This window comes from Hyaena hyaena, unplaced genomic scaffold (genome assembly GCF_003009895.1).
Source record: "Hyaena hyaena isolate Hyena2069 unplaced genomic scaffold, ASM300989v1 scaffold_354, whole genome shotgun sequence".
Classification (NCBI taxonomy): domain Eukaryota; kingdom Metazoa; phylum Chordata; class Mammalia; order Carnivora; family Hyaenidae; genus Hyaena; species Hyaena hyaena.
This window is the reverse complement of record NW_024080988.1, coordinates 1,430,933-1,503,021: the sequence shown is the minus strand read 5'-3', so window position 1 is coordinate 1,503,021 and position 72,089 is coordinate 1,430,933.

The following is a 72,089-nucleotide window of genomic DNA, read 5'->3' as shown; positions in this document are numbered from 1 at the left end:
AAATGTTTATTTGAGAGAGAGAGAGAGAGAGAGAAGAGAGAAGAGATTGGGAGAGAGGAAGAGAGAGAGAAAGAGCATGTGCACACACAGTTGGGGTGGAGCAGAGAGAAGGAGACAGGATCCAAAGTGGGCTTTTCACTGAGAGCTGAGAGCCCCACGAGGCACTTGAATTCATGAACTATGAGATCGTGACCTGAACCAAAGTTGGACAATTAATCAACTGAGCTACCCAGGTGCCCCATGCCTCCCTTTTACTACGGATAGATAAATAAGGGGAAAAAATGGCCAGTTTCTGCACCTCATTTTCTTAGAGAAGATTCTAGCTTATCTTTAACACAAACTCTTTTACTTACTAACTTGAATAGTCTAACATCAAGTTTCATTTGTTTGGGGGAGTATTTTTTTAAATAAAATAACATCTTCAGTATTTCAAGTAAGTATATTAACTATGAAGTATTTATATTTCACATGAAGAGCCACTGATACCTAATTTCAGATCTTTGATAATTTAGTCTTTCAGAAGGATTAAGTTGACTTCTGCAGACTGACTTTCAGTAAGAAGTAGTAGTCCTGTCTTTGGGAGCACTATCACCTTACTATGTCCTTAAATCACTAAATCTAACAGATAGGTGGAAACTTCATTAATTTTCACTATGGGGTATTATACTTTTGAGCTCTAAACAGATGTGAATACGTGGGACCTATCAGCTCCTACTGAATTACCTATTTCTTCCTGGATGTTTTAAATTTTTCTTATTAGTGGATAGCACATTTCTCAACATTATTCCCTATAGTATCAAGTAATGAGAAATTATTTGTTGATTAACTAAAGCAACAGATATCATGTGATTTATAGGGTAGTTAAAAATCACATTATCTTAAAAAATGGATATATCAAATTAGATTAAATCTAAGGTACTTAGATTCTATGATACAAACAATTGTGTCACTTATTCTTCAGGCTTAACTAATATATGTATTAATGCAATGAGTACTTGTTAAAGGCTCAATATATACAGAATAATATAGAGTATATGTAGCTGATACTGTCAGGGATCTCGTGAAATCCTCTCATTTTCATCATTTCACTGCACCTGTGCCAGCTAGGTGTCACCAGTACTTGCATTCTTTGTGTGAGGGCTTTCTTTGAACACTTAGCTACTTTATTATTCATGCGTCAGGCTGGATCACCATCTTCCAAAAAGCAGCTTTAACCACAGACCAATGGAAGTTGATGTATAAGTATCCATCTTCTTGCCCCTCAAGTGGGATAACTCTGAGCACTTGTTTTATACTGAGTCCCAGATTTCTCTAAAAGGATTCCATTTCATTTAACCACAACAGTAACTTACTTAAAAAATAAAACTGGGCTGGCAGTCTTCCCTAGTTTTTTTCCTATTCCCCTAATGTTATGGTTGACAATGACATTCCAAACTAACTACTTGCCCTAGAATCCTTGTCTTAGAGTTTGTTTCTCAGGAAACCAAACTAACACAGATAGATACAGATGATATACATGTAAATATTGATTTAGATAAGAATATAGATTTACATAATTTGCCATCATCATCAGAACGAGTCATCAATTGGATTGTATTTGAAAAATAATTTATTGTATACAACAGTGTCTCTTCCTGTTTAAAGTCCCCTAGTAAGTTTCAACACATAGAATGATGTAATTCAGGGAAAACTTCATTATATCTAGGAACTAAAACAGGAACATAAAGCAATGAATTTTGCATTGATAAATCATTTATTGGTAGTTTCTTGTATTTTTTAGACTGCAGAATATGAGTAATAAATAATTTATCTCATTTTTTTCTGGTAGCTCAGTTAAGTGTTCGACTCTGGATATCAGCTCAGGTCATGATCTCATGGTTCACAAGACTGAGGCTTGCATCAGGGATTCTCTCTGTCCCTCCTCCACTCACACTCTTACTCTCTCTCAAATAAATAAACATTTACAAATAAAAATAAATTTTATTTTAATTGCTTCTAAATTACTCTAATTCAATTTGAACTCTTAAGTATTCTTAAAAATTGAAATTAATGTTTATAGCATATATATACATATATCAGATTGTTTCCCAAGGCTACAAAGGATGTCACTGAAGCAAATGAAACTAAAATGCCAGATGCTGTGTTTACATAGTTAAATACTTTAGATTCAGGGGCCCCTGGGTGGCTCAGTCGGTAAGCATCTGACTTCAGCTCAGGTCATCATCTCACGGTTCGTGGGTTCGAGCCCCGCATCGGGCTTTGTGCTGACAGCTAGCTCAGAGCCTGGAGCCTGCTTCGGATTCTGTGTCTCCCTCTCTCTCTGACCCTCCCCTGCTCACACTGTCTCTCTTTCTCTCTCAGAAATAAATAAAACATTAAAAAAAAAAGTAGTTTAAGATTCAAAAACTCTTGCCAAAACAGTGCAGGGAGTCCCTGAGTATACTCATGTGTACTTCATGCAGCTGCCATTAACAACGGCCTCCTATATATCTGTAGTACATTGTCAGAACCAGGGAATTACCAATGGCATGATGCTGTTGAAAATACTGTTCTTATGTAGATTTCATCAGTTTTTACATGCACTCTTTGTGTGTGTTTCTGTGTGTCTATGTATGTTTCTAGAAAATTTTATCATGGGAGTAGCTTTGAGTCACCATCTCTTTGCAGTCTAGAAACAGAACTGTTTCCCCACCACTTAAACACTACCTAATGTTACCCCTTAATAATTACACACTGTCTCAAGCCTAACTCGGGGCAATTGTTGACCTATTCTCTATCACTGTAACATTGTCACTTTGAGAACACTGTGTAAATGGGCTAATACAATATGTAAACTCTTTGAGACAGTTTTTTTTCTTTCCATTCAGCATTATATCCTTGAGAGGGGTCCACAGTCCTTGCAAGTATCAATAATCTGCTGCCGTTTATTGCTAAGTAGGATCTCATTATATGTATGTACTATCTATTTACATGTTGAAAGACATTTAGTATGAACATTTATGTACAGACTTATTTGTGAACGTAAGTTTTCATTTCTGTAGAGCAATAGTTAAGAGTGTATTTGTAGGGTGCATGTAGGCATATGTTAGTTTTTAAAGAAATGCTAAACTGTTTTCCAGAGTTTCTGTACCATTTGCATTCTTACCAACCATGCATGTAAGATAAAGTTTATTTTCATTCTCTACATCAGTTATATGCTTTTCTGACTATCATGTAAATAACATGATGACTAAACCAGCGATTTTTCAAACAACTTAGTTGTTTGTACATAAAGGCACTTAGGGGAGTAAAGATGCAGATGTCTCATTATCATTAATGAGAATAGCCCTAGCCACAGTGGGCCACATTGGCCCTAGGCTAGTTTGTTTCCATAATAACTCTTTCAAGTACATTATTATTATCATCTTAACAATAAAAAAATTAAGACTCAAAGTGATTTAATAACTTATTGACGATCACACATATAGTTTAAGAGAGGGTCAGGGTTCTAATTTCAGTTTGAATTCCAAGCTGAATCTTTCATTAATAACATGAGTTCATGAATAGAGATTGGGCCTGAAAAAATGACAGTAGTTAATTTGTTGGGATAAATTTTTCTCAGCTAACATTAGTTTTTAAAATGCTGAGGTTGAATTTGCAAGGTGACAAAAGTCTCACTCCTTGAAAACATCTTTGAAATATACAGACCAAGGCCCATAGTTATAAAGACTTAATGTCATTTTGTAGAGATGAATGACCATTTTAATTAAAATATATGTCTCAAATATATGTAAGCTATGTTATTTCTGATATCATACATTTACTGAAATAATACCAATAAAATGATACTTGTAAATGTAACCAACACCTGACTTTATGTACATTAAATCTGGAAAATTATGTCTTGCAGCAAACTTGTATCTTATAGAAACTAAATTTTCTGGATAAGTGCTCTTATGAGTACTGGTTAACCAAATGACTATAATCTCATTCAAAATAAAACATTTTTAACAGAAAATAATTGAGTTTTCTATTACATGTCATATACTTAGAAATGATATTATATATTCATTTAATATAATGAGAATCTCGTTTAAATGACATCTATGTAAACATTTGATGTACAGAATGATGTTGGATTTGTACTCAGCTTTGGCTGACATGTTAGCATCTGTCTTCAATCTGTTTAGAAAAATGAGCTCCCAGGTTGTTGTTTATTTCTTTTTTCCATGGCAACAGAAGACTTTGGAAAAATGCTTTCCTCTAACCTTATACAATGCCAGTTACAAACACCAGTTTGTAGGCTTAATTTTTAAATGAAATGCATATGTAAGTTACCTAGTCTGGAGCAGTAAGGTAAAGTGTTACCACACAACAACAGTAATTCTGTGGGAAAGTAATATTACTTAGAAACAACATCTCAGAGGCAAAATCTCTGCCAACCTCCTCATCCCTAGGATTGAAAATGATTATTCACCAACCCTATTCTAACTACTAATAACCCAAAGAATACTTAAAAATTGAATTTCCTTTCCTTTTACACATATATCTTAGATTTGCCCTTTATCGGACCTAGAAAAAAAGAATGGTGAAACTTGCTACAGCTTATTTAATTGGATAAGGCAGAAGTGTAACATATGAATCCAGCCACACTGAGTCTTTACTCCTAGTCCTCCGATAGCCTCCACTACACTTGTGAAGTCAGCTTTGTCATAGTCAAAGACCTGGCATGTCCTGACTTCTGCGTAGCTCTGGCCTTGTTCCTTTTGTGAGGGATCCTGCTCCATTGATTCATTCTGCTCTTGGGCTTCCAAGTGGGCATCACTATTTCCTGCCTCAGGAAACCCACAAAGTCATCCCCTGTGCTTGAAATTCCCTTGTTCAAACTTCAGCTGGTCATATCAATGCATTCCTCATCTTTACTTCCTCAGACTTCCAAACCGACATCAATGTTTCTGTTATACTCTCTCATATATTCTCCAGTTTTAGTTTATATATATAACTACAAAATATGACACATATTATTTGAATGACTATTTGTTTCAAGGCAGACTTCTACACTAAAGTGGAAACTCTACCAGGAAAGGCCACACCTTTCTTCTTCAAAACATACTTATTGTGTGAATCATCTACCAATAAATACCTGCTCTAAGCTATAGTAAATTTTTAAAGAGCTTGCTGTTAAGGAAGCCTTTTGGTTTAACATGGAATCCAAGGTCAGAGCAAGTCAAGGATCAAGTTCCCAAATGAGATACTTGTTAACTTTGAACAAAATTATATGGATAGCTCTTTATAGTATAAAAATACATGTTTCTTAATCTAATTCATGGACAGTGTTATAATTAGAAGTATAATTATATGATTTGGCTAAGGTTTTATGTAAAATTCTCAACAGAGAGATTCCCTCTGACCAAGTAAATTTGTTGACCAGTCAAGCTTTATTACAATTCATTCTGCAAAAATGATGTAAACCCAACTGGCATTAAAAAAAATTATTACGCTTTTATATTACATAGAATATTTCACTTCTACCTTCGCATATCTGGGGCATTATAGTTGTGAGTGAGACATTGGAAAAGTAATGTTTTTGCATTCTATAAACAATGAAGTTTTTTTCTTAGCAGAAATATTAAAATTGGATTAGATTTGATAATGTATTGCTATGGAAAAATTATGTCCAGGGTTGCCTGAGTGGCTTAGTCAGTTGAGTATCTGACTCCTGGCTTTGACTCATGTCATTATCCCAGGGTTGTGGGATTGAACCCTGCTTTGGGCTCTATACTGAGAGTGGAGCCTGCTTATGATTCTCTCTCTGCCTCTCCCCTCTCCCCGACATGTGTGCACTCTCTCTAAAAATAAAAAAAGAAGAAAGAGGGGAAAAACAGATTGTCCAAATCTTACCTGACTAGTATATTAAGGGCAAGAAAGGCATTTATCATTTTATTCAAGTGACAAAACATTTAATTATCTACAAATTTTTAAGGCTCAATATGATTTAGTCCAAGTGACACTTGGCTAATTTTCTTAAATGTGTAATATTAATATTGCTTTTGTTTGGTATTATTCATATTTTTCCTGAATTACAGGATCAATATGGATGTTAAAATTTTATTTAGTATCTTAAACCTAAAAAATATGTGGTCTTTTTAAACATAATTTTAAAACATTGCTTTCTCTTGGACCACTATCAGAAAACTCAGCCACCTGGATAAATACTAAGTTTTCACTGACACAGTTAGAAATTCTAGATTTCACAATCTTATAATTTAAGAGCATATTTAAAATGTAGTTATAATTATTTAATACAATAAACATAAACAGGATTCTAAATGACCCCAATATATAAATTATATATATTCTGTAAATTCTGATTACAAACATGTCATACTTTTTATATTTCATTAGCCTCTAAGAACATACTAGAATATGATCTTATGCCTCAACTTTATTATGAAATGAATCTGTGGTGACTTACAATAATATGAAGATAATGCAAATATTTATTTAGATTAATGTTCATAAAATATTCTTCCCAATGTGAGAATGATGACTACTTATCACATTAAAGAACATCCCGATTAGTCACATTTCAGTTTCCTAAAAGAAGTAAATAAAATTAACTACATCCTTGTATTTAGTTTCCTTAAGGTACAAAGTTATATATTTTTTTTCAAGAAGAGAGACTACTGGATCAAAAAATTTACGGATATTTGGTTTTCCTACATAATGTCTATTCTGAAGGATACAGATCTATATCTGTATAGAATAAAATCACTTTTCCTATCTATAACACGTAAAAGTAACATTAAATCAGAAGGATTTAAGGATGCTTGGAATTAGATTATGGTCAATGTGGTACATATGAAAATCACTTTGTAGGAGTGCAATGGAGAGCATCAAAAAGGGATCCACTTTCTAGAAATGCCATGTGTTAATTAGAAACCTAGATGCCTCTCAAGTGGGAAATTCCACAGAGTATTCACCAGGGTCAGGACTAGCAGAAACTGTTATTTTAGCATTGATTAATGATTTTGTCAAACAAAGTCAACCCTTGAAGGATACTATCCCAGGGCAGCTGCAATAGTGAGAAGACTCTACTATTATGAACATTTTAATGATGTTCAGAAAAAAGAGGTCAACATTTTACCCAACCTTTACTCAAAAGAAGGGCTCCTACTGCCGCCCCGGCTTCTACCCCAGCAATAAGCCTCCCATGAATTGCTGGAAAAGCCAGATAATAGATAAATGATCAATATTCTTCTCATGTTTCATATAGCCTTCAACTCAGCATGCTTCTATCATTCAGAGTTTATTGAAAGTTAGCTGAAAATTACCACATGTTTTTCTACCATTTCAAACCATTGAACTTGGAGAGCACAAGCTTTTAAGTTAAATTCAAGGGAGACTAGTTTTTGCATAAAAGAAAAAAAATCCTAACAGGTGTACGAAAATAGGATTTATACTAGGATGACAAATGGATGTTTTATAAAATTTGAACTGACTCACAACAACCAGGAGTAGCTTAGGGATTAGTCTTTAAAGATGACAATGACTGTGTCATGCTGATACATGCAAGCATCTCCCAAGAATTGACTGGCATGTGTTTGTTTAGTAAAGATTTCCTACAGGTTATCCCAGTTAAGTTTGATAGCTTGTTAACAAAGAGCTCCTGCCCAAGGGCACCTTATAGACATTTCACACTATACTAAATACCAACATAAAATTTATGTTTAGACAGAAAACAGTCTGTTTATCAAACCTTGCTGAGTTTTCCACCTTAGGTTGCATATTTGCAAACCAAATTTACAACACATCATGTGTTGCTTCATGTCTCAGATACCAAGACAATGCAGCAGGTGAAAATCAGTCATTAATGAAAAGGATAAGTTTACCTGTAGGTATAATTTGGCCGTAATTAGTATGAACTCAGAACACTTTTGTCACTTTTTGATAGACTGAGAATTCTCAATTAGCATACAACATAAAATATGCTTTGTACTGGAGGCTTGTTGGCAATGATTTTGTGAAAGAGAACATATTATACTGTCACCCCACTTTTTAAAAAAAATGTTATTTCCAAATATACATTTGTTTTACATTTTTAAACATGTTAAACCAAACATGTCTAGCTTGTCCAGAATTATAATTTTGATAGTTTCTTTTTCTAAGAGAAGTTGGCCCCTTCAGCAGAGATTGGCATGCATGTTAATAGACAGTTTCATGAGAATTCATTACACACACACACACACACACACACTCTCTCTCTCTCTCTCTCTCTCTCTCTAAATGCATGGGTTAAATGACCTTTTGCATGCTTAACATTTTAATTCCTAAAAATTGTTAATATATTAAGGAGACCTCAGCATAGCATTATGGTATTTTAAAGAGAGTTGGGAAAAAAGAAAATAGCAAAGATACCACTAAGACTGAAGCTGAGTTAATAGCAGAAGTGAGATTAGTATATTTAAGGTACTTTAAGAATAAAACAAAAACCAAGGGACATTTGTGTGGTTGGTTGAGAACCCAATTTTGAATTTCTGCTCAAATGATGATCTCAGGTTCATGGGATTGAGCCCTATGTTGGGCTCTGCACTGAATGTGGAGCCTGCTTGAGATTCTCTCTCTCTCTCTCTCTCTCCCCCCCACCCTCTTCCCCCACTCACTCTCTCTAAAATATAAAATTAAGTTACATTAAAAAGGGGGGAAAACTATAAAAAAAGATAACAATGATCACAAAACCCTTCTAATTTAAGGAAAGATCATGAGGTGTATTTCCATTATTTTTAAAATTTTATTTATTTTTGAGAGGGAGAGAGAAAGTGAGAGAGAGAGAGAGAGAGAGAGAGACCATATGAGCAGGGGAGAGGCAGAGAGAGAGAGGAAGACACAGAATCTGAAGCAGGCTGCAGGCTCTGAGCTATCAGCAAAGAGCCCAACATGGGGCTTGAACTCAAGAACTCTGAGGTCATGATCTGAGCCAAAGTCGGAAGGTTAACCAACTGAGCCACCCAGGTGCACCCCATCAAAGTGAAGAATACTTGTAAGTAAAATAATAATAAGAACGCAATTAGACATAATCTTAATTCTAGACTCTAGTCATTTCACTGCCACACACAAAAATCATTTTGCAAAATAAAACCTACATCTTTATCCCAAAATTTAGTCCATGGTCATTGCCACCACCACGACCACCATTATCACTGCCAGCACTGCTATTTCCTTCTCATTCTCAATCTCCTAAAATATTTGAAAATCTGTTATATGCCATGCAGTTACCTAGGACATAAAACTAATAAAAAGTGAATTTTGGCACAATTTCAAGTCTATTTCTCCTGAGCTCTAAACTACTTAATTTATTAAAAATTATTCCTCTAGGAACCTGGGTGGCTCATTCAGTTAAGCTTCTGACTCTTGATTTTGACTCAGGTCATGATTTCACGGTTTTGTGAGTTTGAGCCTCACGTCAGGCTCTGCACTGTCAGCATGGAGCCTGCTTGGTATTCTCTTTCTCCCTTTCTCTCTGTACTTCCCACCTGTGCTGTCTTTGTCTCTCTCAAAATAAATAAACTTAAGAAATATAAAAATAAAAAAATATGCCTCTACAATTCCAAACACACTAAACATGATTTAAATACATGGTTTTAAGACATATATAGATAAAAAGATATTTCAGTTCTTAATTACACTGTTTAGATTTCTATTTTTAATCAGATATAGCATTTAATAGACTTACTTTTTTTTTTCTTAGTTTATTGTCAAGTTGGTTTTCATATAACACCCAGCGCTCATTCCAACAAGTGCCCTCCTCCATGGCTATCACCCCCCTTCCCCTCTCCCTCAGCCCCATCAGCCTTCAGTTTGTTCTCAGCATTCAAGAGAATAGACTTACTTTTGAGCATAAAAGTAATTTTTTAAGTGACACTTGTTATTTTGAGATATTTGTAGATGAATCTCCATGTGGAAATGAAGTTGTAAGAAATAATACAGAAATATTCCCTTATACTCTTTACCCAGTTTCCCCCACTAGGTCTAAACTAATAGTACCATGTCACAACTAGAATATTGGCATTGATAAAGTCAAGATAAAATTTCATCACCACAATCCCTTCTGGTGCCTTTGGGTAGCCACACCTACTACTCTCCTCATCCTTCTTCACCTCATTCCTAATCCCTGACAGCCAAAAATCTGTTTTCCATTTCTATAATTTTGTCATTTCAATAATGTTACCTGAATGGAATCATACAGCATGTGATCTTTGGATTGGCCTTTTTTTCCCCCCACTCAGTGTAATTCCTTGGAAAATCCAAGTTCTTCTGTGTATTGATAGCTTATTCTCTTTCATTGCTGAGTAGAATCCATTTTCTGGTTGTATGACAGTTTGTTTAACCATTTACCATTTGGAGAAAGTCTGGGTTGTTTCTAGTTTGGGGGTATTATGAATAAATCTGATGGAAGATTCATGTACAGGTTTTAACATCAAAACAACTTTCATATTTCTGGTATAAATCCTCAAGTGTGCAAATGCTTGATCATATGGCAGTTACATGTTAATTTATAAGAACTGCTAATTATATTTCAAATACTTTTAAATTATTTGCCAAAATGGCTGTGCCATTTTATATCCTCATCAGCAATATATGAGTGATTCAGTTTCTCTTCTTGTCACCACCATTTGATGTCATTATTCTTTATTTTAGGTATTCTGATATGTAATATCTCACTGTAGTTTTAATTTGTTTCCTTTATGCAAACAAAATTGAATATCTTTTCTGTTTGGTGTCCTCTTTGTTGAAGTATATCTTCATTGTTCATGTGCTCATTTTATTTCTTTTTTTTATTACAGAGTTTTGAGAAATCTTTATATACTGTAAACAGTAGTTATTTGTTGGGTAAATGATTTGCAAATATTTTCTCCCATTCTGTTTCTTGTCTTTCTGTATGAGAGAGAGAGAGAGAGAGAGAGAGAGAGAGAGAGAGAGAGAGAGTGTCGCACACATGCACAGGCGCGCATGTAGGAGAAAGAGAGAGGGAGAGAGACTTGGTTTTGTCATCCTTTTAATAGGGTCTGTTGCAGAGCAAAGGCATTTAATTTTGAAGAGGTCCAATTTATTTATTTTTCCTTTTTTGAACCATCTTTTTGGTTTCAAATCTAAGAACTCTCTCCCTGCTCCTAGATCCTAAAGATTTTCTCCTATTTTTTCTAAAAATTTTATAATCTTCTGTTTTTACATTTTAAGTCCATGATCCATTTGAGTTAATTTTTGTATAAGGTGTGAAACTTAGATTGAGATTGGTTGGTAGACTGATTGTTTGAGTTAACTATAGATGTCTAATTTTTTCAGCACTATTTATCAAAAAGACAAATTGAATTGCTTCCCTTTATTGAAATGCTTTTGCTTTTTTGTACATAATTAGTTGGGCTTATTCGTTTGGGTCTATTTCTGTTCTCTATTTTGTTCTTTTGACCCATGTGTCTATTCCTCCACCAATTCCATGTTATCTTGATTCATGTAACCACATTGTAGACTTTTTAAAAAACAGTTTGTTTATTTTTGAGACAGAGCATGGGCGGGGGAGGGGCAGAGAGAGAGTGAGACACAGAATCTGAAACAGGCTCCAGGCTCTGAGCTGTCAGCACAGAACCTGATGCGGAACTCGAATCCTCTAAGATCATGACCTGAGATGAAGTTGGACACTTAACTGCCACCCAGGCGCCCTTGTAGACTTTAATATTAGATTGATTCCTCCCACACTCTTCTTCTTTTTTCAATATTGTTTGATCTATTCTAGGGTTTGTGCCTTTTCAGAAAATTTTAAATAAGTGTGTCTGTATCTACAAAACATCTTGCTGAGATTTTGATAGAAATTGCATTAAACCTATATAGATCAACTTAGGTCAAATTGACATCTTTCCTATGTTACCTTTCAATATATAAAGACGGCATTTTTTTTTGAAAAGTTTTTCTTTTATTTTTTATTAGCTTTTTGTAAATTTCAGCATATAAATCCTACAGAGCAAATACAATTTTGAGATGTAAAGTACTCTTTCTCCCCCTTGGGTGATTTTAATTTTATAAACAAGACAATCGAAGCAGAATTAATCTGGGGGGAGGGGTTATAAAAACGACAACACTGGAGAGGCAGGTAAAGAGATGCTAAGCATGCAGAAGAGGAGGAGGAGGAAGTTAGGATGGGCCAGCATTGCACCGTGTGCCAAAAGTGCCTGGAAAAGCCAGCATTACATTGTATGCCAAAAGTGCAGCTGCGTTTCTGCTGCGGAGGATGCCCTTCGTTTCTGCCTCCGGCTGGTGGCCATATCGCTGAGGGAATGCTGCAGTGATTTTAGGACAAGTCCCTTAGAACCCCATCGGTCTTCAGACATGAGGAGTGCTATGGATTTACACCAACCTCCCACCTTCACCATCACACAAGAGAAGAACCTTTCAACTTGCTATCCAAAGTTCTCTGAGAATTTCTTCTCTTTCAGAAGGTATCTACATTCACAGTGGGCAGGGTGGTGGCCAAAGACCAGAACAAGTCTGACACCCAAACTGTAGAGTCTGAGTTTGACACCAGGGATATCCATCCAAGTCATCTCCATTGCACCTGCACCCCCAGGGGGAGGATTGGGTCACAAGGTCATCAGTTATGCTAGATGTGCAGGAAGTGCCAAAGACCTTTTGACGTGTGTACCTGGCTGTACTACTGAAGTTTTGTTTTTCTGTAAATACACCGTTCTTTTGGAAATTTTCTTAGGACAAGCAAGGGACTTAACAGAGCTATGTGTGAGAAACAAATTGCTCTTCTAGAAACCGTATGTAGAAGTTTCATTTTTAAAAGGTATTAGAGATACTATAGCACTGTTTATCCAAGGTGTTAACTATTGTGTGTCTAGTGCCAGTTAAACATTTAAATTTTGATAGAAATCTACTGAATGCACGTATCAGATTATGTAAATAGTGGAAATGTCAACTTGATTTGTATCTGGCTCTATATAGGTATTTTTGTTTCGCTGTGTTGTATTGTGTTTTCTTTTGTTTGATCCTGATCATTCTAGACTTTATAAAGCATGGTATTGTAAAGTACATTTGCTGTAAAGTGAGATAGAAATGGTTTTGAGCCTCATTCTACTGCAGCATAGATGAATAACTTTAGCCAATTTACCCTTTTATCAATTTTCCTGTATCCTGTATTTGATCACTGTTACTTTATCACTCTGATAAACTTATATGAAGTGAAAAGTTATTGATATGATGGCACAAGTTAAACAGTGATACAAAATATGATGGAACAATCAGGATTGTAGAGTAAACATGGTATCGTTTTAGAGGTTTTAGGAAGGTCTCTCCCCCTAAATACTTTTGACAATCCAGAATCCTCCCTTTTGTTTAAGCTCTGTTTCTATTATTTTTCTTCTAAAATACAAATACTCCTGGGGAAAATAAGACATTCAAACTTTAGTAGAGGGGTGCCTGGGTGGCTAAGTGGGTTGAGCCTCTGACTCCTGATTTCTACTCAGGTTATGATATTATGGTTTGTGGGATTGAGCCATGTGTCAGGGTCCACTCTCTCTCTCTCCATCTCTTTCTGCCCCTCCCTTACATTCTCTCTCCCTCTCTCTAAAAGTAAATATATATATATATATATATGAACTTTAGTAGATAACATAACATTTTATAAATTACTCTAGCAAAATAGTATTTATATGCATCACTTTATCATATGAGATAAGATTTGTATTTTTGTTATTTATTTTATTTTTTTTTAATTTACATCCAAGTTAGTTAGGGTATAGTTGGATAATGATTTCAGGAGTAGAATCCAGGTACTTATCCCCTATGTATAATACCCAGTGCTCATCCCAGCATGAGTCTTCCTTTATGCCCCATGCCCATTTAGCCCATCTCCCCACCCCCAACCCCTCCAGCAATTCTCAGTTTATTCTCTATATTTAAGAGTCTTCTATGTTTTATTCACCTCCCTGTTTTTATATTATTTTTGCTTCCCTTCCCTTATGTTCATCTGTTTTGTATCTTAAATTCCACATATGAGTGAAGCCATATGATATTTGTCTCTCTCTGACTAATTTCCCTTAGCAAAATACAATTTAGTTCCATCCAAGTTGTTGCAAATGGCAAAATTTCATTCTTTTTGATTGCCAAGTAATACTCCATTGTATATATACTGCATCTTCTTTATTTTGAAGCATTTCTCAAGAAAGTAAGTTTCAGCAGTAAGGAACTGTCTAGACACGGAGGAGAATACAACAGGACACAGCGTCTTTTGGTTATTTTCTGATAAATGTGACCAAAATATAAGCCACTGGCTTCTCTACCATCCTGCATTTTAGAATATCTTGGAAATGAAATACACACACACACACACACACACACACACCTATGTCAGGGCCTTACTCTGGAGTTTCTGTTTTGTTTAATTGGTGTACACTGGGGACTGTACATCAGTATTTTTTATCAGTGTTTTTTTTTTTTATTTTTCACCCTGCCCTTTGACTGTACATATAACTAGGTTTGAAACGCTCTTGCATAGAAATTACAGAAACCAAATGGAGTAAATTGTTTAGGTATCCTGGAATGATCTCTAGAGTAAGATTCAAAAGAACCAGATTCTAATTCTGAATTTTGTGAAAACAATTTGATTTTTCTAGATTTTCTCCTCATTTGGAAAAATAAAACAATTTATTGCATTTAGTTCAAATTTCTTATTCTAAAATAACATGATTCTAAAATCAAAGACATTTCAAATTTTTCCTTCGTTTGGCTATATGAATCAATATTTGCACATAGACTTAATATGACAGATTCTCCCTTAAATAGGCATTAGATTAATGGATGGTTAGAGATAGTTTACATATCCCATCTCCAGCATAAGTTTTTTTAATCTTTTAATTCTTTTTAAATTCATTTCTGAGAGAGAGAGAGCGAGCGAGCACATGAAGGGGGGGGTGCTCAGAGAGAGAGGGAGACACAGAATCTGAAATAGGCTCCAGGCTCTGAGCTAGCTGTCAGCACAGAGCTCCATGCAGGGCTCGAACCCATGAACCATGAGATTGTGACCTGAGCTGAAGTCATACGTTTAACCAACTGAGCCACTCAGGTGCCCCCCCACCCCCAGCATATGCTTTATCAGACATCCTGAAAGGGACCTAGGCACATTAGGGAAAATAACATTTCTCTTTCAGATTCAGTATGATCCATCACTTGCTTTCAGCAAAAGTTATTGCCAGATGCTAGACAGGAATGGTCAGAACATTCCTAAATGCTACCAGTTAGCTGTGCAAAACTTGACTGTGGGGAAAGATTCTCCCTTGTTCTTCCAGATTCTGCTCAGATATTATGAACTATTAGCTTTAATTACACTTTTAGTTGTGTGGTTCTGAGAATAAGAATAAACTACCCTCAAATCTTCTGCAAATATATTTAAAAAATCCAGTCTCATAGTTAACTTATGTGCCTCAGTAACAGATAGGTGTTACTGAAGGTGTGTTGATGTATTCTAAAGAATCCCAAAAAATTATTCTAGAATCTGTGTCAGCTATTTTCTGCTTCTGAAACTATAGTGCTTTAATGAATTTCAACTTAACAGTGTAGATTTTGATGCCTTGGTTAAATAATAAATCCAAGAAGCTTTAGGATCAGAGTGGATGAATATGAATGCATAAGGATATGTATATGCTTAATTTTTAAAATTTTATTTGAATGTTAATAATGGGTCAGAGCAGATGTTTATCTAAAATTATGGCAGTAGAAGCTATACCCACTGCCAAGGGTGCTTGTTTTGGCTTCTCTAAGGTTGAATCCAGCTCAGGGCATGAACAGGCAATTTCATGAGAGATGGAGTGCCAAGAGTCCCAGCGCTTAAATCAAACAAATAAATAGGTAAATGGCCAATGAACCTCTGGAGCAGATGTGGATGATTTCGGTATGCTATTATACAGAATTGTTGGAGAGTGCAAAATAACATCATATTAAGGCATAGCACAAGCTACGCAAAACGGACAAGCAAAAAGGTTTTTCCAAATGCTTTTGAACTGAACTTCATCTTAAGCATTTAGCATATGGATGTTCTGAATGGCTTCTTTCAAAAAATATTTTTAAGATAATTTAGACTTAAATTGAACTAAATTTCCAATTGTTTCAGAGCCTCTTAGAGCCCCTGTTTTTTTAAATTCAGAGAAACAAAAACTTTAAACTTTTATAATGTCCATATGTTAGAGTTAAATCTGATAACTGTAGAAAAAGAAACAGCCATCATCTTTTAAAGGTTTCCACCTAGTGGCAAAGTTATTATGAGCAAAACGTAGGACCTCAGTGATTAAAGCCAACAGAAACTGTAATGTTAGGCAAATACATCATCCTTAGTATTTAGTTAAGTTGAGAACCGTACATTATATACATTCAAGATGTTAATAGCAGGTGATAAACTAAATAATGTCTTAGAATAAGTCTACTTTTCTTCCTTTAGGTTTACTAGATTGCTGCCTAAATTGCTGTTAGATGTCATACCTCTAGGAAGACTACACAAAGTTGTTGTTTTAGGCTTCATAGAAAGATGCAGCATATGAAGTAGTAACTTTATTTAAAATTACAAATAAAATGTTGTATATGTGGTCAGATTATTCATAGTGAAGAGTATTGCCCTGAAAATGAGTGAGGGGATATGGACTCTTCCCATTAATTAATCATACAAATTTGGGTTATACCATCTTTCTAGGTCTCAATTTTACGCTGTTTAAAATGAAGGGTTTAATATTAAATCAGACACTATACACCAGTAACGATAGGACAATTTGACTTTATATGTATTCTGTTTAATCTGTAATAATTAGAGAAGGAGAGTAAAGATAAAGCAGGGAGTTGGGAGTATTTTAACTTTTGAATAGAACAGCACTCTATACCATGTCCCAATCATTCTTGAGTCCCTTCACACACTAGCGGTTATGCTTTTTATGTTACCCACCTACACTTTGGAGACATTGGGCTTGTTTGTGTCTCCTGTTTTGGATGATTTCAAGATGACATCTAGATTTAACATATTCCAGAGTTATCTAGGCACCATGGAAAAACAGTATTAATGACTAATATTTATTGGGTTATTAGGTACCAGATTGTACATAATTTAAATTCTTAGAGCCATTCTAGGAAGTAGATAACTATCACTTATCTTTTCCTAATGAATGAAGAAACCAAGGAAGTTATTTATGGAAGTTAAATAATTGGCCTGAAGTCACCTAGCCCGCAAGTGGCAGGACAGGGATCCAGAACATAAGGTCTTAATACGTTTCAAACTAGAGCTATAGCATCTGTATTGTACGGTTGATTAGTCACTTTCTACCTAGCCTATTTTTTTAAGTTTATTAATTTATTTTATGAGGGAGTAGGCACGTGTGTGTGCACACATGCACATGTGTGAGCAGGAGAGGAGCGGAGAGAGGGAAAGAATCCTAGGCAGGCTCGACTGCAGTCAGCACAGAGCCCAGTTCAAGTGTCGGTCCCACAAACTGCAAGTTCATGACCTGAGCCGAAATCAAGTGTTAATGACTTGATTAATGACTGAGCCACTCAGGCGCCCCTCTACCCAGCCTTTTAGTATGCCTTCATTTTGAAGGTGCTTACATGGTAACAAAGAAGTCACCTTTTACTTTGTAATTTTTGTTACATTTATATAATTGAAACATACATAGATAAAAAAGATAATAGCAAAGATAAAAGCAGAGAATCGACATAAGGGTTTTTTTTTTCCCCAAAAGATTCTGTCCTAACTTCAGTATTGATTTGTGTAACAAAATGTTACAAAGAATTTAGAATAGAATTTAAAATATCTCTGAAACAAATACTACATTTGGGTGACATGCATTTATAAAACTGGTCCTGTGTTTGTAAGGCTGACATTTGTTGACCGTGAGACCAAAGAGTTCCCTTAATCACATGATTAAGTGCAAGAAATATGGACTTTAAATGTTAACATTATTTAAGGCTATCTCCTCTTCTAAATATACATTTTAGCAACATATCTGGTATATTGGCAAGAGAAAAAAGGAGGAGTAACTAATTTGGATTCTTCCTGTGGACAGTCACATCTTTGATTCACAAATCCAGTGACTAAAATGAAAATATGACTACAGAAACTTTCATGTAACATGGCATATTCAATGGGATTTGTTGTACATTAATCATATTCAATGTGTGTGATTCATATCAGTTCATTGTGAAAGAAAGGGCAACGTAGTGACTAACATTTTCACATTGCTTTTCCAATAATGTTTTACTCTGTGGTTTTCATGTGGAAATTGTTGAAGTCTGTCTTAAAATGCCAAAGAAATTCTAAGCACATTCAGGCACCTGAGCTCACTGTGCATTTGAAACTGCTCCATGCTCTACTCTGAATAAACTGACCACTGAGGTTAATAGTCATCAAGCTAGGGCTTTCTGACCTATTAGAAATTTAGATCTTAGCTTACTTCATACTGTGGCATCCTGTGCTGGTCCTCTAAGGATTTACCACAAGCTGTAGAAAGCAATTATGAGTTTGGGAAGAGATGAAGCCAGAGAGGGCAAGATTAGCTTCCTAAAATTTTCCTTTTCTCTCTTTTCTTTTTCTAACATTAGCATTTCCCACCACAATGAGTTAATAGAATGAGGTAGAGAAAATTTTCCCGCAGTTTGGAAAGTTGAACCTCTTTCTTTGCTTAGGTGATAGCACTGACACTTCACACAGAGGGCTAATTTACATTTAATGCTCTGGAAATTAATTACAGAGAATAAAGATAATTGTAAAAGCACCCCCTATATGCACTTCCAAAAATAAACAAACAAACCACATCACGATTACTAAGCAGCCATCTAATGCTTAATTTTATGCACAGTGGGAAGGGCACCAGTAGTCTGGAAACGGATGGAGGGGAGAGAAGAAAAAATACTAATTTGAAATATGTCACAGCAGAGGCAGTTTTATGTGGTAATGACCTGCAGCTTTCCCAGCAGGAGTGGAAGTCCTCAAAGCCTTATGCATGGAGTCCAAGGACGTGTTTACTGGAATTTAGGTCTAGCCAGTCAGCCAAATGACTTAAATGATGATTTGACCAAATTCAAGACTTTTTCCTATGCCAATGGGTGGATATGCCTGTCAGAAGTGCATTGCTTTTTTTTGTTTTTGTTTTAAGCGCAATGTTTTTGCTATTATGATGAGCTGGTTGTATCTCAATCAAACAAATTCCCTTGACTAAATTTATATTTTTATATAGAAGACTTATATAGAGACTTGTTTGCCTCGAGAGGAGGAGTCACAATGTGATCAAATTCATATTTGATAGTGTTTTAGAAAATTTGAGGATAGAGCTATATTTGTTTTAAATGGTACAGTTAACTTCAGTGGGGCAAATAAAACCCTTTGTCAAATGTCCCTATATGGAATCTACCAAAACATTTATTGGAATTAGGATGCACAGAGGGCAAGAAGGAAGAGTAACATGAGTAAATAATTTGTGTTCATATGTCAGATTATCAATGAGGCCTTGATTCCCTAATTTCTATTTAAAGTTAAAAAAAAAAAAACCTTTCTCCCCTACTTTTTCAACTACAAACTGGGTGGCTAAAATCAACAGTTTATTCTTTACAGTTTTGGAAGTCACAAATCCAAAATTGGTATTGCTGGGATGAAATCAAGATCTCGGCAGGGCCAATAGCTTTCCCTTGGAAGCTATTGGAGAGAATCTGTTTTCTCCTCTTCCATTTTCCACTGATGGGCAACATTCCTTTTCTTGTGGATATATCACTCCAATTTCTGCCTCCGTGGTCACACTGTCCTCTCTCCTAATATCTCCAGCTTATCTTTGCCTCTCTCTTGTAAGAACACGTGTGATTGCAATTAAGGACCATTCTGGAAACTCCAGAATAATCTCTCCATTTAAAGATCCTGAATTTAACAATATCTCTAAAGTCACTTTTTATTTTAAAAGGTAAAATTCACAGACACCAGGGATTAGGATATGGACATCTTTTCGGTGAGGACATTATTCAGCCTGCCATGGTCGACTCTCTGGCCAAAAAAGATTCACATCCATCCCACATGCAAAGTATTATCTATCCCATCCCAGCAACTACTGATGTCTCAACTCATTAGAGTATTACCTCAAGTATAAAATTTCATGTAAATATTATGAGCTCAAAAGTCTCAAATTACATTATCTAAATAACTCAGAAATGAGTTAGAGTCTGGATATGATCCAATCTGTGGCAAAATTTTTCTCAATTTACACATCTGTGAACTAGGAAATAAGTTATCTTTTTCTAAAATATAGTGGTGAGACAAGCCTCTAGGATAGGTTATCTTGCATTCCCAATCCAAAAGGAGGAAAAAAAGGAGTCACTAGCCCCAAAGCAATTTCAAGATCCAAATAGGCAACGTTCATTAGATTTCAAGGACTGGGAATAATCCTATGTGGTTTGAGGCTCTGTCTTTCAGCCCATGACTCTGGCCTCTGTGTGCACAGATCTGGCCTTTACTCATGTGTACGTGGCTCTGGCATCTCTCCACTTGGAATTATATTTCCTTCATTTTAGCCTCTCTTTGTCCCTTTTAGGCCAAGATGGCAGTGTGTCTGCTGGTAAATATTTCTCAAATCCTGTGTGTCTCCTTGATCCTCTGTGTCACAGAGATGTACAGTAATAGATAAGAGAGTCCTCCATACATCCTTTCTGAATAATCCCATCTGTATTTGTGGCTTCTGCTGAGATAGTTGAGTGGATCCCTGAGTCACATGCTCATGCCCCTTAAGGAGCCCTCTGTGAGATAGTACTCTGAACTTTTCATGGTTTTAAGGCAATAGTAAATGGTTGTCCAACAACACTCCTAGCTTTATATTCAAAGTTCATTTTCCTCACAGCACATCTCAGTTTTAGAATCTTTTGCAATCTGAAGAGGCTGAGAATTTCCAAAATCATCTAGTCCTGGTTTATTTTTGCTTACCACTTTCTTTCCTCAGTTTCCTTTTTCCTCTAGCATTTACTTTAAGCAATAAGAAGAAGTGAAGCTGTACTTAAACACTTACCTAGGAAATCTCCTCAGCTAAATATCCAGGTTCATTGCTTATAAGTTCTGCCTTGTACAAAGCAATTGGACACATTTCTGCTACACTTTCTGATGCTCAATAATAAGGATCACCTTTCCTTCAATTTTCTTTTTTTGTTTTCAGATTTTATTTTTAAGAAATCTTTATACTCAATGTGGGGCTTGAACTCACAACACCAAGATCAAGAGTCACATGCTTTGTGGACTGAGCCAGCCAGGCTACCCACCTTTCCTCCAGTTTTCAATGACATGTGCTTCATTTCCTTCTGAGCTCTCAGTAGAAGTTCTACCAATAGTTAATTCAAAGTAATCTACGTTTTTTCTCTCATGTATCTCAAAATTATCCTAGCCTCTACCTATTACTGAATCTCAAAGGCACTCCATATTTTCAGGAATTTATTACAGGAACACCCTACTCTCAGTGTCAAAATCTGTTTTGGTTCCCTGTAGTTGATATAATAAATTACAGCAATTCAATGACTTATGGCAACAGGAACTTATACTCTCTCAGTTCTGGAGGCCAGAAGTTAGAAATCATTATCACTGGACTGAAATACTGTTGTCAGCTTGACCACACTCCTGGAAGCTCTGGGAGTGAATCTATTGCATACTTTCAGTTTCTGGTGATTGATGACATTACTTGGATGTGGCCACGTTACTCTACTCTTCAAGACCAACATTTGAAAACACTTTTTTTTAATGTTTTATTTATTTTTGAGAGAGAGAGAGCACAAGCCAGGGAGAGGCAGGGAGAAAGAGAAAGAGGGAGACACAGAATCTGAAGCATGTTCCAGACTCTGAGCTATCAGCACAGAGCCCGACACAGGGCTTGAACTCAAGAACCATGAGATCATGACCTGAACCAAAGTCAGACACTCAAACAACTGATCCACCCAGGCACCCCAAAGCCAGCATTTTTAAATCTCTGTCAGCTCACATCATTTTCTCCTTTCTGTGTGTGTATAATCTCCCTCTGTGCCTACCCCCTTTTAAGGATAAATATGATCACATTTAAAACCACATGGATAATCCAGAAAAATCTCCCCAACACAAAATTCTTAATTAAACCACATCTGCAAAGATTCTGTTTCCATATAAGGTAACATTTATAAATTCTTTTTTAGGTCCTACCATATTTTTGCAGTCATGGTGTCTGATTTTGTACTGAAAATAACTCAATAACTGCTTCTGTTTCTTCTTAGAAACAAACACTTAATCTGCACCTAGTTGCTTTTCCATACTCACTCTTCCCTGAGCCTTTCCTATTTTCTAAATGACGTATCAGGTGCTTCAGCCAAAAATGTGGGAGTTGTCATGAAGTTCTCTCCTTTACCTATTACATTTAATCCATCAACAAGACTGACTGACTAGGACTAAGATGTTTTCTCCTTTTTCTTTTCTAGGGCTACCTTCCTGGTCCAAACTATTGCTATTTATTGCTATTACTATTTCTCTCAGGACATTAGCAGTAACTTCTTAAACTCTCTCTCAGCTTTTGTGCAAGCCTTTTGAATCTATTCTCCCCACAGCAGTTAGAATATGATCTTTTACAATCCCATCACCCAATGTCATTCCCCTGATTAATACCATGCACTGGTTTGCCATACGTGCTTGAAGTAAACTTCACATATCAAACCTGTATTTTAAATGCCTCATATAATCTATAATCTCATAGATTCCTTTTTTCTCCTTCAAATATAGGCTTCTTTCTTACATGCAATGGGCTTAAATGGCCATTTCTAATCTCACATGAAAGAAAATGTTTGTTAAAATGGAAGCTTTTTGTATTTTACATGATGTCATTTAACTTTGCTTTATAAATACCTTCGAGTACGTTTGAAGATATTTAGAAATATGTAGTTTCAGTTACATTTAGATGGACTGCCTGTTTATTGCTTAGTCTGTAGTGGGTATTTTACTACTATTTGCAGTTGCCTTACTAGTTATCACTGGATAAAGTTGTTGCAGTTTCCATTGCAAGGCCAAAAATCAACAGCAATTTATAGACTGCCTGCAATGTGTCCAAATATATGCACATAGTAATTTGGAAGAAAATATATACTTCCCCTTGATTTGTAAAAGCGTCTCGTTTTTCCATTTTGTCATTTAATGACTCAAGATTACAGGAACATTGTGAAAAAAATATACTATCCAAAAGTAAAAATAGCAGTGCAAAAAACACACAAAAATCCAGAAAGTTATGAACAACTTTAGTCATAGCTGAAAAAATGAAAAATTAAAAATATGTATACCTTTTGCTTGTCATATTGATAATTATAAGTGTTAATACCTATTATTTTTATTTTTAATTTAGTTTAATTTTTCCAGTTTTGTGAACATAGTGTTATTTTATTTTCAGGTGTACAATATAGTCCCATACATCACCCAGTGCTCATCAAAATGTACTCTTTAATCTCTATTTCCTATTCACCCATCCACCCATCCACCTCCCTGACTGGTAACCATCAGTTTGTTCTCTATAGTTAAAGGTCTTTCTATCTCTCTCTCTCTCTCTCTCTCTCTCATTCTGTCTCTCCCTCCCCCACCTCACTTTACTTATTTGTTTTATTTCTTAAATTACACATGTGAGTGAAATTACATGGTATTTGTCTTTATTTCTTAAATTCCACATATGAGTGAAATTACATGGTATTTGTCTTTCTGTGATTGACTTATTTCACTTAGCATTATATTCTCTAGTTCCATCCATGTCATTGCAAATGGAAAGATTCCATTTTTTTTTATGGCTGAGTAATATTCTTTTTACACACACATACACACACCACATCCTTATCCATTCATCTATAGATGGACTCTTGGGTTGCTTCTATAATTTGGCTATTGTAAATAATGTACCTATAAACATAGGGGTGCTTGCGTCCCTTTGAATTAGTGTCTTTGTATTTTGGGGCAAATACCTAGTAGTGTGTTTACTGGATCATAGGATAGTTTTCTTTTTAACTTTTTGAGGAACTTCCATACTGTTTTCTACAGTGGCCACATCAGTTTACTTTTAATATCTATTGTTGACAAAAGTATGGAAAACACAACTTAGATACAGTGTATTTGTACATTGTACTTGTACTTGCACAACCATAGTGGAGAGTTCTTTGATAAGAATCATCGTTGCTATCCAAATGTTCATAACTTTGAATATAGCTCTTCCCTTTAACTTAATAAAATAATCAGATATGTGCAAGAAATTTATATGGAAGGATGTGTGTTATCTCATTATTTACAAGAATGAAAATTCAAAAAAACTGAAGGCTAATCTAAAAGCTTTGAGAATTGGATGAATAAATTATGTTACATTTACATGCTGAAATACTGTGTGGCTATTTAAAATCATGATTTAGAAAAAACATTCTGTGACATGAGCAAATATTCAGGATATCTATAGTCAAAACAGTTTAGATAAGTGTATGTGCCTTATGTTACTGGTTTTGTGAGACACACACACACACAAAGGTCTCTTACCTGTTATCCCAATTTGTGATGCAGTATCAATGTCCTTACAATTCCATAAAATTATATGCTATGTAGTCACCTTTTATCTATGTCAACAGAGCACAACAATGCAATAAAACACAGTTAAATTGGACTTTGAAAAATCCCAAAGTTAAAAGGGATGCTTTGAAGTATATGGGAGAAGTTAAGGCTAAAGACAAAGGATCACTTAATTTCAAGGGTACTGATAGTGTCATAGTAACTATGACTTTAGTATTCATTATTTGGGGTGTGCAACTGGGGAAGACCAACCCAGTTCATGTGTTTAGGGAAATATTACTATTGTGCTTATGAATTCCTATTATGTATCATAAAAATATTATGTTTTAGATTTTAATAATTTGCAATATACCAAAAGATTCATTAAAACAAACTAATTTTTATAAGTAATTCATTCTTGTTAAAGGAATCAGAGAAAAAGTATGGTAGACTCCAGATTCTGAGTACTTTCTTATCATCTTTCCTATAACTATAATATCTTCACTCTTAGGAAGGAACTTGTACATTTGTCATATAAGGAATCATATAAGGAATCAAAAACATTGTCTTTCTATGCAATCATATTCTATTCCTTTCTTCATCATTTCTCTTTCTCAGACCAGAAATTATTTTTACCATCAGCTACATAGGACCATCAACTAATAAAACCTAAGTCATATGTTTTCTAGCTGTCTGTATTCAAGGATGTTTTATGAAAAGAGCTCACATCAGATCCAACAGAAATGGGAAAGAGTTCCTACTGCCTCAAAATTTGCTTAAATAAATGCTTTCATGTAATGTGTATAGGTATTAACTATTCTAATTGTGTATTTATTTAACATAAAGCATTTGTTTCATAATAACAACTAAAAAAACAAAAATAGAATCCAAATGATGTGAACACATACACATTCTCACATGCTTGTTTTCAGCTTGCCTGAATATGGGTAAGGGGCTCTGGAATGATGTACTTCTTAGATCTATCATAAATAATTGCAAAGGACTATGGAATCTAAGTTAGACTGTGTCTTTGAGGCCTGCTGCAACTTTTCTAACATTCTGTCATTCCATCATTTCTTTGTGCTCAGAAGGTAATCATTTGCAGAGTCTGTTTTATAGACCTTCTACATTCTCATGTCCCTTCTGATCCATGTTACTTCCATTTTGATAAATATTTTTTACAAGTTAGTCCTCTTTATTTAGTGGAGCTTACAGCTCTGTTAAATTAGGGAAATTTTTTCTTCATGTCTTATGTCTAGAATCAAGCAAAGTTTAACACATAATATGTTGTAAGTACTCACAATGAGTATTAAAAGGAATGAATACTAAAAAGTATGCATGTAGGTAATGTATATTATAATTTGATATTTTGAAAATGTTACAGAAAATCAAAATTATGGAATTTCAACAATGATGCCCCAAACAACACTGGCCATTTACTTTTGGTAGTAATTCAGGTTTAATATAAGGTCTTCATGAAAATTATTTTTAAAATGAAAATATAAGAAATAGTCTAGTATTATGAAGAATGTTATATTTAAAATAATTCTAGAAATTATAGGATACATTTCTATGTTGACTAACAGAAGATAGGATAAAATAAATTGATTAAGTAAACTCTGATTCATATTGGATCCTGCAAGAAGACAGTAAATTGACAAAAATACTCACATATCTAAAAATGTATCAGTTGCAAAGGGAAGTTAATTAGTATGTTGACCTATATGCACACTAAGTGTCTAAAAATAGCACAAATGCATGTATCCATTGCTACCCTAACTCAAGAACAAAATAGATTGAATAGCAAAATAAAATATATGGGCATGAATGTAGGGATAGGGTTTATATGAGTATATACATACGGAAAAGTGTGTGTGTGTGTGTGTGCGTGTGTGTGTGTGTGTGTATTCCTTGTGTTGGAAGTGCATCAGGGCAAAATTCTGAACTTCATTCTAAGATAAAAATGAGTAATGCAATGAATATAGTTACTTTACTTACCTTTTTCTTGTGTATCCGTTTGGGAGAGTGGAAAAAATGTTTGCTTGCACTTAAGCTTAAACAATTCAGACCTTCCCTGTTCCCTAGGTAATATGGTGTTTTTGCTTATTTGTGAGCATGTGGCCTTCTTTCTTAGAATACAGCCCAAACAAACAGATCCGTATGCAATCTGTTGTAGGCTTTTTAATATAAAGAGAATAATTTTTTAAAAGTCTATCCTACCAGTATTGGTAAATTGTGTAGTTACCTTTCTACTCTACTTTTATTGGGGCATAATTTGGGGTACTACTGTGTGGGCAACTACAAAGCTACACAGATGTGGAAATTTCTCTCAATCATTAACTGTGAAATATAAGCCACAATTAATGTCCATCATCAAATTAGGAGATAATGTTAGTTTTCACACTTGAGTTCTCAGCTTAATGCTTTAACTATCCTTATTAGGGACTCTTAGCACATCAAAAGAGAGATCAGCAAAACAAATGATTAGCTCTCTGGTCAATTTGCTAGGCTCCAATGGTAGTTTAATTTGGTAGCAGGGCATTTCTAATAAATGTAATCCTCATTTATTTAATGAACCTAATGTTAGCATAAATATAAGTATGAATGTAGGTAATGCATATTATAGTTTGCTGCCATATACTCTTTATATACACAAATACCCCTAGGTATATATAGATACATGTTACTTTCAATCACATAAAAGCTGTAAAAAGGATCACTTTATAATTCAAGATAAATTGCCAAATTCCTTATTTTGGTTTCCAAACTATTTTTTGCCAAGGTTGTATTGATCTAGCAAAAGGAAGTAAAGTATACGTCCTTTTTTAAAAGTCCTACTTGTAAAGTGTATTCTCTGGATTTTCTTTTGGCCTCCATAAAGAGGCCATAGAGGGGATTGTTAAATATCTATTGCTTACAAATGCCTAGGCAGGTCATTGAATGAATACAATCAACTGTCTGGTGTTTTTTTTTTTTTTTTCCCTAAGTGGTGTATACCACTTTTCTTCTACATAGAAGAGAAGGCTTTCTTTTTTTAATTATTTTTTAAAGAAAAAATTTTAACATTTATTTATTTTTGAGATACAAAGACAGAGCACAAGTAGGAGAGAGAGGGAAACAGAATCCAAAGCAAGCTCCAGGCTCTGAGCCATCAGCACGGAGCCCATCCCAGGGCTTGAACTCACAAATTGTGACATCGTGACCTGAGCTGAAGCAGGTCACTGACCGAGCCACCCAGGCACCCTGGTGAGAAGGCTTTATCTCACAGGTTGAGTTTTATTTAAGCCAGTACACTGTACATAATATTATACAATGAATTTCCTTTTCAATTAATTTGTCTATTCTAATTGGTTTGATAGGGTAACTAATTCATTTAATACTTGAGGCAGATGCTTAGAATGTCTTTGGGGAATTGACCACTTCATTGCAGTTAAAAAGTGTATTATTTGGAGGCATAAATGGATACTAGATCTCCTTTTATGTTTTGGACCTCAGTACTAAATTGTGGTAGGCCACACTCCCATTGCTAGCCTTAATAGGATTAGTTTGGATATTAACAAAAGAACAATTAACACCTGCTGATATGATCACAGATGGTATCAAAGAGTAAGAGGAACTCAATTTTACGGGGACACTCACCTAAGATTTTTTTTATTGGGAATGCCAGTACAAAAATGGCTACAAAATTTAAGAACAGTATTCTTTTTTTTTTTATATAGTTTATTTATTTCTAGGAGAGAGAGACAGCGTGAGCAGGGGAGGGTCAGAGAGAGAGGGAGTCACAGACTGAAACAGGCTCCAGGCTCTGAGCTGGCAGTCAGCACAGAGCCCGACGCGGGGCTCGAACCCACAAACCGCGAGATCATGACCTAAGCGAAAGTCGGAAAGTCGGACGCTTAACCGACTAAGCCACCCAGGCGCCCCTCAAGAACAGTATTCTGTGTAACTCTTAGTGATACAGTATTGAAATGTATATGAAATTAAAAGTCTTTCTCTAACTTGCTTAATTCTGAGGAAGGGGCTCCTATTTGATGGTCTATCCATGAATACTAGTTCTGTGACTCTGGGTATGTTTAATTTCTGTGAGTGTAGTTTTCTTTACCTGTAAAATCGAAACAATAATAGCCCCCAATTTCTGGTATTGTTGTGAGAATTAAAAGGATAATACAGGCAAAGGGCATAATCCTGTTTCTTACATATAAATGTTAGTCTTTATTGTTCTCATTTTTATATTGCTGTTTCTAATGACTTTATAGATTCTTCAGGGGAGGTTTAAAATTTTGAACCTAATAAAAAATGCAAAGTGTTTTTGATGGATACCATTTGCCCAATTTCCAAAGAAAGTTAATAACTTTAATCATGAACTGACATTAAATTTTATTACATGCCTTTTCAACTTTGGGAGCCCCCCTTCTATTAATGTGATATACTTCATTATCTCTGGAGAATAGTCAATAAAAGGTTAAAGATCAAAGTTATACCTCATGGCCTAGATTTTGGTCACTTAGTGTTTCTTCTTTCCTATTAGGTGCTAAATTTTTGTATACCTGCATTCAAGTTAATAAATCTCTGAAGTATTATTATGTGAAGAATGCTATTCTGGATTCCAGGGAGATAGTATAAAACCTAGAAATTAATTAAATAAAAGGCTAAAATCTTTCTCCTTATTGAGCTCTTGTTATAGAGAAGATAAACAATAAACAATACAAAGGAATGAAATTCTTATTTTGTTGCATTTGTGATAAAAGTAAAATAAAGCAGGGAAGGGAATATAAGGAATTTGGGTATGTAGGAAATTTTTGATTAGGTCACATAGAGAATAATGGCTTTTAATCAACTACCTAATGAAAAGGAAGCTATTAATTTGATAGAGCTGCCATAACAAAATACTATAGATTGGGTAGCTTAAACAATAGAAGCCTATTTTCTTACAGTTTTTCTTACAGTTTTCTTACAGTTCTAGATGCCTAGGCATCTAAGATAAAGGAGTTATCAGGTTTGATTTTTCCTGAGGATTCTCTCCTTGGTTTGCAGATGTTCAGCTTCTTGCTGGGTCCTCACATGGTCTTTTCTCTGTGTACATATATTACACATATTCCTGGTGTTCCTTCCTCTACTTTTAAGGACATCAGTCACATTGGATTAGGGCCCCATCCTAACGGCCTCTAAAAAGAGGTCTCTAAAAAACTTAATTACTTCCCTAAAGATCTGTTTTCTGAATATGGTTACACTCTGAAGTACTGGGGATTAGGATCTCAACATAATGAATTTTTGGAGGACACAATTCATCCCATAACAGAGAGGGTATAAGCCTTGTAGCTATCAGGAGCAGCACATTGCAAAGTGAACAAGTACAAGGGCCCAGAAGTAGGAACAGATCAGACAGTGTTCTGGAAGCATCCAAGAGGCCTGTGCAACTGGAACAGAGAAAAGAAGAGAGATCTAGCAGACGAGGCCAGAGAGAAAACAGAGCCAGATCTTGTATATCCTTGTAAGACCTACTCTTTCTATTTTGAGAAAAAATGGAATACCATTAGAGGTTTTGAACCAGAGACATATGTTTGGACATGTGATCAGCTAGGAGCTCTCTGACTGTTGTATTGATGCAGACTAAGGTGGATGGAAGCGATACAGACGCTCTTATAATAATCAAGATAGGATATAATGGCGACCTAGTATACAATTGTGGCATTGGGAGTGGTGAAAGATGATCAGACTCTGTAGTTTTTAACATTGTTTTAAGGTCAAGCTAATTCGATTTTCTGGCAGACTATATGCATGAAGTAACAAAAGGGAAGACTTTTGGATGCCTAGCCATTAGAAGAATGTAATTATCTGTGACTTAGAAGGGAGGAGTATAAGAAAAGTGGGTTTGGAGGATATAGAGGGAGATTTCAGTTTTGGTCAGGTTAAAAAAAATTTTTATTTATATTTGAGAGAGAGAGAGAGAGAGAGAGAGAGAGAGAGAGAATCCCAAGCAGGCTCCACACTGTCACTTCAGAGCCCTATGAGGGCCTTGAACTCACAAACTGAGAGATCATAACCTGAGCTGAAACCAAGAGTCATACAGTCATACACTTAACTGACTGAGCCATCCAGGCACCCTACTTTTGGACAGGTTAAATTTGAGATGTCTATTGGAATAGATAAGTAAATATACTAGTAAGCAACCACATATATATACCTAGCCAAATGAAAAGACAGAGTTCAATAATTAATGGCTGCAGATTATATCTTTGATGGTGTTATAATTGTGATGGTGAGAAGAAATAAGAAGAGGGAAAAGAGAGAATAAAAAAGAGATTATTGTGCTACCTTACAAAACTTTTTTTTTTTAATTTTTTAAATGTTTTATTTATTTCTAGGAGAGAGAGACAGCATGAGCAGGGGAGGGTCAGAGAGAGAGAGAGAGAGTCACAGACTCTGAAACAGGCTCCAGGCTCTGAGCTGGCAGTCAGCACAAAGCCCGACGCGGGGCTCGAACCCATGAACCGCGAGATCATGACCTGAGCGAAAGTCGGACGCTTAACCGACTAAGCCACCCAGGCGCCCCTACCTTACAAAACTTTTAAAAGACTTGATGGGAATTATCAAAATCATGATAGTCTTAGTACTAGGTGCTATGTTAAAACAAGCAAAAAGATGGTATAGTACCTGTGTTCTGAGAAGTTGCAGTTGATGTCAAGATGACACCTACCAGTGTTAAATCTTGTGCTTGCCATCCTTCTGCACCACATGTGGGTGAGGGAGTGAAAGAAATTGTGTTGTTCGGTATCTGTTGTATTTTTGATGAGGTAAAGATATTATATCAAATGTCTTTCTTGTCTTGTATCCATCAATGAAGCTAACTTTAAGTTGTATTTTATTAAAAACCATTTGTGTCAGTGAGTCTAATAGTCAACTTCTAACTGCATTAGTGCTGTTTTGGTAATATGAAGACTCAGTACATTCCCTTTGGAAATCAAGGTTTGCAAATTCCAGTGCTCATGGGATCCAGGCAGGTAACATCAATGAGAAAATATTCAAGAAAAGCAACGAGGGTGAATGGCTGTGGCAGGCTCAGTAATGCCTCCCTCCTCCCACCAGCCCCAACCATATGACCCAGTTGCAGATCTGGACAGAAGAGATTATCCTAGATTATCTAGGTGAGCCCAGGTAATCAAAAAAGTCCTTTTAAAGAAAGTGGGGAAGCCAAAGACAGAGAAGATGATTTCACAAAGGAACCAGAGGGTGGAATAATGTGCTTTGAAGATGAAGAAAGGAGCCACACGTCAAGGAATATAGGTGGCCTTTTGAAGGTGAGAGTGGCAAGGAAACAGATAATCCTAAAGAGAAGAGGAACAGAAGGAGCACAGCCTTCCTCCAGAAGGAACACAGCCCTACCAAAACTTTGATTTTAAACATCTGACCTCCAGAATGGCAAGAGAATAAATTTGTGTTGTTTTAAACCACTTTCCTTCCATAAAGCTGTCATGACCAATTTTTTAACTGAAATACAACTTTAAAAATAAATACACACAAGAATGGCCAAGGATTGAGCATTTAGGGTCAATGCAGACTGAAGACTTCCAGTTTTCAACTGCTGTTAAACTGTGATTTCCAGGAAAATATTTTTGCCTGCTATGTTATTTTACTAAAAATGTTATTAAAAAACTTTGTCAAGTGTATATAATTTTACATGCCCTATATAAAAAGTATGAATAATTCTCTTCAGTGATAATGCTAATTATTTTTTGGTAAAATAAAAAATAGAAAGGACAATGGGTAAATGTTTTGTTCACAAATCATTGGCTTCTAGCATTGCTAATTTATGTATAATTTTAAGAGGCAGATTTCCTAATCAGTTACAATAAAATATGTTAAAAGTCAGCTTTCACAATTAATCATAGCATGTGATTTCTTTGATTTTCAATATGCAATTTGCTTCCACAAATTATAATTAGTACAAATGAGGAGAACCTTGCCAGAAGAGATACATTTAGATTGCTTTCTCTCAGGGCCCCTGAGTGGCTCAATAGATTGATTGTCTGACCCTTGATTTTGGCTCAGATCATGATGCCAGGGTCATAGGATCAAGCCCTTTGTTGGGCTCTGTGCTGAGCATGGAGCCTTCTTAACATCTGTCTCCCTCTGCCCCTTCCCCCACTCACACACACACTCTCTCTCTCTCTCTCTCTCTCTCAAATACTATAAATAAATAAATAGATTGCTCTCTCTCTCGCTCTCTCTCTCTCTCTCAAATACTGGTAAGAATAATATCTATGTCAGTTCTGGGTCAGTTTCAGTTTATTGATATTTTTCCTTATTATGGGGCATATCTTTCTTTTATATGCCTGTTATTTTTTTCCAATTCCCAGACATTGTAAATTTTTTTCAATATATTTTTGTATTCCTTTATGTATTTTTGAACTTTGTCTAGTACACAGTTAAGTTACTTGGAAACAGTTTCATCATTTTGAGACTTACCTTTAAAATTCATTTAGCAATTTTAGTGGCAGATTAAACATTGCAGAAGAAAAGATTAGTGAACTTGAAGACAGAAATAGAAGCAGTCCATAATAAAACAGAAAGAGTATTTATGAAAAAAACTAAGAAGAGCATCAGTGAATTAAGGGACAACCCCAAGTGACCTACCCAAGTGAAAGAAACATGAATAAAACTACTGTAAGCCACGGTATAATCAAATTGATCAAAACTGTTGATAAAAGAGAAGATCTTAAAAGAAGCCAGGAATAGGGGGTAGAAGTTATGTACATAGTAACAGATATGGATGACAGCAATATCTTTATGGTACTGGAAAAAAAAAAGTCAACTTAGAATGCTACCCTAAGCAAAAATATATTTAATAATGAAAGTGCAGTATTTTTTCAGACATACAAAAAGCTGAAGGAATTCATCACTAACAGATACACACTACACAAATTGTTAAAGGAAAATGATATGAACTAGAAATATGCATTTATAGGAAAGCATGATGAACATTTTCATATACAAAATTGAACACTTCATAAGAGAACTATTTTCAGTGTATGAATGGTGCAGTATTTGCTTCAAAGTCAGTAAACCAAGTCAGGCTCTTCTCAGTTATTTAGAATTTTTGTCTGAATCACCATGCACTGTATCCTGCATCTTCTTTCTATTTACTTGAAGTTTACTATTCACCTGCTGACTCCTCATACTTGATTTCTTTTTCCCTAAAAGCCTTCAAATGCTTATTTATTTACTGACCTGTATCCCACATAATATATACTTCCTCCATACTTTTTTATAGCATTTGGCCTGGACATACACTTTTCCTCAGTACTCAGAACATACTCACTTGACTTTGTATGGTCATACTTAAACTGCATACATTGCTTAGTAAGACGAAGACACATACATTTCTTAGGGGAGTTAGCTGATGCTCTGTTTTCTAAAAGTGAAACTACTTCTGGATAGAGAATTGAGAATATAGGAAACAGATAAAATAGTTAATAAGGGTGATATAGATATGATCCTGTGTAAGCTGTCCTTTTCCTCTGATCCCATCTGTCTTCTTTCCTCCTTTTACCCTCTGATCCCATTTGTCTTCTTGAATATGTATATTCAAGAATATATATATATATATAGAGAGAGAGAGCACATTGATGAAAAAACAGTTACTCATATGGTTAATTACTTATATGTGACTTTAGATAAGCCCCCATACCATGATCAGGACCAGGACATGTTTCTGATTACTAGTATTGTTTTCACTTTTTTTCCTTGTTTTTTTTTTTTTTTTTAAGATACAGTCTTGACCTAAACCCAGTGAGTGGTCATGGATAGAGGAAAAGTGAGACCAATAATTTAAAATCACTTCTGCAGGGATAGTTTCATAAAGATTAGATTCTTTGACATCATTCTAGAAATTATAATGTTCTCTGTAATTAATCTTATAACAAATTTTATACTACACTATTCAACAAACTTTTACTAATATTAAACATAGAGCAATAGATGCTACTAAAAGAAGAGTATCAATTATAGCCAGCATAATTACTACACACATGATGATAAACTAAACAAAGATTTATGGTACTTTTTCAGTCCTTATAAAATATTCCTATAAAAATAAAGTCATATGGTTCCAGATAACACATAAAATGGTATGGTCATTACCTGTTAAAATATTACATTTATTTTTTTATATCAGTTGGTGGAGGTGGAAGTGGATGTGAGGGTATGGGCAGGAATGGTATACAATGGAAAACCAAAAACAAACCAAAACAAAATATACAGATGAATTCCTACTTTTTCTTATTTTGAGTGATTTGAGAGAGAAATGAGGAGACAAATGACAGAGAAATAAAAAAAACACAATTTCTTTGTAACTTTAAATTAGCACTTGAGAGTTAAAGAATTGGTTTTATAACACTTAAATGATTAGTTTAAAAGAAGGAACAAATAAGAAAATATAATTTGTTATCCCATTGGATGTTATTATTGCAAATTCATAGAATTACTTATTTCATGAAAGTCCTTTGATAATAAAAAATCAAACCACTAAATTTTTAATGAATAGAAATAAAGCATGGAAAAAAACTTCCTAGTAGGCTTTAAAGCTAAACTTTCACTTTTTAAAAGTGATAACAAAAGAAAATCAAAATCTTAAAAATTATTCTGCACATAACCTTTGTTATAAATATAAAGCAGAAATACTAACATACAATATACTCATACTGTATATAGTTTACTCATTGTAAAAGCATATGGTATCCAAGGTGTTGGACCCTGATTTTTGAAACAACATTTATAAGCATTTATGTTGCAAGGAACAATCACCTACAAAATAGATTTATTTTTAAGTATTACCATATAATATTAAGTGTACCAAAAGGCAGATTAATTATTTAGTTTTCATGTTAAATAAGAATCACTAGCCATTCTGTAGAAAATGACCATTATTTATCCTTGGCAAACTTACAGTGACATATCTCAATAAAGATTATTAGATGATTAAAGATTAACAGTGTTGTATCAAAATTAGTGGACACATTCAAAAACATTTCCTCCAAATTCATGAAGGTAGTCCACTTAATATCTTTACTATTATATAGCAAGGTTACATTAAGACTCCCTTCATAATAGTATGTAGATTTAAGTCTAATAATTTGTTTTAGGACTCCTTTCGCTCTATATAGCTTTCCTTTTTCTGTACATAAACAACGGCACGTCCTAAGAATTTGATATCATATTTGTAAAAAAAAAAAAAAGAAAAAAACTATCTTTTGACATAGCTTAAGTTGAAGTGCTATTTATTAGGATATATTATTTCCTTTGTTTTAAAAAAAGAAAACAGAAAAGATAGCAATAACAAAAACCAATGTGTAGTAAAAAAGCAGGAAAGACTTCATTATTCTTAGCCTTCACATTCCCCATGTCAGTCCATCAGAAAGTTTTTGGAAAGCTTTCCATAAGACATTTAAAGGGATTGCTTAAACCTAGAATCATAATCTCCTCCCCCACCCTTTTTTTAATTCAAAGGAATATCAGCATCCTCCTACAATAAAAGACAAGATAACAAGACCCATTGCTTCAAAAAAAGGGCATATTTTGATTAATCTGAACAGGAGGCAGGGAGACTCACTAATACACACTTCGCCTTTTGCATGACTTTAAAGCAATTTTCCCAGTGTGTGATCCTGTTGTATTAACATCACCTGGGAGCTAGTTAAAATGCAAATTTTTGGGTTACCACCAAGACTTACTGAGTCAGAAACTCAATAAGTAGGGGTGGGGCCTAGGAATCTGGTTTAAGAAGCCCTCCAGGTGATTCTGATGCTGCTTCAGATTTTTGAACCATTGCTTTAACTCCATGACCCGGAGAGTGCAACGAAGGGAAGCCGCTGTAAACCCTGATTCAGAATCATAAACTTCAATGTTATAAACTAGGCTGCAAATCTTGCCCTTGCATTTCTTGGAAGTACAAGGCTAGGTAAGATGCTTTTCTGATTTTTCTTATATACAACAGAAAAAATGCCACATATATAGGGCATATATAAAAGGTTATTTGGGGTATAAAAACAATATGTGTAAAAAGTTGGTAGCATTATTCAGAAGCAGGCTATTAGTGGTTGCTAGTATTAAACCAATAATATTATTTAAAAAAATTTTAATGTTTATGTATTTTTGAGAGAGAAGTAGGGGGAGCAGAGAGAGAGGGAGACAGAGACTCCAAAACAGACTCTGCACCATCAATATAAGTCTCAATATGGTGCTGAACCCACGGATCGTGAGATCATGACCTGAGCTCAAGTTGGACGCTCAATCTACTAAGCCACTCAGGTGCTCCCTAAACCAATTTTAATATTGAATAAGAAAATAAATAGTCTATTGGTTAAGAAGAGTGAGTAAATTTATCCTGACTGCTTGAATCAAGTTCTTTAGTTCTAGTTCTCCTCATATATCCATGTTCAAATATTAGTCATAGAAATTATGTTTAATACACAAAAGTAGAAGATGTCAAGTTTCCCTTTAGACATACCAAGAGGCCTATACGTGATTGATTTATTTAGTAGATGGATCTCTCCATGTTAGTCCTTCCTTAGAGGGTTTAGCACAGAGTCTTCATATATAAATTTTTAAAAAAGCATTTGGAACATTAAAATATTGAGATATTGTCCATAAAGTGACCTTAAACCGAAAGAATTAAAATGTGTATGGTTTGCTATCTCAGAAAGGGAGACCAAAACTTAAAACAAACTAAATCAGTAAGGGGGAGAAAAGTGCTTATGTAGAATAACCTTCTACAAGAAAATGGACTCAAAAGCTTTATTTATTTATTTACTTGTTAAGGATGAATATTTATGTCTTAAATGTTTTAAGGATATTGTAACATAAAAATGTAATTTTAAATAAATTTCCCATGCCCCAGTGGCCCCTGTTTATTTCAGATTGGTATATAGTCACTTAGATAATCTATTATTTTGATTTTACTGAAACACATCCCTTTTTCCTCTTGAATTTTTAAAGTCACTCTGTGGGTTGTTAAAGTCTTTCTCTAACTCGCTTGGCAGAACATGCTAACATGGAGCTGGAGTTTTCTAAAGGAGCTGCCATGATCTGTTGACTCAATGATCCATTAATGACACCTGAGTGCTCACAGCAGTGCCCACCTCAACTTGTGGCTGTTTAAGCCTGGACCATTGAGGAAGTAAGTGAATCATATGCACCCAAATCACTGTTAAGGTCATTTTTATTAGTGGCTTCTGTTTACAAAACAGGGCTCTGGGGGAGCATGATTCAGCCTAGGCAAAAGCCTAACAGCTCAGAAGAGTCACACTGTTAGGTACCAGTCACTTCTTGTTATAACAATGAAAGCAAGAAAAGTAATACTGTGTTTCCACTTTCACAGACCCTGTGTCCTATTATGTAAAACTTTAAGAACAGTTGTTTCCCATTCTGTAGCTTCATTTCTCCTCTCTAGTCTTAATGAGTTTTAAACTAAACCAGCACTCTATCTTTCCTTGGTGAACTAAGATTAATTTCTTTAGCTTTAGCTTGCTGAAAAAAAAAGTCCACTGAACAAGCATGACTCTAGAAAAGTTTAATAGACTGGCAATACAAACATTGGTAATGAAATATAAACATCTTTAAACTCAACTTAGGAAATACCCTTATGTTAGCTGAACCTCATGTTGGGCATTTTACTCCATATTCTTTTGCTCCAGACAACCTTATAAGATGTAAAACAAACAGGGTCTTCTATTGTTTGACATCTAGAGACTTCTTTGAAACTTTATCCTCAACTCAGTGTTTCATTTTAGTTAATGGGGGAATAGTACACATTGGACCATTTTAATTCTACTGGAATTTTGTTTGCCTAATTGTTCTTGGAACATACTTGAAACCATTGGAAAAGCACACTAGTATTTTTGTTGTTGTCGTTTAGCAAAATCGTTTTCACCATTTTTTTGTCATGAGTAATGATAATCTAACTTCATAGATATTAGAAAACAGTACATTGTACTTGAGTAAAGCCGTCTATTACAAACGGAGTTGTAACATACCAATAGTATATTTGGAGAGGAAAAATAAAAACATGAAAAACTTCCTTCACAGAACCTCAGTTTTATAAAGATGGAGAAAAAACACTATGTTTAAAAAGCTTGTGGTACATCATCTGCATTTTTTATTTGACCTAGACTGTTTACTGAGCTGCCACTTTTGGCCGGTATCATTGAAGAAATTGATTGCTGACTAGTTGTTAATACTTTTATTCATAGAAGAACTCCTTAGGGATTTGGAGAATATACTTTTTTTCGGTATGTTTTGTATAATATGTTACTGTATGTAGATTTGGTTTCCAAGTTCTATCATTCTCACTAATGATACATCTGCTGATCCTTCTTTATCTGGGCAACCTAATGCATGGATAAGCTGAAAACTTTTCCAACTTGTACAGTACTTCAGATGATGTTATTTGAAGCAACATTTTATTATGTCACTTACTTGCTCAAAAAGCTTCTCTGGTTTCTTGATGCAATGAAAATAATACACATAGTTAGTAGCCTCTAATTTAGAACCTTCCATGATCTGGTCTTGATACAACTGTGAATCTCACTTTAATTTCTGTTTAATTTAGTTTCTGTTCTGCCCTTAAAACCAAAACTGCAGTATGACAAAAATATCCTTGATGTGTCTCCACTTAACCTACCTCTACTTATTTATCATATTCAACTATGCTCTCAATTCTCCTCTTTAAAATATATACCTGGTATTTGTCACATGTTCCTCACACACAAATAGAGGCTAAATGCTATTTGCACCTCCATTTCATCAACCAGTTGAGCAATACAATTACTGGGGGAGGGTTGTACCTAAGTCTATTTATATGTGTAGCTATTATTATGATTACAAAAATTAGTTGCATATTAACTGAGGACTATAAATTGAAAAAAAAACTTTTTTTCCCCTCTGAAAATTAGTTATATATTTTGGAAATGATAGTAATTCCTGTCTCCAAAGTATTGTTGTCAACTCAATTGTGCCAATGTAGCTGTATCATTGAGGGGAAAATCACATAAAACTAGAAAGATTCTGCATTTATATTTCTAGTCAAATATCTTTAGATTTCACTTGTGACATTTTAAAGATATAGAAAATATAATTCTAATGTCAAATATCTTGAGTGCGGTTTATGCAAGGAAGGTGACATATTTGTAGGAAGACACATACAATAGTGGATTAATGGTGACAATTCCTTGTGAAAGAAAGTATGGATCATGCAGTTATCATATGTAGTAACAGAAATAGATATTTAAGTATGATGCAGAGGAGGTTATACCAAATCTGGGGCTTCTTAAAAAAAGAACAAACATGTTCCTTTTTATGATCAACATTTTCAAACATTTATGGTAAGGACACTTATTTCTTATTAGAGTATAAATGACATTTGGAAAAATGCACATATAAAAAGCTTGATAAGTTTTCATAAACTGTACACATCTGTGTAATCAGAAGGAGAATTACCAGAACTCAGATCACCCTATGTTCGTTTTCAGCCACTGCCACTTACTCTGGAAGAATAATCATTTCCTTTAATAGCATCAATTAGCTTTGGCTCTTTTTCATATATATATATATCTCATATATATGTACATATATATGATATATATGATACATATATATGAGATATATATAGGAAATATATCATATATATAATAATGTATATATTATTATGTTTGGATTCTTTCTTGTAAAATGCTTAAAACGTTTCCTTCATCTAACTGTAGGTCATCCAGTGTTGCTGTATCAAACTATTCTTTGTATCATCCTAGACGAGATACTGGGTGGATTTAGGACAAAAAGGGTTTTTCCTTGATCTTTTTAATACAGTTGACTCTTGAACAACACAGGTTTGAACTGCACAGATCCATTTATATGTGGATTTTTTTATTAACACAGTACAATACTGTAAATGTATTTTCTATCGCTAATGTATTTCATTTTAACATTATTTTTTCTAGCTTACATTATCGTAGGAAGACTGTTTATAATACATACATAAAATATGTGATAGTTGGTCATTTATATTGTTTCTAAGACTTCTTGTCAGTAGAAGAAATTAGCAGTTAAGTGTTTGGGGTGTCAAAAGTTAAATATAGATTTTCAACCACATGGAAAGGTTGGCATCCCCAAATCCAGGATTGTTTGAGGATCAATATATATACCAATTTTGCATTTTATTGCTCATTGCCCTCTACCTGTTTGCCACCCCCCCTTTTTTTAACTCGAATCTATTGTCAAAATGTAATTTCTATTAAATTATATTCCTTGTCTGAAATAAATGCAAAAACGTGTGTTTGCACATGAACCTGTGTTAAATATTTAACATATTAATTAGAGAAACAACAAGATGGTGAACAGCATTTAAGGAACCAAATAAACATAGGGCTTGAGGGAACATGTTAGAATAAGATTGCTAGGTGAAATGAAAAACTGGTAACTCTCATACAGGACAAAAAGCTCCAAGTCAACATGCAATTTCAGAGTCTTGTCTCTAAATAAGAGTTAATAGTTATGTTGAACCAAGTTGTGTCCTCCCAGAAAATGAAATAATAAATACTTGTTGAATGTGCCTGTTGGACAGTTTCCCAGGATAACACTGATGGAACTCATTTGCCTTATTTCCTAGCATCCATAATGGTCAACTGACATCACACTTCCACTCTGGTCTTTATGATCACCCAGCTGGAAGTCCAAGAAGCTAGGCCAAGGATCACTGGTAGTACATGGAATATGCTCAATGTGAATTTGCTGAATGAATAATTGAGTTCTGCCACTCTAGGGGCATATCACTCCTTGAGCAGAAATGGCTAATTAAGAGGATAATTAAAGTTTAAATCATAGCTGGAAAAACTGTACTGGAGAAGAGAGATAAATTAGAACACATCATGGTGCAGTTAGCAGATTTGTGTTCTTAAAACAAGTAAATATACAGTGGGAAATAATTGATTTATAAAGTACTCTCCTTTTTTAATTTTCCTTTTTCAGTGTCATCTTTTTGCCCCACCCCTTTTTTTGACTCTGCATGATTAAAATATCCCATTTGTAGTTCTCTCTTCATTTTCATCTTGTTAAGCATAACGACGGTAGCCATTTTTCTTCCCTTAGCTTAGAAAGGCTGTGTTATGTCATGTTAAATAATGAACTTTTATAGTCACCAGTTACTTCTCTGATTTTGTGACCCTCCATGCAGTGTTTCTTACTACAGTCAGGTGCTCACTACTCATTTCATTGGATTCATTGGACTTTGTTATTCTTTTCCTCTTAGTGTCAAAAACATTCTTTTCTGCAAAACATTGTTAAATACTAATACTTTCTCCTTAGCCTTTCTACAATAACTCCAATAAGTCCTATCATTTAGAAAAATGTATATGATGCATCAGTCAGTATAGTTTAATCAGACTTTGTCTTTCTTGTTTTCTCAACTTCTTCTAAGTAACTGAAAAAATAGGTTCTTGCCAAGATTATTTTGAATTGGATTATGTATGCTGTTGCTCAGACCTGCCTTTCTTATTTTTCATACCTTCAACTGGGGTTGATAATACAAGATAAGAGATAGAATAATACAGGGGTGTCTCGATGGCTCAGTGAGTACAGAATACTATTCTTGATCTTGGCATTGTGAGTTTGAGTCCCATGCTGGGCATGGAACCTACTTAAAAATAAAATCTTAAAAAATGAGCTGATGTAGTATAAAATTTATTTCTTTCTTATAGGACTCTCAATTCAAGTACAGAGAGTAATGGAAATCTCAAACTCCTTTCTTAAGAAAATTCAGGAAAATGGTTTGGTGACAGCCCAAATTGTCACGTTTTAGTTGTATGTGGCTGAATTAAAATTAAATTTTAAATAAATAAAATTCAAATTCAGTTCATCAGTCACACTAGCCACATCTCAAGTGCTCATTAGCCACATATGACTATCATCCTGAACACTGTAAATATAGAACTTTTCCATTATCACTGAAAGTTCTGTTGGACAGTTCTAACCCAGAGTCTGCAGTAGCTGTTCAATGCAAATGTGCACATTAGTGACATCATTACATTTTTAGGTAAAGTGCTTCCTGATTTTTACAGAGTTTTATTTACTGAGTTCACTGGGGATTGGTATTATTGAATGGGTTTATAAATGAGTTGGAAGAGACAGAGCCCAGTGAAATCTTCAAGTGTGAGAAATATCAAATTGAAAAACTATGCCTGAAGGCTTTATGAGGGGACAGGCAGGCATCAGAGGAACTTCTCTCTAGGCAAGTATAAATATGGTAGATAAAGGTGGGAATGATTTCATCCTTACAGGATCATGGATTCTGTTTTCCTAGTAAGCAGTTGACAAATGGTCATTTCATTATGTAGTTAATGTAATGTGGTTTGTTCTCTAAAATAAAAAAATTTGGTTCTAGCTCAAAATTGTAAAATAAATGTGGGCAAAAAATGATGAAGAAAGTATTTCCTACATGTATACAATATTTAATGCTATGTATCTGTAAAAGAAAAACTTCATAGTGGTGTAATTTTAACTTGTTTTGTTAGTTTTGTTGTAATTTTCTAAGTAGAAATGAAAGAAAGGGCAATCCTTGTAGAGGAATCAATGTAAGCAAAAACACAGAAGCATAAAAGAGCGCAGTGTGTTGAGAGACAAATAATTCTTTGTGGTTGAAGCAAAAGTGTGTGATGTGATGATTTAATTTTAGAAATGAGTACCAAGCTTTGTTTGCATAAAATGTGGATAATATGCTTATCTAAAAGATGAATAAAAATAACCATTAAAAGGAATTCCTTAAACAGTACAATAAATAATAAATATTTTAGAATAACTCTAGCATTAAAAAAAGATCAATGGTTCTCAATGGGGGTGATTTTGCCTCCCAGAAGACAACTGACAATGTATGGAGATCATTTTCGTTGTCATGGCAGGTTGGTAGGTAGCTACTGTTGCCTTGTGTTAGGGAGACAGGGTTTTTCTAAATATCATGTGCAAGATAGGCCCCACCATGCATACCAACCCCAAATGTTGGTAGGGCCCATTTTGAGAAACTCTCTGATGTAGATGATAAATTGGAGAGATACTTGAAACAATAAAATCATTTAGGATGCTGATACAATAGTACCTTGTGAAATGAAGTTACACTAGTTTATTATTCTTAACTTTGTAAAGAGTATTGATGGGGTGACTAGAGTTATCAAATGTTCTAAAGAAAACAAAAAGGAATCTGTTGCATTGGCCATGTATTTTGTACAACTTAAAGAATGATTTACTCACAACTGTAATATAACTGAAAACAAAATTCAAAAAGTATATATTGTGGCATTGCAAGTAAAATTAATAGAAAAGACCTATACCCCTCTGGATTTTTTTAATTATAAGGAAAACTAGGGAGAATACTTGGTATAACTTTTAGAGAGATTATAGAGTTATCTCAGTGTGCAAAAGGTGTTCAGCATCAGAATTCTGCTCTATAACACATTTCATTAGAATTTGAGGGGGAAATGGAATACCACAATTTTATTTCAAAGCAAGATATTTTTCATGGGCAAGGATGATAGAGATACTTCCAAATTTTACAGGACTCAAAATATCTGTAACAACATACTCTTAACCAAAAAGTTACTTACACATGATAAACAGTAGGGATGCCTGGGTGGCTCAGTTGGTTAAGCTTCCCACTCTTGATTTTGGGTCAGATCATGATGTCACAGTGAGGTGGGAGTCCTGTGTTGAGCACTGTTCTGACAGCATGGAGCCTACATTGGATTCTCAGTCTTTCTCCCCACCACACACACACCCCTTTTTCTATTATCTCTCTTTGCCCCTCTCCAACTTGTACTCTCTCTCTTCTTCTCAAAATAAACATTTAAAAAATTATAAACAGTAAATGATAAAACTTAAAAGAACTTAATATGCAAAGGATTTGTGGCTCTTTTGCTATTTGGTAAACCCAGGAATTAAATATTACATTTTTAAATTTTAGTTATATGTAATGTAAATCCATACAAAGTTTGATCCCGTTATTCTTACCTGATCTGTGTGTCTTTGGTTGCTGTTACTATCCAGGATCAACACACCCTGTGCTTTATATAGGATCCCTTTTTTGGTATGGTCACTCCAAATGGTAATGATTGCTTTCCATTCTGCTGGAGCACTTTCTAAAATGCCTAAGAAATTGTTGGGTCATTGCTATAGTTGCTTTGTAAAGTTGTATGAATGTTGATTCTTTATTCTTGTACCCATGAATGAAGAGTTCCATAAAGAAATATGGTAGCAATTGTAGTACTACTTAGGCAACATGCTTCTGTATGTTTTAAAAGAAATTCTGTTAAATAGTCTGAGTCTCTGAATTTTACTTAATAATGTTTTCTTTGTCCTTCTTTTCCCTTGTCTAGAACCAGGGAACTTTTATTCTTACTAAAGACTCTAGAAATTTTATGAAAATGATTATGAATGAAAATGTTTAAATATGATCTAGAAGATAAAGTAGGGTATTTAAAAATATGTGAAAATGCCACTGGTATTTGTTACAGACTTTTAAAACTTGACCTACTTCTTATTGATGTGGAACACTTCATGGGGTTTGGCAGAATTGTTTTTTAATGTTCTTTGATTTTTGAGAGAGAGAGAGAGAGAGAGAGAGCTCAAGTGGGGGAGGGACAGTTGTTCTTCTTCTCAAGAAGAAGACTTGAGGCTCTGAGCTGTCAGCACAGAGCCCAACGCAAAGCTCAAACTTGTCAACCATAAGATCATTACCTGTGCCAAAGTCTGATGCTTAACTGACTGAGCCACTCAGGTGCAGAAATTTTTAACATGTATGTTCTGGAATTTTTAGTTCTTCCACAGAAATAATTAAAGTTATTTTGAAATAGAATATAAGGATTACATATGTTAACTTAGAAAGCAAATAAACCTACATCTATATGCATTATGTCAAGAAGACAGAAACTACTGCAGGTTTTTCAGTTATTTTATTTTATAGTTAGATGTTCTGAGAAAACTTGCTTAGTGCTGCCTTGTTTGTTTTAATGGCTAAAAGAAATGTTTAGAATACTTGCTTCCATTTTTTTCCAGTATATTAACCCAGGTATGCAATGACAAAGACACTGATATTCTCTGGTCTAAAGTAGACCAAGAACTGTTTTTAAGTTTGTACTAAAGTACAATATATGTACAGAAAAGTGCACATATTGTAGAAGTATACCTCAATGATTTTTATCAAGTGAATATCCCTGACATTTGCAGCCAGATAAAGAAACAGGTCATCCCTGGCACCCCATTAGGCTGTCTTCTACTTTCCCAAAAGATAGTATGTTATCGTAACTTCTTACGGCATATATTAGTCTTGTCTGTTTTAATCTCATATAAAAGAGATAATACTGTACGTGTGCTTCTGTGACTACTTGAGCTCAATATTATGTTTGTATGATTCATTCATATTGTTGTATGTAGTTTTAGATAGCCATTGTCATTGCTGTACAGTATCCCTATTATGTGACTATACTCTAATTTATCCTTCTAGTGTTAATGAAGATTTGAATAATATCCAGATTTCAGCTACCACAAATAGTATGCAGTGAATGTGTTGTTACATGTCTTTTGGTAAACATTTGCACACATTTATGATAAACATATCCCTAGCAATTGAGTTCCTGGACTATAGAAGCGACATAAGTTAACTTTTAGTAGAAACAGCCAGCCAGGCTCCCAAAGAAGTTGTACCAAGTTTGTACTTCCAGAAGCTATGTTGGAGAATTTGGGTTGTTGTACATCCTCATAAATATTTGGTATTTTCTCTCTTTCTGTATTTTCTTTTTTTATTACTTTTTTCAAAATTTACTTTATTTTTTAAGTAATCTCTCCACTCAATGTGGCGTTCAAACTCACATTCCTAAGATGAAGAGTCTCACACTTTATCAACTGAGCCAGTCAGGAGCCCCTATTTCTATGTTTTTCTAAATGGCTTGGGTGATCATTTAAAGGTATTTCATTATGGCTTTAATTTGTATTTCTCTGATGGATTTTCATAGGTTTAATGGCCATTTGTGAACCCTCAAAGAGAGGTTTTAAATGCAGAGAAATGTTTTCAAAAGTGACAGATGGGCAGCGAAGAGGATGAGTGGGTATTACGTGGAATCAGGGAGCTGCCTCTGCCTCTGTCCTGGAGAGCACTCACAGCTAAGCTGAGGCACTGCTTCTGAAATGGAGCTACTTCAACTGCTGCTATTAGCACCTGCCTATGCTGGAGTCCACACCTTCTTGGGAGTTGCCTTTCTGCTACTTTGAGAGTTGAAACCAGAAGAACAAAAGTCTCACTTTTGCTTTCTAAATTCCTATCAGTGTCTCCCATTTGTAGACCTATGAGGAAACCAGGCAAGAGAATCTGGAAATGTCATTTTCAGCACACCACCTTTCCCTCCCTGTAACGAGAAAAGTTTGGAAAGTCAGAAAGCAAACTGCTCACTCACTCACTATATCTATCCCAGTGATCTTTACCTTAGCCCTCTCAATACTTTTTTTGAAATTTTATTTTTTTAATTTATTTATTTCTGAGAGAGAGAGAGAGAGAGAGAGAGAGACAGCATGAGCAGGGGAGGTTCAAAGGGAGAGAGAGACACAGAATCGGAAATAGGCTCCAGGCTCTCAGCTGGCTGTCAGCACAGAGCCGGACACGGGGCTGGAACCCAGGAACAGTGAGATCATGACCTGAGTTGAAGTTGGCTGCTTAACCAACTGAGCCACCCAGGTGCCCCTGCCCTCTTAATATTAAGGAGCAAGGAGGTTCATAAGGTTGATAGCCATAGGAATCTGTGTATAAATGTGTATCAACATTTTCAGGCAACTGTTTAACCAATAGGTTTTATGTGTATAAACACTATAAAGTGCTCTGGAGAAATAAAAGTAAAGTGCTTGCTCTCATACTTTTATAACTTCTTGGTTAATGAAGAAAAATGCACATGGAATATCAGCAAATAATAAAGAAAATTGGGAGAGTGAACTGTGATAATAGACTATGAGTCCTGAATGATTTGTCTGAGAGCAGGAGAGGAAAAAATGGCAGCTAAAGTACTTGAACATGCCATGGGGCTGAACCTGATCTCAAAAGGTAAATGCTGTTTGCAGAGGTGAAGGAAAGAAAGAAAAACATTCTGGGCAACAGAAGCAGTATGAATGGAATAGGGAACACAGGCTTAGGCTGTGGCATCTTTCCAAAATATTAAGATTCTTACTTCGACCTAAAGTATGCTTTAGAAGAATATGACGGAATTAACAACCTAAAATTTTATAGCAAGATTGCTGTGGACTTAGAAATCTGGACGCCACACTGCTATCAGAATGAGGGAGCTAGCATGTTTACTTCAGAGAGTAGAAACCTAAAAGAAGTGCTTATGAAGTGTTATGTAGAAGAAAGTATAAACTTCTTTTAGACCTTTGAAGAGGAAGAGCTTGAATCAAGGTACTAAAGTTAGAGGTACTCAGGTGTAAATTCAATGAAAAGGAATTTTTTAAAGTTTATTTATTTTGAGATGGAGAGGATACACTAGTGGCGGTGGGGGGGCAGAGAGAAAGGGAGAGAGAATCTTAAGCAGGTCCCACGCTGTCCATGAGGAGCTGGATATGGGGTTCAAACTGAGGAACAACAAGATCATGACCTGAGCTGAAGTCAGAAGCTTAACCAACTGAGCCACCCAGGGGCCCCAATGAAAAGGAAAATTTTAAACAATTGCTACCTAAAAATTAAGCATATGCTCATGTAGATATATCTTCAGCCTTGAGTTACTATCCTAGAAGGTAAGTAACCAAGTATATCAGACAGGCGATTCCTGCAATCAGAACAAAGATGATGATGACCAAGTCTCTTTAAAAAAAAAATCGGGGTAGGTAGGGTGGCATTTATCAAGAACTCTGAAAGCCAGTTAGTTTACACTTTAGTAACTGATAAAATTAGTTTTTTCTACCTGTCTACTTTGTGCCAGATGCAATCAAGAAAATGGTGAATAAAATAATGCAGTGTTCTCTAAAATAAATGTGAAGAAACCTTAGTCTTATCAGCTTCTCCATGAAAAAAAAAATGAGTCTGAAGGAAAATAATTTTAAGAATTTCTATATCCACTTACCTTCTTAATAATAATTCACAGAATATAGAACACTTTCATGGCTATGTGGTGTTCTTTGGTAATTGAGTTTTCTTAACTTTTGAATCATACAGCATTTTCCAAAGTTATATAAAAAATAATCTTCTTTTTAAGTTGCATAAACATTCTGGAACTGGTGTTTCTACAGAACTTATTTTTTGGGTACATTTTAATTATAATCACAACTACTGCCTATGGGAGCCTATGGGACTTGTAAAGGAAATAGGTAAAATACTATCTGTCTCAACAGTGGGGAGGGGCAGAATCTGGTTTCTGGAAAAGGTAGTACATACCTAGAACCTATATGATAGGTTAGATTACTGGGAAAGAGGATGGGAAAGAGTGTTTGAGTCCTAGGAAACTCCAAATGTGAAGTGCCCCTCCTGATTATGATACATTGGTGAACAGCATGGCATATTTTTAAAGAAATGCTTAATACGGACTTGATGTTTAATAGGTATTAACACAGATTTGTAGCTCACTTTTTTTTATAGGGCCACTACAAAGGTTATAGAAGCACAGAAATATATAGCCAAAATGTGGGAAAGAAATGTTGGGGCCCTCTAATCAGACACCTTTGAAGAATGGTCTAACATGAACCTATTCTCTGTTTAAATGTTTTTAGTCACTGAGAACGCTCTATCTTATGATGCATTTTTTTTCTTCTTATAGTAAGATGAAATCAACCTTTCTGTAACTTTCACCTGCCCCAGGTCTGCATTCTTGAGCTGCAGAGAAAGAACTCTGGGCTTTATTACTGTGGGAGTACCAGACTCATTTTCTGTTGGTGATTGAATTTAAAATCAGGTCTATTTAATGGAGTTTTTAGCTGCTCTGCACTTTCATTTTAATACCAGACACCACTGCTTTTAACATGTGGAATATATCTGTATGTCTAAAAGTTTTCTTAAGACTACAGTATAAATATTGAGTTTTTGTAACCTTGTATCTATCAAGGGAGTATTTTGGGGATTTGGTTTCAGCGTCTTTTTGTAAAAATGTAAGATCTTAGGAATATTTTCATAATTCAGCAGGGTCTGCAATGTTAATGGACCTGAGCAGCAGGATCCTTGGACCACATACTATAATTACTCCTCAGAGTGCTTGTAATTTCAATTCCAGAGCCTAATGCTAGCTGTAATTCATTTGTTTTTCTTCTCTTATTGAAAGTGATTCACAGCAGCCCACTGATTTTGGAAATCTATTTCTTTTGCTCAATTCTAAGTTGGTAGTCAAAATTTAAATTAAAGTGGTATTGGAAGAAACATGGTAGGGACTGAAAAAAAATAATGGATAGACAAATATTTTCCATGAGTGAAAGATTCTTTTAAAACCACTTAAGTCACTCTGCAACAAATTAGAGTTTTCTTTCTTCTTTTTCATCTCAGGCTTTCGGTGTTCAGAACACTAAAGTTTAAGGAAAATGTGTTCTTCTCTCAGTTGAAATTAAATGATTGCAAATTACTCAGTAACATTAATCCAGTTTAAACATGAGACACATGCAATACATCTTGATACTTTGTGTGTATGTGATATAATTGGTATTTCTAATATGTGTAAAACTTTTCTTTAAACCTGTTAAAAGTACTTTGACTTATCTTTTAACAGAATCCAAATTTTTAGATATGCTCTAATTCAATTGGAACAAATTCCATGATTTTACAAAATGAGGAAACTGAGTCCAATAAAAGTTAAATGATTAACATTAGAATTAGAAGTGGAAATCTCTTGAGTATTTTCACTCTGTATGGTTAGTGTGCTTTTTACTTGCTAATAGACCAATAGTATTACAATAAATGTAAAAGTGTTTTGACTGTTCAAATAGTGATGGGAGTCTTATTTTAATAAATGTGGTTAAGTTCAAGGAAAAAGAGAAATCTGAGTTTGAAAATAAAAAATAAACCTATGTCATATGTGATGTGATATTCATTATTTCTAATTTTCATGGTTTGTTTTTTTTTTCCCCCAACAGGGAAATCATCTTTTGGGATCTTATGAGGAACTTCTTATGGTAAGAAAATACAATCAACCCAAATTTTATAAAAATTATCATAACATGTTTATTGCATGACATTATCTGTGATTTCAGAGAGAATGTCCAGTATACAAAGGGCTGAGAAAATGGAGATTGCTTCTCTTTATATTCTTTTTTCCCATTAACCTGATTGATTGATTTTTATGAAACATACCCTGTTTTTTTTTATAGTACATATCACCACCTGATTGTTATGTGTTTATACTTTTGTTGACTGTCTTTCTCACTAAAAGTTACTTCTAGGCGAGTAGAATGCTTACTTATTGACAGTTGTCTGATGTATACTAGATTTATATTGAATGGATGGATTATTGATCAATATAATGATCACCTATTATGTACCAGTCACTGAGATAGACTGCTCCAAAGAAACATTTCCATTTATCCTCATAGTAAACCTGAGAGGTAGGCATTAGCTCCATTTTATAGTTAAGGAAACATTCTCAGAACAGGAAAATTATTTACTCTAGGTTGTTACTATTAAGAAGGTACTGGAACTTGAAGTGTCATTTAGAAATTTCAGTTATCAAACTCTTACAGAGTAGTCTGAAATTCAAAATATCAAAATTATTTGAAGAAGAAAATGAACAGAAAACTTACACAAAGTCCAGAAACAATGTTGAAACACAATTCCATTTCAGAACACCTCACTAATCACTGATCCTGGGGTATTTGAATGTGATCCTGGATAACTGATTCCCTAGTTTGAACCTAGTCATGAATATTTGACACATGTCTAGCCAAATGAATAAGATTTTGGAAGTGGAATATAACCTAGTTTTAATTATTTAGGTGCTCATTAACCATTTGAATTAATATTTGTCTTGTAAATAATAGAAACATTGGTGGATCTAGAGGGTACTATACTAGGTAAAATAAGTCAGAGAAAGACAAATACCATATAATTTCATTAATACGTGGAATCTAAAAGACAAAACAAATGAACAAACTGAACAAATGAATAAATGAACAAAACAACTAACAAAGTTTCTTAAATACAGAGAACAAAGGATGGTTGCCAGAGGGGAGGTTGATGGCAGTAAAGCTGATATTGAAAGAGAGTGACATCCCTGAGTAGATGGGAACCAAGAATTAGGTAAATCAAGGCAAGAAGGAGAGATATAGCATAAGTTATTTTTTGATATATGTAAGCTTTTTATTGATCTATGTAAGCATCCTTAATATTATTATTGTTGTTATGGTTAAGGCTGATACATCTCTGACATTAATAATCTTGCTTAGTTTATCTAAGAAAATTATGGTTTCCTCATATTCTCTTCCTTTGAAATTTTTGCAGTTTGAAATAAACCTTTGGTTTATTTGCTACCTGTATATATTGAAATGAGTGTCAGGTTTACATTCATAGATCAACTTGTAAAGGATTGGAACTATAGTATTTTCCTTAAAAATTAAGGATACCTTTGTAATTTGCTGCATCATGGCACACCAAAGTGTCAGGGTGTTTTTTATAGCATTTATTACTAATCTAATAATCTAATAATATTACTAATCTGATGAGGTGTATATGCTACCCTGATAGCTTACCTCTACTCATCTAACCTTAAACTATGAGAAAAAAAAAATAATAATATTTTGCAAGATAACCATATGGGAAGGAGGTTGTTCTAAGTAACCCCAAGGTATAATAAAATGTGTGTATATATTCAGAGATTGTGTGTGTACATATGTGTGTGTGTGTATGACTACAAACAGGAAAATACTGCTCAATCATAGAAAACTTGTATAGTTGAAGGTCAAGAGTAGGAGACTAAAAAAATATTATATTTGCTAAGTTTTAAGGAGTTATTAAGGAATCATGTAAGATTCACATTCAAAAATTTAAAAAGAAACCACTCATCTCTCTTTGTTCTGTTTCCTCTCCTGCCCTCCCCTGCCCTTTCTCTGTCTCTCCCTAAATATACATGTATATGACCAGAAAGTAAATGTTTGAATTTGTGAATATGGAAATCTTACTGTCATTTACATGAAATTAGAATGTTGGAAGAATCATCTCCTATAAATTGATATCTCTAAGATTTGTAAGATCTTTGAGAGAGTGATTGAAATAGAAACTAAAACCTTCAATAAATGAAGAGGACTAACATGAGGGATAGGAGCTGACTGTAAAGAGTGGTCTGCAGTAATATGTGATGACATGATTTAAACTAGAGTAATCCAGAGAGAAGGAAAAGGGAATAACCTAGAACTGGAGATGGGCCATAAAGAGGACACTTGTCCCAGGTGCAACTGTGTGAGGAAAGAGGGGGAAAAAAAAACAAACATAAAATGATCCATTGGGAAAACACTATTCTCAGAGAAGATCCAGGGCTCCTTTGAGCAAGATGAGGAAGGGAACATTCAGAGTCAAATTTGAAGATAGTGGTGACTTTCAGGATGATGCACTGTGAATTGTACAGAGCACGGCGAGCAAGTTTTAGGAACTGTAGAAAGCTGAGAGATAGGGAATAAGCAGGAGCTGTGTAGAGTTTTCTAAAGGGGTGAAAATGTGGGAAATGAGAACGACATCAGAAGCTTCTTATGATTATCTGAAATAAGCCAGAACAAAGGGTGTAGGGGTGGTGGTCTCATAGAAGGGAGAAGTGATGAGAATCTTTTGGTGTCTGGAGTACCCTCTGCACTACTTCTGAAGGCAGTGGGAAGCAGGAAAAGTCCAGTATTTTACCCATACCCCTCTCTTTTCACCACAGTTGTGGAAGCTTTTAACATCTGATGAAGGGTCGGTTCTCTCTTAATCTGGGGGCAAAATGTTAGAATTTTGTAGTAAATTTCTATTTATATAATAATTTTAAAGTTAATAATAATAATAAAAAACATTACTTATATTCTGATCCAGACGCAATTGTTATTTCTTGAGATTATTTGGGAAGAGATGGTGGTCATTATCCCAGAGTTTCCCACAAAATTTTACATTGAATAGGAATCTTGTTTAGATCAATCTCAAATTATTTTTCCTTATTTTTCCAAATTATTTTGCTTTAAGCAATAGGTGGTTATGTTTAGAGGCTATCTCTTTTGTATTTAATTTCTCCCTTGACTTGATTAAGCACAACAATTTTTCACTCCAAGATTTCTCTCACCAGGAGGTCTTTCACGGCTCTCCTTGTTATCCTTCCTCTTCTTTTGGTTGTCTGGTAATGAAATCATAATCCTATCTTTTACAGCATCACAGGCCGATAACAGCATGAACACACTCAGAGGATTCTTGCTCTCATTAAGCTTTTAATTTCTTTATTGACTTTAATTAAATTTGAGAGGCTTTTTCAATAACAAGAAAGAAACATGTTTGTATGTTGGATTAATAGCATTGTATTTACTAGACTATAGATGATATTTTGGGGGAAAGGATAAGCTTCTCTTATCCTAGAACCAGAAATGTGATGTTTTCCAACTCTGAATTTCTTGCTTTTAAAAGAGACATTCCACCATGTGAATTGCACCATAAAAATTGCACTACTTCCTAGAAAGATTTTAATAGTTCCTAGAAAGATCTTAAGAAGCCAGTGACTCTCAGGCGAGGCTTTCTAAACAGTATTTTAGGGGGCGCCTGGGTGGCTTAGTCGGTTAAGCGTCCGACTTTCGCTTAGGTCATGATCTCGCGGTTCGTGGGTTCGAGCCCCGCGTCGGGCTCTGTGCTGACTGCCAGCTCAGAGCCTGGAGCCTGTTTCAGTCTGTCACTCCCTCTCCCTCTGACCCTTCCGTGCTCACGCTGTCTCTCTCTCTCTCTCTCTCTCTCTCCTAGAAAGAAATAAAAAAAAAACATTAAAAAAAAAAATAAAAAAATAAACAGTATTTTAGCTGATTCATCTTTGTTTTTAAAATGCATTGGGGACATTTATTAATTTAGTGAACAAGTATTTATTGAACACCTCCGGTGTGCTATGCACTCTTCTAAGCAATGAGCATGATTGGAAAAAATGTGCCTGCTCTCACAGAACCTATGTTATAATATAGTAGCAGAGATGAACAATGAACAGACAAACTGATTTAAATAACATTCTTAAATAGTCAACAGTTATGTGAAACATGAAAAAATTAGGCAGAATTACATGATGGAGTGCCTCGTGGGATGGAGGACAGGAACACCAAAGAAGGTGGTCAGAGAAGGTTTCTCTGCACAGCCGATAATTCAGCCAAAAGAAATATTCACTTACTACATTTAATCTTTTTCCACCAGTTTTAGAAAACCAATTAAATATGCATATTGAATTAGGGTAGCATATAAGTGTTTGGAATTAGAGCTAATGGGAAGAAATAAAGATTTATTTTAAATAATAATTTCCATAAAAGGATCCAATCAAATATATTTACTTTTATTTGAGGTTCTTGAAATAATTAGAGCCTTGCCATAAAGGAGAAAAATGAAGTAGATAAACATGCACAAAACCTGAGATTTGCTCCACTGTGGGTAAGATTCTATAGCTGTCCAACTAGACGACACTAGTTACATGTGACTATTGAACACTTGAATCAAGGCTTCTATCTCACACCAAGATATGCTGTAAAATAATCTACTTCAAACACTTAGAACAGCAAAAAAAGAATATGTATATATGTATATGTATATATAAAACAGGTTGAAATGATAATATTTTGGACATATTAGGCTTACTTATATATATACACACATATGTATATGTATATATGCATAATATAATTAATTTCACCAGTTTCTTTTTACTTTTTAAAATGTGGTTACTAGCAAATGCAAAATTCTATGTGCAGCTCTTTTTTGTGGTCACATTTTATTTCTTTTGGTCAACACTGTTCTGTAGAATTGCCAGTGTCCCGTAAGCATATTGCAGAAAATTTACAATCTAGTCATTTAAGTGAATTAAATGTTCATGAAAGATGGCATATTGTCCAATTTACATGACAAAATCCAAGTAGAATTTATTTCAGACAAAATAATATTAAGGTTATATTACAATCAGTGTCTACTAATGTTTGGGAATAATGTGCTAACCCACAATAATCTTTGAAATCTGGTGATTTTTGTATGCTTTTAGGAAAAATAACATTCTAATTTGTTGGGAGACATAATGTCACCTAGAATACCTACCTAAACTGTCTAAGTTAAATGGATAATTTTTCATTCCTCATGACCATGTGCAGCTTGCACTAAAACTTAGCTATCTTTTTTAGGGACCACCATTGGGCAAAAATAAGTGTTACCTTTCATAAATGAAGTGATTCTAACTGGACATTACATTGATATTTTTCATCTCATCCAAAAGCCTTTGCACACAGACATTGGTCTAAGTAAATCAAGCAGCCATACAAATTTTCAGAAAAACATTCTCTCTTGGTTGAAATAGTTCTGATGAGAAAGAGGGTATCTTGTCACTTGTTTTCTTGCTTAGCTGTTTTACACAGCCATTACCCATGCTTGTAAGGCGTATTTTAAAGGCAAAAATACTCAGAATAAAACATTACACATGTGACAGAAATACCAGTTCACAATTACCAGTTTAAGGTAAGTAGAAAAGACAGACCCAGTTTTAAAGTCCTTAAGCACATAAAGTTTCTGTAGAGTTCTTGACTCAACAGAGCACGATACTCCCCAGTATGGTAAATATATTTTTTTAGAATTTCCAAACATCAGGGTCCTTCCCTGCTAAGTGGAATCCTCTTTAACAGCAACTAACTGCTTATTTGAGAATAAGCTCGTGTGATGGAGATTTTTCCTGAGGGATTACCTGTTTTTTACTCCATACTTAAGTGAATCTCTTGTTCATGCTGCTAAAACTTTGTCTTTGCATAGTGATTACTGTTACTGCATAACAGTTATTCTGATATGTAGTGGCTTAAAACAACAGTTTGGTTAGTCTCACTGATTCTGTGAATTAAAAAGTTAGAGAAATCTGGGGCACCTGGGTGGCTCAGTCAGTTAAGCATTCAGCTTTGACTCAGGTCATGATACTGTGGTTCATGGATTTGAGTCCCACATCGGGCTCTGTGCTGACAGTTCAGAGCCTGGAGCCTGCTTCCTATTCTGTGTGTCCCTCTCCCTTTGCCCCCGTCTTGCTTATGCTCTGGCTCTCTCAAAAATAAACATTAAAAAACAACTAAAACAAGTCAAGGAAGTTATAGCAGACATAGATTTTCACTGTTTAGTGATGACTGGGGCCTGAGCTAGAAAGACTTAATACTTAGGGGTGAGTGTATTGTCTTACCTGGAGTTGTCTTGATTCACAAATCGGGCAGTTTATTTTAGGTATTAACTTGGACCTTAACCTGGATTGTCAAATGGTGCATCTACATGTGGTGTTTTCATGTGTCTTGGGCTTCCTCATAGCATAGCTTCTTCAGAACGGTTAGATCCCTACATTGTCATTTCAGAATTCTGCAAATGAGTGTTATAGTAAATAAGACAGAAACTGAATTGGTTTCTATTGACTTAGCCACAGAAATCATAGAGTGTCACTGCTGTCCCTCATATTAGTTGCAAGCAAATTACAAACCCACCCAGATTTAAGGGAAGGAGGGAGCATAGACTTTGTCTCCTGATAGGAGTATCAGAGAACTTGCACACATGTTTTGAAAACTTCAGATACTGGGGTACCAATCTCTCTTCAAAATGAGTCTTGAGGGGTGCCTGGGTGGCTTAGTCGGTTAAGCGTCCGACTTTCGCTTAGGTCATGATCTCGCGGTTCGTGGGTTCGAGCCCCGCGTCGGACTCTGTGCTGACTGCCAGCTCAGAGCCTGGAGCCTGTTTCAGAGTCTGTGACTCCCTCTCTCTCTGACCCTCCCCTGTTCACACTGTCTCTCTCTCTCTCTCTCTCCTAGAAATAAACAAAACATTAAAAAAAAAATGAGTCTTGAAAGACAATTACAGAATTCTAAGGCAGATAGTAATGAAACAGCTGTTTTTTTCTGGTAGTCTAATAAAGATAACTATATGATGTTTATTAGTGGGTATTGGGGTTGGTAAGAGAAGAGTTCTTCAATCCCTTAAGAAATTAATAAGTAACCAATTTTTTTGAAACTTGAAAAGATTTGGAATGTAAGCTTTCAGCATGAAATCATTTTTGCTTTTACTATAATAACTTTTATTTTCCTCAAATTGTATCTTTTTAAATTCTGAAAATAAGTGCATTAGTATTATTAAATATCATATGTAATATTTGTATTACATATATTTGTATTTAATGGTAATATTAAATATCATATATGTATACATAATAGAAAATTAACCCCTCCTGAATGAGACTGTGATATTTGGAAAATCATTATTTCCTTAATTCTTTAAGCTTTTGGTACTGATTTAGGATTATATGCTTGCTTATTTTTAAAATAATCACTCTCCTAAATGATCTTTGAAATTTTGTGTGCTCATCTGTTGCTTTCATGCACATATAACATGCATCTCTAACTTACTCCCTTAGAATATTCCAGTGAGTACAAAGACATGGACCCTGCTTTTGTGGAATTTATATTTTTAGTGGAAAGATAAATAGAATAAATAAATATGTAAGTAATAAAAAACATCAGGACAACATAAATTTTATGGTGAAAGAAAAATAGGGTGAAAATAAAAGAAAGTAGAACAAGATGATGTGATAGACTGGAGAGAAGGTGCAATTTTGCTTTAGATTAGAGCCTCCGGGAAGATCTCAATGGAATTACAGTATCTAGAACTTAAATGACAAGACAGCTATAGATTTGTGAAAAGTCTAGGGGCTAATGGAAGCTATGTTGGTTGATTTTATGTGTTAACTGGGCTATGGAATGCTGATAGCTGGTAAAACATTATTTCTGGGTGGCCAATGAGGTTATTTCTGGAAGATACTAGAATTCAATTCAGTAGACTGAATAAAGAAGTCTGCTCTCACCAACATGAGTGGATCTCATCTAATCTGTTGAGGGCCTGAATGAAACAACAAGGCAAAAGAAGCACAAATTCACTCTCTCTCTTGAGCTGGAATATTCATCGTCTCCTGTCCTCAAACATCAGAGCCACTGGTACAAGGGCCTTTGGACTTGGATTGATTATACCAGTTTGGAGAGGGAAGATTATGGGACCTTTAGATCTCTGTAACTGTGTGAATCAATTCCTATAGGACATCCCTTCCCTCCCCTCCCCTCCCCTCCCCTCCCCTCCCCTTCCCTTCCCCTTTCTAATCTATCTGTTTGTATCATATTAGTTCTCTTTCTCTAGAGAGCCCTTACTAATAGAGTGACCATTTCTAGGAGAACAGTCTTACCACTTAACACCTCCTTTTTATGTGTTTGTGTGCGTGTGTGTCTAAATTCTAATCTCATAGGAAGCTTGATGTTACTAAAACATGAAATGGGTTCAAACCTTAACACTTGTTCCCCTTTGCCTTCCTCTACTTCTCCTTTTCAGAAAAAAAAAGACAAAAAGTAAAACAACAAAAAGAAAACAACTTCTCTTTTAAGTTCCAACTTAGTTAACTACTTGCCTTTTCTCACCTTACAAAAGTCACTTTCCCTTCTATCTTTTCAGAATGTTTTACCACATCATACTGTATCATTGGTATTTGCTTTTTTGTTTGCTGTTTAATTTTCTTAATAAATGGTGAGCTTGACTAGATTACTTTTTTTTTGGTGGGGGGGTATTTGTGCCTACCTCAATTTTGGCACATAATAAACTAAATAAATGATTCTTTAATGTAATTTTGAATCCAAACCCCCTTTTTTTTTTATATTAAGGGACTGCTGTTTGACAGTAACTATTTGACCATGTGTTTCTGGGTCTTTATCAGTCTACCACAAGTGACAGGATGGGACACACCCCTGTTAACTCACCTGGGACAATTTTAGAACTTGAAAGAAAGTTTAATGCATAGACTATATTTTTTAGTCAGTGATGAAAAACAACCCCCAAATGAGAGGATTGATATTTGTTGTATAAGGTTTGCAGCTTTTCTAACACATTCTACCAACTAATCACCTCTGTTAAGTGTAAATGTGTTTTCAGTGTCCTGTTACCTGAAGAACTACTCTAGTCATTCTTTGGTAATTATAGGTTAGCTTCTCTATTAAGAACTGTGAAAGAAAAATAATAGTTGTGATAAAGCCATAGGTGAGCATTCTCATACAAGGAAAAAAAAACAGGGGAAACATACTTTCTTCTCTTTATTTTCATAAAACTCTTGTAACCTACTGTGTCTCCTGTCTTTTCATCTCTCTCTATCTCTCTGTCTCTTTACTGCCTTGGATTTTCTTCTTGTTTAACTATGGTTATTACTGAAGTTCAAAGTTTATTCACTTGTTTTCTCTCTAAATTAATGCTACTTAACATTGCATTGTTACTTTCATTTCCAAATTAAGAGGAATTATGACAGTTATGACTAATAACTAGACTACACTTCAGAGTTTCTCAAGAAATTCCTGTAATTATCAACTGATAAAACTTGCTGTGAATCTGTTGCCTGCAAAATAATGTTTTAAAAATATCTGTGTAGATTTTAATTTTTAAATGTTTATTATTTTGAGAGAGAAAGGGACAGAGAGTGGGTAGAGGAGAGGCAGAAAGAGAGGGAGACACAGAATACAAAGCAGGCTCCAGGCTCTGACCTGTCAGCATGGAGCCCGATGCAGGGCTGGCAAACTGTGAGATCATGACCTGAGCCAAAGTCAGACACCTAACTGACTGAGCCACCCAGACACCCTTGGATTTTAATTTTTTATATCATTCACCTCATTGATAGGCTAAGGTTAGTTTCCTGACTGCTCTGTAATGATGTGGTGCTGATACTTCATCCTTGTGATAACCTTTTATTTGCTTTCATTTCACCCTTTTACAAAAATTCTCTTTAACAATCTGAAAATTTCAGATTCTACTTTTATGAAACATTTTCTCAGCCTTCATCAGCATCTCCATTCTTCCCTTTGTAGCATTAGGGAGCTGACCAAATAAAGTTATTATTATATCCCATTGTATATTAGAGATTTTTAAATATTTATAAATAATAATGGATATTCCTGAAAAGAAGTAACCATTATAAATAAAAATTATTATTACCTAATGCATTGTATATAACAGGTTATACAGTAAAGCTTTGTGACAGATTGATTTTCATGAGAAAATAGTTTCATTAAATAATTAGGTAAACCAAAATACAAGTGAAGAAGGTGACTTTTTATATGTTCTGATAAAATATAAATGTTTTTATATTAAAATCACTTGGTCTCACACTTGGGCATTGTAGTGTCCTGAGTTCCAATAGTCCCACTAAAGCCTGCTTGAAGTAGATAGGTTTACACAAAGGTAAAATTTAAATGAGTTAGTCTTGGATTAAGAATTATATTCAAAACATGAATTCAATGCAGACCCTGAAGACTCAAGTGCTGCTCTTTGAGAGGTTATTAATAATACAATGAAGATGGTAGCATAATTCTTTTTGAGTTGATGACCTTCTTAATTAGGTGTTGACACATGTATTCAATTGAAGTTAGTAATTTATTGAATTACTGATCATCATCCTAGAATTATTATTTCATCTTACAGACTTATGGTGAATACCACAATTTAAAAGACTGAGAATGAGGGTGGGGTGGGCACCTGGGTGGCTCGGTCAGCTGAGTGATGAACTTCAGCTCAGGTCAGGATCTCACTGTTTCTGAGTTCAAGCCCTGCATCGGGCTCTGTGCTGACTGCTTAGAGCCTAGAGCCTCCTTTGAATTCTGTGTCTCCCTCTCTGCATATCCCATTTGCTCTCTCTGTCTCTCTCTCTGTCTCTCAAAGGAAAAAACATTATTTTTTTTTTTAAAGGCTGAGAATGGAAAAGATATGGTGCCTGTTACCTCTTTCAGTCAATGTTTGTTTTGTTTTGTTTTGTTTTGTTTCTTATCAGTCAACATAATCATTGAGTGCATCTAAGTGCAAGGCTCTGGTGAACACATATCTTAATGATATTTAAATAAAAACAGATTACTTATGGGACACCTGGATGGCTCAGTCAGTTGAGTGTCTGAGTTGACTCAGGTCATGATCTTGCAGTTCATGGGTTTCATCCCTGTATTGGGCTCTGTGCTGACAGCTCAGAGCCTGGAGCCTGCTTCACATCCTGTGTCTCCCTCTCTCTCTGTGCCCTTCCCTCCCTCCCTCCCTCTCTCTCTCTTTCTCAAAAAAANTCAGAGCCTGGAGCTGCTTCGGATTCTGTGTCTCCCTCTCTCTACCCCTTCCCCACCTCACACTCTATCTTTCTAAAAAAAAAAAAAAAAAAAAACACTAAAATTTTTTTTAAACAAACAAAATACTTGTGACTTTGACATGGGGAAAATGTTTAATGCGGCTCATAGAAAGTAACTTGATACCTAGGTTTTTTGACTCTTAGTTCAATCTGCATTTTTCAGTGAAAAGGTTCTTTCAGTTAACTGGAGTGGCTTATATAAAGTCATATAACTGAAGCAACGGAAGCAAGAGTTAGAGAATGTGTTGCCATGTAACCAGAGAACAGGGAAGATGGGGGCCTGGAGTGGAGAGATAGTACCTTTTAGCACATTCAGAGCCATCTCATTAAGAAGAAAATATCCTAGGTGATGATAACTGAGATAGAAATTTGTTTAAAAGCACTAGAAAAATGTAGAAACTAATGATACTCTACCTAAAAGTCAACTCTGACAAATAGTAGATGCAAATAGACATTTATGCAATTAATAATTTTGAGACCAAATACATAAAAGTGACATCCCAACACAGACTGGCATTAATGATGATTGTAATACCCAAAGTAACAATATAGCATAAAATAGGTGATATATAGAGAAAATTTGGCCTGATAGTCTGAAAATAATCCTTAGAAATACCAGTGTGAAGATTTCCAATGCTTAAGGTACTGAGAAGTTATTTCAGAAACCCACTTTGGAGCACATGGGTGACTCAGCTGATTGAGCATGTAACTCTTGATCTTGGCTCAGTTCACGATCCCAAGGTTGTGGGATTGAGCATCACTTCAGGCTCCATGATGAGGATGGAGATTGCTTGAGATTCTTTCTCTCTCCTTATGCCCCTCTCCCCAACTTGTGAGCTTTCTCTCTCTCAAAGAAAAAAAAAAAAAAAAGTACTTTTTTATGAAAATATATATCATTATGCTTTAAGTAAATAACACCATAAGTTAAATAAAATGTTATGGAATTCTGTCTTTCTAATCAGTTGTCTTATTACTATGATAAAATTTATTGCTAAATAATCTATCCAATAATTAAAGAAGAAACATATTTGGACAGGGTGAACCATCCTTCTCTTTGTTACTATTAAAGTTAAAGTGAGAAGTCAAGTTAGAAGAATCCCTAACAAGATACCTGTATGGCTCAGTAGTTTAAGCATCTGGCTCTTGATTTTGGTTCAGGTTATGATCTTACAGTTTGTGGGATCAAGCTCCAAGTCAGGATTTGTGCTGACAGCAACACAGAACCTGCTTGGATTTCTCTATCTTTCCCTCTCTGCCTCTCCTCCACTCAAGCTCCTTCTCTCTCTTTCTCTTTATAAATGAACGAATGAATGAATGAAAGAAAGAAAGAAAGAAAAAAAGAAAGAAAGAAAGTATCCCTAACAATTTTGCTTCAGTAAGGCTTGTTTCTGCCCGTGTGCATTATATTTTATTTTAAGTCTATGGAGAATGTATGCTGGTGTTTAAGTATTTAAAGAAGGAGGCCACTAGACAGGGGTGGCTCTAATGCGTAATCTATGTAAGCAAACCAAACACTAAGACAGAGTCAATGCACTTGAATCCAAGAAAATGAAATGTAAGGACAACCAGTCACAAACATCCGCTTAGGCTTTCCAAAATCAGACAACTGCTTAAGCTATAACCAATCAAATAATTGCTTTGCTTCATTGTCTCTTCTATGAAAACTTTGCCCCTAGCTTCTATGGGTGGAATGCTTTCAATCATTCTTGGTTTGCCTCGTGATTCTGTTAGAAGTGTGCTCAAATAAGCTCTTGAAAAATTTATGTATCTCAGTCTTCCTTTTTTTAAAGTCTATTTATTTGGGGAGAGAGAGAGGAGGAGGAAGAACTAATCCCAAGCAGGGACTGCACTGTCACCACAGAGCTGATGCAGTCCAACCCATGAACCAGTGAGGTCATGAACTGAGTCTACACCAAGAGTCCTACATTGAACCAACTGAGCCACCCAGCTACCTCTCAGTTTTCCTTTTCATATGGGAGAAAATGGCTAATTATAAGGTAAACTTTTACTTATAGACATTAAATTCTATCAGAGTGATTAAAAACAAGAATTCCTTAATATATGCTAAATAATGTAAACCTGTATATTATTATATTGACAGTTTGTTCAGTTTTAATTTCTACAGGAGTCTGAAGTGAGAGTGATCATTGTGTGTCAGTTAACACTATTTTGGTTGCAAAGTGCATAAAATTTAACCCAAATTGCTTTAAACAAAGGCAAAATCATTATCCCTGGAAATTGAGACTTTCAACAATATATATAAACTCATTAGCTCCTTGATTCAGAGGATCAAACAATGTCCCTCAATCTATTTGCTCTCTCTAGACTTTGGTTTTCCTCCATAGTAGCTCCATTTTCAGGTAGGCTTGTTGTATTTGCAAGTTGGGTACCACTAGGCCAACTATTGCAAAGAAAGCAGTTGGATTCTGTATGGGAAATCTTAGTAGAACCTGCTCAGTTGGTTCTCATGAGGTTATGTACCTACCCTTGAGCCAATCACTGAGGCAGACAAATGTGAGGCTTTTGCTGGCCAGGTTTGAGTCATATGCCAGGCATGTACCTATGAATGGAATTGGTTTCATGGGAACCACATGAATTGAGAATAGAAGATTAATATTTTCCAAAAAGAGAGTCAATAGCCAAAAACATATATTAACCACTACATGATAGATCTGGAATAACCTGGCCACTTTTATAAAGGAGGCTAGAATAGTTTTGCCTTGGAGAATGGATCGACATGACTCTGTAATAAATAAGAAAATGGAGGGACACCTGAGTGGCTCAGTGGGTTGAATATCCAACTCTTGATATTGGCTCAGGTCGTGATCCTGGGGTCGTTGGGATAGAGCTCCACATCAGGCTCCACGCTGAGTGTGAAGCCTGCTTAAGATTCTCTCTCTCCCTCTGCTTGTCTCTTCTGCTCCTGCATGTACCCTTTGTCTCAAAAACAAACAAACAAAAAAAAATCAACAGTGTGTCTACCAAAAAATAAATAAGAAAATGGAAACTGAAGAATCATTCAGAATCCTGAATGTTATGGCCACAAATAGACACAAATAGAACTAATGTCAGTGAAGAAAGCACTTTTATTTTTTATTTATATTGTATTTTTAATTGTTTCTAATTTTAGAAAGAAAGTACATGAGTGGGAGAGAGGGGGAGAGGGAGAGGGAGGGAGGGAGGAAGAGAGAGAGAGAGAGAGAGAGAGACCATTCCAAACAGTCTTCCTGCCCAGCAGGGAGTTTGACACAGGCTTAAACCCAAGACCCTGGGGTCTTGACCTAAGCTTAAATCAGGAGTCTGACACTCAACCAACTGAGAGTTCCCCATAGATACCACTTTTAAAAAAGAAAATATCATAAATGCAGGCAAACTAATAAAACTTAATTACTCCTACTAAACCATAATTAATCATCATACCAAATAATTTACAAACTAATTTATTCCAGAATCAACTGTTTCTGAATTCTGGATAACTAGAGAAAGATATGGGTTATTTTTAATTATATTTTACATGGAGGTTTAGGGTTTTTTATTAAATTGTTCCAGAAAAGTTAAAATTTAGACACCAAATTATTATTGTACCCTAAAGATCTCTTGTGGGTTTTCTTTGATTTCCTAAACTTCAAATTTACAAAAAGTAATCAAAATCAAGAGAACCAAAAGTGAATAGACAGAAAGTATACCACTTTGAAAATGCAAGCTATACTGTAGATATCGTATCTTTAATTTTCTATAGAGCTTATTTAAATCTTTGGTGCTCAATCATATAATCAATTTGATTGGTTTATGTGTATTTGATTAAGGTAAAGTTAAAACTATTGCTTATGGTGTGATTTATTAAGGAAACATGGTCTGGGTCAGGGAGGACAGAACAGGGAAGGGGAATGAATGGGAGAGGAAGAGAGAGTAGAAGAATTGTCTGGAACATGAAGTGAAATATCCTCATATGCCAGATATGAGAGATTCAAATATCTTTTGATCTTTGGAATGTATGAAGTGTATTTCTATTAGAATGGAAATGCCTTGCAGTGTGAGCTTTCTGCATTAGAAAGAAGGCAGTTGGTTTTCTGTTCATGCTCCAGCCTTATCTTTTATCATCAAAGGTGCTGCTATTTTGGTATCAGGTCCTGAATGTGATGACAACATATGACCTTCACAGATCCTGAGTGGAATCCAGTGGGTGGTATGTACACTCACACCTGTGTTCTCTCAGACACAATTACTTACACTCAGGATAACTTTACATCAGCTGTGTTAATGATGTTGTATCATCAAGTGATAGCATGATCACAGCTTTTGACACTGATTTTCATAGGTATGGCATCAGTTTTCTTATAAACTTATTACCTTCTTCTTTTCTTCCATTAAGCTCCATTTTATTTTGAGTGTGAGGTTAATTTTCATTAAGGCTGAGTGAAATACTGAAGGGAAAATATAGACTCTGACAACTTCAACAAGAAAGGGAAAATAAAGTGGCAGAAGACTTCACAACAAATATAAAGGAAGATAAGGCAATGTTGGCTGTGTGGTTAAAATTAAAAGGAATAGAAATAGATGCTTGGAGACTCAGCTGTGAGGAAATACTAGAGTTTATTGTTGTTAAAAGGAGGTCAAATGAGGCACTACTTGCTTCTCCTTGGAGTCTTTTTTATTTAGCCTATTAGGCAACTGTGAATATATAATTAAAATTGTCAGTTAATTTTTTAAAGATTATTTTAACTATTTGCTGGAAAAGATTGAGTTGTAAATAATGAGATGAATGAAACAAAAGATTATTTTAGCATATGATCTACCTTAAATTTAGGAATATATTACTTGAACTTTAAGGGTTTTTTTATGTCTGTTTATTTTTGTGAGAGAGAGAGAAACAGAGAGAGAGACAGTGTACAAGTGGGAGGAGGGGCCAAGAGAGGGAGATGCAGAATCCAAAGCAGGCCCCAGGCTCTGAGCTGTCAGTACAGAGCCTGATACAGTGCTTGAACCCACAAACTACAAGATTATAACCTGAGCCAAAATCAGATGATCAACCAACTGAGCCACCCAGGCACCCTTATATTACTTAAACTTAAGTAGCTGATTTCCAGCGAACTTAGGTTGTGTGTGTGTGTGTGTGTGTGTGTGTGTGTGGTGTGTATATACTTCTATAATTGTGTCTTCTAAATCACTTATTCTCCTTTCTGCCTCTTCAATCCGTGCATTGGATGCCTCCATTTTATTTTGCATCTCATTTACAGCATTTTTTAATTCATCACGACTATTTTTAAGCTTCTTAGTCTTTGTAGCAATAGTTTCTCTGATGTCTTTCATGCCTTTTTCAAGCCCAGAGATTAATTTTATGACTATTGTCTAAATTCTTGTTCAGTTATGTTGCTTATATCTGTTCTGAGCCATTTTTTAGCTGTCATTTCTTCCTGGAATTTCTTTGGAGGAGAGTTCTTCCATTGCGTCATTTTGGTTAGCTTTCTATCTCTTGTTTTAAAAGCTTGTTATGCACTCTGCCCCTGCAGGTGCTGCTGTATAAAGAAGGCTCTTTGACTATACAGGGCCTGTCTGTTCAGGAAGTGTTCTTTGAATGGTGTCTCTTAGTTTCTCTGGTTGAGACTTTGGTTATTTTATTTCCCTACTTGTAGTGGTATTTGGGACTCCTCCCCCATGTGTACTTTGGCTTGTTTCTTGAAGTAGCATAGATCACTGGCTTATTATGAAAGAAAGAGGTGAACAGAGCAAGGTATGTGGAAGCTGTATGGGGCCTCTCGGCTTCCAGGCAAGCCACTCCAGGCACCTCCACACGCTCACTAATCCAGAAAAGAACTTTTAAAACAAATGTGTTAATCATTCTGAATTTTTTTCTTAATTGCGTATTTATATAATCTGCCTTATTTTTATTGCTTTTAGTATTATTTTCAGAATCCATATTCAGTTCTATGACCTACTATGACTTTGCATTCTTTGAATAAAAAGTGATTAACTAGCATTAACTTATTCTTTTTTGTTAAAGACAGCATTTATAAAACATGACCTTGTCCAAGCTATATAACATGATTACTGTGGTATTGGTAGGGAAATGTCATTATTAATTATTGAGGAAATAGTTTAAGGTACACTCCTGTTTCCACACATTTTCTAGAATTTCAGATTTGATATTATATTTTGATAATGTATTAGACATTAGTTCAACATGAAATTGAGATGCACAAAATTTTTTGGGGGTGAAAATAATTTTGATTCATCAAAAAAGTTTATATAATTATATTCGTAGACATGCTCAAAGGTAGGGATTTGTCTAAATTATCACAGGTCTGTTCCAAAAACAAACAAACCAAAGAACTTGAGATTCTCTAAAGATATTATAATGTATGAGTCAGCTTGGACTGTCATAACAACATATCATAATCTGGCTGGATTAAACAACAGAAATTCATTGTCTTAATGTTTTGGAGGCTAGAAATCCAATATCAAAGTGCTGGCAAATTTGGTTTCTTGGGCTACCTCTTCTGGCTTTCAGAGGGCCATCTTCTCACTATGTCTTCACATGGCCTATTCTCTGCTCTTGTTGACAGGGAGAGACAGAGTTCTCTTCTTAAAAGGACACTTGACCTATTGGCTTAGGGCCCACCCTTATGATGTTATCTAGCCTTAAATATCTCCTTGAAGATCCCAGCTCCAAATACAGTCACACTGGGGGCTAGAGCTTCAACATAGGAATTTGGGGGAGACACAATTCAGTCCATAACAGAAATTTATATTTTCTATTAAACTAGTTCATAATAAATAAGGGAAAGAAAAGATTCTGAGGCACTGGATTTCTAATAAGTAAACTTACTAAAATATCAATGAGGAGTTGATATAAAAAAAAGATTAGTACAGTAACCAAACCTCTCTTTCCATCTTTCACAGTTCATTTCAGCAAGTGAGAACTCTTTATAAGTGTTAGTGACAGTGTTCTATGACATTTTTCTCTTCCTCCTTAAGAAAAATGCAATGCAATGGACAGATTTAAGCAAAATGTGCACTTTGTTTTAAAATTTATAATGTATGTTAGCCTATATTAGGACTTTCGAAGAGTAACTTAAATCCTTCATTGTGTCAAGTCAACATAGCAGATGCCAGTTTCTAATTCTTTTCCACCTTCTCATAATTTCTTATATATCCACAGGTTAGAACAAAGGTACTTAAAATGCAGTCTCCAGGAGACATCTACAACTCCCATTCTCACGTTCTTTGGGGGCAGTTCCAAAATGTGGCTGCAAGAAAATACACCCCAGTGAGACCATTCTAACAGATGGTCATTTTGATGGTTTCCCACATTATTCTGTTTAAAGTGAATGTGTTGGTGATCATCTGAGAAAGTGCCCATTAAGAAAGTGATTTTTTTCTTTACTTTTTAAAAAATGTCTATCTGCCTGAAACATCTATTCATGAAAATGACTTTACGGAGAAATTCTGACATCACCCAAGGTAATCCCATCACATTAGCTGAAGTGTAGCCACACTACAAGTAGAACCAGATTCAAATTCCTAATAGAGTTTCTGATATAGCCAAGATTGTATTAATATATTATTTCTCTATTTTCAAGATAATGTTCTTTGTTTCACTCATGACTATATTATAATTGTAGTCTTAAAAATAAGTATCCCCCTTTTCCATACAGATTATAGTATTTTTTTAGGCTAAGTATGTAAGCTTTCTATGCTGACTGGAGCTACATGGTTTAGTGTGTCTGTGGTGTGTGTGTGTGTGTTTGGATGTGTAATTAATCTTTGAATTCTTGGTGTTTGCCTGAATCATGTTAAATACAAATATATACCAGTACTGCAGTTTAGTTCCAGGCATAAACATTTTCTTTAAGTATTCTAAAGGTTAATTGTAATATACTGTCTTATTCCTTCTTTCAGAATTAATATGAGATCATAACGTTAAATGCCATGAAGTTGAAATATATGCTATGATGAGCAGGGAGACCATTTAGAAAGCCATTATGTCTATCTGAGTGAGAGATGATAGAAATTAATCCAGAGAGTTGGAGAGGTTGGAGGGTGGGGGAGAAATCATTGGTTTTTAGAAATATTTAGGAGATGAGGTTGATAAACATGGTGATTGATGGGATATAGGAAGTGAAGAAGAAGCTGATATTAAGGGTGATTCTATTCTGAGTATAATCACATCAAATTTGGGGAAAGAGATTATAGATTTAATTTTCAGTGCATGGAGGTTGAGATACTTGTAAGACAGCTAAGTGTTGGATGTCAAATTAATGGTTGAATGGAACTAGAGCACAGAGAAAAATATTCTAGACTGGATGTATAATGTATAATATATTAAGGTTTGTGAGTGAGATCTCCTACAAAGATAATATAAACAGTTAAAAATGTTAAGAAAGTAGTTCAATTTACACAGAAGAGGGATTATACTTGTTTTTCATAGTTCCAGTGTAAATTAGTATCAGTAGGTATAAATTACAGAAGTTAATTTTACATAAGCATAAAAAAGATGTTTTGAACCTTCATGGATCTAGGAGTAAGAAATTATCTTTGGAGGTGGTAATTCCTTACTGGCATATGTGATAGATCAAAGCCCAGACAACTAGAAAGTTTTAGACATTGAAGATTCTTTTTAAACCTGATATTATTATTTTTGTCTTAAAATCATGACATAAAATATTTCTACTTTGTTGTTTGTAACTTGTTACAATGAATATGGGTTAACTATTTAAAATAATATGATTGGTTATTAAAAGAAAGTGAAAATGAGTGGAAGATACAAGAAAAAGAGAGATTTTTAAATGAGGCCATCCATAGTTACAAAGCTTATATTACCATGCTTTAAAATATTTCTGTTTAAAACAGACATTTGATGTTTCCATGAATCCTAAGGTTGGTCATCATACTTAGAGAAATGGCGAAATTATTTTGTGTTGTGCTTAAACTTTATGGAACATTTTACAGTATCATTTAACTAGTTTCAGGTTTTATGTCCATCATAGTAATTGTCCTCCCACAAAGATATAGTTAAAAAAATAGAACAATAGGAATAAATCTGTAGATACATTTTAAAAGCCACTGTAGACATCACAGAACCCAACAAATTTGATATTTGGTTCTTCCCCTATGAATTATTCATGGCCAGAGGAATGCTGAATCAGTTACTGCATTTATCAGTGGGGTACTTCCGAAATGCTGCCTGGGAATCATTGTACAGTTGTGACCAGAAGAGTAAATATGTGAGAGCCATATTTTTTTCTACCTTTGCATAACCATTTAATGTCTAAACAATGCTAGAGATAGAAGCTGTAGAGGTTCTATTCAACTTCATACCTCATCAGCTAATTTGAATGTTTTGACTACAGAATAACACATTACGTGTAAGCAGTAGAAAGACTACAATTATTGGGTTACACTCTAAAACACTTTAAAACTTGGTTCTTGTTAATCCATACCTTTAAATGGCTGTGTTGAAAATCTTGGTTATTTTGGGGACACCTGGTCAGTCAGTTAATCATCTAACTCTTGATTTCAGCTCAGGTCATGATCTCACGGTTGTGAGACTGAGCCCTACATTGTGCTCAGCACTGACAGCATGGAGCCTGCTTGGAATTCTCTATCTCTCTCTTTTCCCCTCTCTCAAAATAAACAAATAGTGAAAAGGAAAAAAAAAAGTATCTTGGTATCTTTTCAAAGGAAAAGAGTGAGCAAACCTCATTAGAAATGGTGGGGCAGAGTGTAGGGTGTCCTGTAACATTTTCCATATCTGCTTTCTTTTGTAAGATCAACATGTACTGAGAGTACTTATCTTAAACTTTGTGCTACAGGAGTACTGTCCAATAAAATTGTAATAGGAAATGGAAACATGAAGCATATATGTAATTTAAAAACTTTTATAGGCAGACTACCATATTATACACACTATAGGTAAAATTATTTCAATATCTTTTATTTTAGCAAATATATAAAACTACTAATATTTCAACATCTAACCAATATAAAAATTAATGAGATATTTTACCTTTTTTCTGTACTAGAACATCAATATCTGCTTTATATTTTAAACTTACAGCACATCTCAGTTGAGAGTAATGACAGATTTCAAAGGCTCAATAACTGTACATGACTAGTGACTGTTAAATTGCATGCAGAGTTCTAGGTTCTCAAACATGACACATTCATAA